General features: G+C 42.3%; 9 protein-coding genes, 2 long non-coding RNA genes and 1 pseudogene across 16 annotated transcripts; 8 read left to right on the plus strand and 4 right to left on the minus strand.

Annotated features, from left to right (window-relative positions):
* On the plus strand, positions 5646-6469 carry LOC8068511 (ferredoxin). Its single transcript, XM_002443658.2, has one exon. The coding sequence runs from the start codon at positions 5803-5805 to the stop codon at positions 6235-6237; it is 435 nt and encodes a 144-aa protein (XP_002443703.1). The 5' UTR covers positions 5646-5802; the 3' UTR covers positions 6238-6469.
* LOC8064335 (ferredoxin) lies at positions 7247-7986 on the plus strand. Its single transcript, XM_002443659.2, has one exon. The coding sequence runs from the start codon at positions 7394-7396 to the stop codon at positions 7823-7825; it is 432 nt and encodes a 143-aa protein (XP_002443704.1). The 5' UTR covers positions 7247-7393; the 3' UTR covers positions 7826-7986.
* LOC8064336 (ferredoxin) lies at positions 10209-11062 on the plus strand. Its single transcript, XM_021464787.1, has one exon. The coding sequence runs from the start codon at positions 10316-10318 to the stop codon at positions 10769-10771; it is 456 nt and encodes a 151-aa protein (XP_021320462.1). The 5' UTR covers positions 10209-10315; the 3' UTR covers positions 10772-11062.
* On the plus strand, positions 11638-13496 carry LOC110436766. Its single transcript, XR_002454600.1, has 3 exons — positions 11638-12156; positions 12274-12486; positions 13350-13496. It is a non-coding gene; the product is annotated as an uncharacterized LOC110436766 (long non-coding RNA).
* On the plus strand, positions 16917-17866 carry LOC8064337. Its single transcript, XM_021464513.1, has one exon. It carries the CDS (start codon positions 17253-17255, stop codon positions 17610-17612), a length of 360 nt encoding a protein of 119 aa, XP_021320188.1. The 5' UTR covers positions 16917-17252; the 3' UTR covers positions 17613-17866.
* Positions 18266-22111, minus strand: LOC8064338. 2 transcript variants are annotated; one of them, XR_002454750.1, is made up of 8 exons: positions 21820-22111; positions 20692-20841; positions 20547-20609; positions 20407-20460; positions 19670-20320; positions 19254-19427; positions 18496-18908; positions 18266-18367 (listed from the first exon to the last, which is right to left on the minus strand). XR_002454750.1 is itself a non-coding variant. In XM_002444823.2 (7 exons), exons 1-7 carry the CDS (start codon positions 21976-21978, stop codon positions 18729-18731), a joined length of 1431 nt encoding a protein of 476 aa, XP_002444868.2. In that variant the 5' UTR covers positions 21979-22111; the 3' UTR covers positions 18266-18728. The 2 variants fall into 2 exon arrangements, 1 of the variants encoding a protein (XP_002444868.2); XM_002444823.2 differs by having other exon boundaries at positions 18266-18908.
* LOC110436873 lies at positions 18872-19253 on the plus strand. Its single transcript, XR_002454751.1, has 2 exons — positions 18872-18945; positions 19120-19253. It is a non-coding gene; the product is annotated as an uncharacterized LOC110436873 (long non-coding RNA).
* On the plus strand, positions 23926-27091 carry LOC8068512 (annotated as a pseudogene).
* Positions 34485-38929, minus strand: LOC110436767 (receptor homology region, transmembrane domain- and RING domain-containing protein 2-like). 3 transcript variants are annotated; one of them, XM_021464235.1, is made up of 5 exons: positions 38518-38929; positions 37796-37997; positions 37201-37425; positions 36503-36907; positions 34485-35707 (listed from the first exon to the last, which is right to left on the minus strand). In XM_021464235.1, the coding sequence occupies exons 2-5, from the start codon at positions 37935-37937 to the stop codon at positions 34977-34979; spliced, it is 1503 nt and encodes a 500-aa protein (XP_021319910.1). In that variant the 5' UTR covers positions 37938-37997; positions 38518-38929; the 3' UTR covers positions 34485-34976. The 3 variants fall into 3 exon arrangements, with proteins under 3 accessions (XP_021319910.1, XP_021319911.1, XP_021319912.1); XM_021464236.1 differs by having other exon boundaries at positions 34650-35707; positions 37796-37988; XM_021464237.1 differs by having other exon boundaries at positions 34650-35707; positions 37796-38298.
* LOC8064340 (chaperone protein dnaJ A6, chloroplastic) lies at positions 41745-46612 on the plus strand. 2 transcript variants are annotated; one of them, XM_002443664.2, is made up of 8 exons: positions 41745-41906; positions 42452-42607; positions 43468-43606; positions 43698-43755; positions 44739-44781; positions 44951-44999; positions 45096-45176; positions 45264-46612. In XM_002443664.2, the coding sequence occupies exons 2-8, from the start codon at positions 42480-42482 to the stop codon at positions 46110-46112; spliced, it is 1347 nt and encodes a 448-aa protein (XP_002443709.1). In that variant the 5' UTR covers positions 41745-41906; positions 42452-42479; the 3' UTR covers positions 46113-46612. The 2 variants fall into 2 exon arrangements, with proteins under 2 accessions (XP_002443709.1, XP_021319888.1); XM_021464213.1 differs by having other exon boundaries at positions 41757-42025.
* Positions 48178-53417, minus strand: LOC8064341. 2 transcript variants are annotated; one of them, XM_002444824.2, is made up of 8 exons: positions 53231-53417; positions 52914-53018; positions 51806-51946; positions 51637-51710; positions 51049-51543; positions 49843-50307; positions 49550-49762; positions 48178-49373 (listed from the first exon to the last, which is right to left on the minus strand). In XM_002444824.2, exons 3-8 carry the CDS (start codon positions 51891-51893, stop codon positions 48507-48509), a joined length of 2202 nt encoding a protein of 733 aa, XP_002444869.2. In that variant the 5' UTR covers positions 51894-51946; positions 52914-53018; positions 53231-53417; the 3' UTR covers positions 48178-48506. The 2 variants fall into 2 exon arrangements, with proteins under 2 accessions (XP_002444869.2, XP_021319887.1); XM_021464212.1 differs by having other exon boundaries at positions 51806-51958; positions 53231-53397.
* On the minus strand, positions 56374-57604 carry LOC8068513. Its single transcript, XM_002444825.2, has one exon. It carries the CDS (start codon positions 57351-57353, stop codon positions 56601-56603), a length of 753 nt encoding a protein of 250 aa, XP_002444870.1. The 5' UTR covers positions 57354-57604; the 3' UTR covers positions 56374-56600.

Raw genomic sequence — 69661 nt, forward strand, 5'->3', positions numbered from 1 at the left:
TACAACCATGCAGCATGCATGCATCTCCGTCGATGGATCGCAGCTTGCTTGAGTTGGACTAGGCATCCATGCATGATCCTGAAAACGGACAAGCTCATACTAGATCCAAGACACACGTCAATTATTGGAGTGATGAAAAAACAGTGCATGCGTGCATGTTCTGAAGTCTGAGCAAGGGGGATAGATTAATAATTAATTTATAATTCACAATCATACATCGTTTTGATGACTTGGCAAGGAATTGATGAAAAGAGAGAACAAGAGCTGCAGGTATAGAAGAAGCCTTATATGCTTACAGCGTGTTTGGTTTTGAGTCGTGTGTTTGTTCAAAATAAAGCTATCACTACTAAAAAAAACTTTTGCGAGATGTTTTGAAATGAGTCTTAGAGGATTGCAATTCTAACCGTCTCGATTAATACCACATATTAATCGAGGCGGTTTTTATTAACTGGGACAGTCATAAAAAATCACCTCACAAAATCGATTTACGGAGGTGGCTACAAAATAACCGCCTCCTAAAATCTATTAACCGAGACGAGCATTATAGGTGGCTCGCCTCGAAAAATTAGAGTATTTTTTGAGGCGGGCCACTTATAAGGCCTACCTCGGTTAATATTCCTTAGACCTAGAAAAAAGCCCAAGTCCACCTTATATTGGGTTTATTATAGAGCGAGTTAAGGTTTCACATCTCCCTCACTCAATCATTCCTCACTCAGTCCAACATCCCGACGCCCTCTCCCTCACTCAGCACGACCTCGACGCCACCTCCCCTCCCGCTAAACTGCCCCCTCTCGTCCTTCCCCATCCCATCGGTGCGCCCCTCCTTCTGTCGGTGCCCCCTCCCATCCTCTCTTGTCGGCGTCCCTCCCCTCACCCCTCTTTCTCCTCTCTTGCGATGGATGGGACGCACGGGGCCTGCCCACCTCGTCCAGTGGCTTGGCCTCCAGGCGGGTGCGCAGGGTTGCCGTCTCCTCCAATGGGCGTGGCCTCTCGGTGGGGATCCGACGGTGGGGCCCCTCCCCACGTGGATCCGGAGGCGAGAAGGCTGGATCCGGGCGCTGGCAACGCGTGCGAGGCAGGCAGCGGTGCTCCTTCCTCCACCTCAGGCAACACATGCGAGATGGGCTCTCCCCCGAGCGCTACGGCTGAGCACCCTTCCCCTGCCCTAACACCGAGCGCGGCGACCTCTTCATGGTAGATCCGGTGCTGCGGCGCCCCAGCCCTACGCCTCCACCCTAGGAGCACCGCTCCCTCTCGGATCTGTGTCCACGACAGTGGATCCGCCATGGATCAGGCTCGTCTAGGTGGATCTAGCTCCACGTGTGCGGCGGCGGCGGTGGCCGCGCCCTGCGGTGGCACGGGTAGCGGTGGATGGGCTCGACTCTAGGCCCTAGATGGGCTCATGGCAGGCTCATCTTTTTTTGTTTTATTAATGGTGGCGGGCACGGGGCATTTGTCTGCCTCAGTAAATGGATGATTTATAGTGACCTTAGCTGCGAGGCGGATGGAGAAACCGCCTCTAAAAACCAGTTTTGCCTATCTCCGAAAAAATTATTGTAGTATCCCTCGTTTAGTTTGCAATACAGAACAAATGATTCATCTGTCATCGTCATCGCTAAGCTGCCAACAAACTTATCTTTTTTTTTCATGATCAGACCATTTATCCATTTTTCATTAAGAGAAAAATAGTTATCAGTGCAACAAACTTATCCGATGACGCTGTGTCATGTGGTGCAAAATTGGCGGACAACATCTTTCATCATGGGTTTAAATTCAATGCAGACAACCGAACATGTTGAATGTTTCCAATACAATTCGCTTATTACATGTATTATTATTGCATTATATATATGCAAAATAGTAGCAACAACAAGAACAAAATAATAACAAAATAGTGTATTGCAAGAGCTAGCTATTTTGTTTCGTTTATTATTTCAATACCTTGTACGTGTCATTGTTGGAAACAACTTGCCACTAAGGATGGCCTAGCTAAACCAAATCAAAAAGAAAAATAAAAGTAGTCGCGAAATGCTGGCTTAATTATTCGCAGCCAATAAATAATAAAACAGTCTGTACGCGTAGCTAGCTAGCGGCACAAAATATCTATACATAATTATCATCTATTTTACGTATCTGAGAAAAGGTCAATCAAAAAAAAACAAAGAAGATGCTTCGCAATCGCATGATAGGTAGCTAGATCTAGATAGCGTGTCGGTCATTTTCTTGCTTCTTTTCTTCTCCGCGTGAAGGAATTGAAGGAGACGATGGCAATGGGGCATAGATAGTATATTCCTCTCACCTGGACCAGGCCGCGCAAGTCGCAGTCAACTTCATACGGCTGTGCTGGGCTGGTCTGGGCTGGGTATGCACGCATTGCAAGTATATTAGTACTACCAAATAAAGCCCATCAACAACAGAAGAAAAAAAGGAAAACAGGCCAGGGTCCTTTCTCGGCCCGACATACAAAAGGCGAAGGAATAGCCTCGAGGATGCTCTCTAGTCTCTAGTCTCTGGCGCACTTCTCGGTTGTCGCTGATTCTATTCGTTGGTGCCCTCACCTAGCATGCCCTGTGGGCCCCGGCCGACTAATATTTTAGTTTTATTTTATCTATGTACATAACGTTTACTATGCACTTAGATATATCCCATGTCTAAGTAAAAAAGGAGTATTTCCTAATTCGATAAATAATTATAGAATCTACAACACAATTCGGTAAATAGGCACTAAGATAATATGATAAGCATTCAACTGGAAGATTAAGTTGAAAACTTCCATAAATCATAATATAAATAGTTAGTTGGAACTATAAGCATTAACAAGACTTATCATACTATATTTGTCTAACTTTTCTAGCAGAAATTGAATAAAGCAGTATAAAAGTACGTAGAGTTTTTCAATGAGAGTTGATGGTTGCATATTAGTGTCTCACCACAGCGGTTCGACCATTATTGACCGATTGGCGATAAGGCTATTGCATATTAGTGTCTCACCACAACGGCTCGATCATTGCATATTAACATACTGCTAATTCGTTGCATGGGTTTTGTATGATCCTTTTCAAGTCATCGGCGGCACTTGGTTATATCTAATTTGCACTCATCATCAAGCTTTGTTTAGCGTCATTGCTTTGAATTCTCACTATCGAGGACGCAGTGTCCTAGAAGAGGCAATAACTTCACATACCACTATCTATATTTGATTAATGCTTGAGGATGGAAGGTAATACAGACCCGACAACAATGTCGACCATACATAATGTGTTCCAACCAGCTTAGGGACTTAGGGCCATGCTCAGGTAATAGACCCACACACTAGGGTGTCAACTGTTGTGTGATGGTGACTGAGTCCCTAATTCTTAATGGGAGCTTCAGCAAAGGTGAAGATAACTTATGCACAGACTGTCTCAACCGAGTAGGAGAGATAAAGCTCGCCAAACTTGTTGATGACGAAGTCTAAGATTCCAAAATGGAACTCCTAGTCCACGGTGAATGTCCTAGTAATGAAGAGATTGCCTGCGGAGTGAACAATAAAGTCTAGACTTCTTGCATGAGATGATCGAGTAGATGGTCCCTATCTTGACGGGAGCAATCTAGCCATTGTAGATGGATCTGTGCATGTGTTCCTCTAACTATAGTGCTAGTTTTTGGTTTATTTGTCACCAGCAATACAACTATAAGGTTGATTCACACAAAATTAATAACTATTAGGGTTATATCTGCGAGATTAAACTAGACAGTACCACATGACAGGGATTCTCTATACAAGTTTAAGCCCTTGGAGGAGGTAATACCCTACATCTCATCTAAATCATGTGTTTAATGAATCACTGAGCACCTTTGCACGTGGACCGGTGCAACAGTACGTCCGTAGCAAAAAAACTAGAGGCAAGGAAGAAGGGAGCAACGAGAGTCACTGTGAAAACGATGAGAGATGGTTGGTGGGTGATAGCGTCTCTATGCCGGTGTCAGTCACACCAAAAATATATATAGCATTCATGAATTTGTTATTACACATATCTGGGGAATGAATAACTACCACCTCTCATTAAATTGATGTACTTGCGAAGCTTTGAGATTTTACATTCCTAGCTAGCTAAGCTAAGCTAGCTAGTGGCCACCAAGGATCCCGGCCTGTGACCTTAAAACCTCAATCTAGCCAGTTGCATCCAATGTGTGGTGTGGCAACATAACACACACAGACAAACTTGTTGATGATGAAGCCTAAGATTCCAAAATGGAACTCCTAGTCCACGGTGAATGTCCTAGTCACGAAGAGATTGCCCGCGGAGTCAATAATAAAGTCTAGACTTCTAGCATGAGATGAAGTATATTATCCCTATCTTGACGGGAGCAAATCTAGCCTTTGTATATGGTTCTGTGCATGTGTTCCTCTATCTATAGTGCTAGTTTTTGGTTTTTTGATACCAACAATACAACTATAAGGTTGATTCACAAAAATAATAACTATTAGGGTTATTTCCGCGAGATTAAACTAGACAATACCACATGACAGGGATTTTATACAAGTTTAGGCATTGTTTAGTTGAAGAGGTGAAAAGTTTTTGGGTACTGTAGCACTTTCTTTTTTATTTAGTAATTATTGTCCAACCATGGACTAAGTGGGCTCAAAAGATTCATCTCACAAATTAAAGACAAACTGTATAATTAGTTATTTTTTATCTATATTTAATGTTCCATGCATATGACGCAAGATTCGATATGATGGAGAATCTTGAAAAGTTTTGGGGTGAACTTAAACAAGGCCTTAAGCCCTTGGAGGAGGTAATACCCTACATCCCATCTAAATCACGTGTTTAATGAATCATTGAGTACCTTTGCACGTGGACCGTTGCAACAGTACATCCATAGCCAAGAAAAAAACTAGAGGCAAGGAAGAAGGGAGCAACGGGAGCCGCTGTGAAAACGATGAGAGATGGTTGGTGGATGATAGCGTCTCTATGTCGGTGTCAGTCACACCAAAAAAATATATAGGGTTCATGAATTTGTTATTACAGTTACATATATATGGAGAATGAATAACTACCACCACTCGTTAAATTGAAGTACTTGCGAAGCTTCGAGATTTTACATTCCTAGCTAGCTAAGCTAAGCTAGTTAGTGGCCACCAAGGATCCTGTGACCTTAAAACCTCAATCCAGCCACTTGCATCCAATGTGTGGTGTGGACAATAACACTCACACACTGAACGCATATCAGTCTTTTTTTTTTCTGGGCGTACCTTATTATTATACGGATTATTGCCTTTGTATATATGTATATTTCGTGGTATGTATATATAAATATATGATTGCTAAAAATCAAATAAAGCAGATGGATAGATATGGATGGATGGAGCACCCCAAGTCCACCAAAAACACAGGAAGACTTGGGTATATGCGTTTGTAGTGGTACAGAGACTGGATGCATGCATATGGCCTCCACACGCCCATCGACAGACACAGAGGCTGGCACACATCGTTCGATCGATGTATGTAGTAGATAGCTAGCTAGATAGATGGATGGATGGCTGGAAGCGACGATGAGCAACGTGTGATCCTCGTTGCACAAGCGATATCCCTCCGCAGATAAGCCGAGCACTCACCGCCACTCCCTCCTCCCTCGCCCGCCGACGATAAATCATCGCCGGCAGCCAGACGTAGTCTCCATTGTCCCCTAGCTAGCTAGCTGGCAGAGCAAACAAAACACTCCATATTGTCGCTAGCTACCCAGCTTCTGATTCTGCTACCTTGCTTAATTAGCTATAGCAATCACACGCTAGCTAGCTAGTACTACAGTCCAGTAATGGCCACCGCCCTGAGCAGCCTCCGCGCGCCGGCGGCCTTCTCCCTCGGCATCGCCGCCGCCCCGGCTCCGGCGGCGGCCGCCACCGTGGTGGCGCTGCCCGCGGCCAAGCCGGCCCGCGGCGCCAGGCTGCGCGCGCAGGCCACGTACAACGTGAAGCTGATCACGCCGGACGGGGAGGTGGAGCTGCAGGTGCCCGACGACGTGTACATCCTGGACCAGGCCGAGGAGGAAGGGATCGACCTCCCCTTCTCCTGCCGCGCGGGGTCCTGCTCCTCCTGCGCCGGCAAGGTCGTCTCCGGCACCGTCGACCAGTCCGACCAGAGCTTCCTCGACGACGCCCAGGTCGAAGGCGGCTGGGTGCTCACCTGCGCCGCCTACCCCACCTCCGACGTCGTCATCGAGACGCACAAGGAGGAGGACCTCGTCGGCTAATAAGCAGCCGCATGCCATGCACACCACACACCACACGATCTGTATGGGCCAAGCAAGCTAGCTAGCTACCATGCCATGCATCCATCCATGACAGCAGCACAGCTCCATGCATCATCATCTGTTATACTACTCTCTTATTTATAATCCAATTTTACTTCGGATGCATGATATGATATATGAGTTTCACTATGCTCAAGCAAATCAAATAATAATGTTTTTTTTTCTCTCCTCTTCATTCAGTTTTATTTGTGCTAGCTACTATATATATACTACATATACTTAACTGAACTTACCAAAATTCAGTCTCTAATCCCTGAACCTCCTATACTCATACGAGTTATAATAACACACTGTTAGCTAGCAGACTAGATCGTAGAGGATGAATTTGGGAAGAACAAATAGGTAGGAAGCATAACAATGCAAGGTAGGAGAGAACAGAGGATAGTATTGTTCAGCTCTCAATCTCCCTTTATACATAGCATTGCCTTAGCGTGAACCCACAGGCGCAGCTATGTCTAGCCTATATATGGTTCACGCCCACTCGGGACCATGTTCTTCGCGCGCCTGGCTCAGATGTCTGGTTCGGGTGCGCCTAGTTCACTGGTCACCGTGTCGCGCTCTGGTTCAGCCTTATGTACGTGTTGGCCCTTCCACACACTTGGAGTTCAATTTCTAGAAAAATCGAAGCGCATGGATGTGATCATATGAGACACAAATCTATATATGACTTCATCCTTCAATGAACAGTCATGACTCATGGCCTCCACACGCACAATAACCAATCATCATCAGTGGCCATCAATTGGTTTCCACATTTTATTTTCCATGAGTGTGAGTCACTACTTTTGCTCTCAGTAAGTAATTAAATAGAATGTGAATTTCCGCCCCATTAATTCCCGTGATGATGATGTTGAGGGCCGGTAAAATTCATGGCCAAAATTGTTGAGGACGTACGTGATCAAACAAGGAGAGGTTGGAGTTGGCCCCGCCAAGAAGATAAGCCTACACGCTGGACTCACGCCATCCCTTCGTTTCCATCTCATCTCTCTATCTAACTCCAGCAGCCAGCCGCTAGTAGCTCGTCCAAAGCAAGCAGGCACACACACACACACACACACACGCTCCAGCCTCTCCTCGGCACCCACAACGACATACAATGGCCACCGTCCTGAGCAGCCTCCGCGCGCCGGCGGCCTTCTCCGTCCTCCGCGTTGCGCCGGCGCCGGCGCCCCCCGCCACCGTCGCGCTGCCGGCGACCGTGGCCCGCGGCGCCAGGCTGCGGGCGCAGGCCACCTACACCGTGAAGCTGGTCACGCCTGAGGGGGAGGTGGAGCTGAAGGTGCCCGACGACGTGTACATCCTGGACCAGGCCGAGGAGGAAGGCATCGAGCTGCCCTACTCCTGCCGCGCGGGCTCCTGCTCCTCCTGCGCCGGCAAGGTCGTCGCCGGCACCGTCGACCAGTCCGACCAGAGCTTCCTCGACGACGACCAGATCGCCAGCGGCTGGGTGCTCACCTGCGCCGCCTACCCCACCTCCGACGTCGTCATCGCCACGCACTTGGAGGACGAGCTCACCGCCGGCTCCTAATCATGCATGCTTATCTCTGTTCGTTATTAGCTTCTTATTCTTTACGCTCGTTACCTACTGCTTGTTGCTTTGCAATTGCAATTATCTTATTCATCATGTAAGCGTTGAGTTTTCATCCGTGGATCGAGAGACTCCCTACCAACCTTATCTCTTCTTCGTCACGCCAAACGTCCTCGCACGTCGCGATGTAGACACGGCCCGATCTTTTCATTGGTAGAGAACTCTGACATTTACGATCTTTGGAACTAAGTTTGATTATATTCAGACCCCACAACCAATACATCACTGCTCCCCGTTGGTTATCAGCCACACACAATGTGATTGATTTGCCGAGAAGGCTTCCTACGAGCGAATCGAGAACTCAAGTAAGAGCGGGGTGAACATAATCTTAAATTGTAAGTATGAATGAAGTATATGAATTTGATAAGAGATTCAAATCTTGATTCAAAAAGACTAGTCGACAAAGGCAAACAAGATCAACATTAGGGGCCCTGGTTCACAACTGTCGATCTTGATGATACAAGTTCAACGAACAATGCAGCAAACAATATATGTTTCACAACAAAACAAGAACACAATGAAACCCAACAACCCTAACGGGAGAAACAACGACTAATTAAAGGGTCTTGGGCGTCATCACCTCTAGATGCACCCCCTAACACGATCCACAGCCAACGAACCAAACAACAATGTCGCAGCACAGTGGCAAATTATGGACATTGACTTATTTTGACGATTCTTGTTGACTCAGGACGAATCAAAAGCCATTGGTTAGCTTATTAATTATCTTTCCATGCATATATTGATCGTCAAGAATGGAGTATGTATACACTCTCGGGACTGGTCCTAAAATCCGACATTGATTCCAACTTTAGTCGGACTAGGACTCGACCATAATGTGGATGAGTTGGACGCCCACACTAGTCCTCCTAGTCTCTTTGGATTGTACATGAAGTAGTGATGTCATCATCACACCCCTCTCTCCATTGCTGCCCCCGTACACCACCGCCACTTGTTGCCCACTTCGGCGCCGGTGTCGCATGTTCCTCGCACCACCACCGCCCGCTTGTCCCTACCTCCCCATAGCAGTGAGGAGGTCACCGTAGCCACCATGACCCCATGACCTCCAAGGAGCTCTCATTTGTGCATCCATGACCTCTTGCGTGAGGAGGAGCCCACCCTCTAATTTGCTGCAAGATTCGACTCAGTGGTGCGAGCCTGTTTGCTGGTCTGAAAAACCATGGTTGAAAATACTGTTCGTTGATTTATTGTGAGAGAAAAACACTCATGGCTGGCAGAAAAAGTACGACTTACAAGACAAGTAGGCTCTTCACAAGATCCCACGCCTCTTGATGAGCTGTCTGTGGGCCTCGACCACACCATTGACAACTCTCATGCAGCCGCTCCCGTGTCTCTGACGACTCTGATTGCTTTAGAAGAGCGACAGGGTGCACAAGCGGCTGCCCCTTCCACTCCATTTGTAGGGATGGGGCATCCTGCGTCCCCCAATATGAAGGAATACACCCTCGGTATCCCGGTTCACTCTTTGACCCTGAATCAATCGTCGTCTAAAATAGTATGGACACACATCCAACATCACTCAACTCTCAATCCAAACGCACAATATATGTTCAGACATGGTGTGGAGGTCAATCCTAAATGAATTGGAATTTATGTCATCATAATTGATAAAACTACAAACCTCCTATACCCATATAAGTTAGACCAGCTTATATCCTGGCACAATACAGAAATCGATTCTCATGCAAATTATTAGAACTATATAGATGGCCAGAGTACACCCAGTCATGACTTGTGGCTGCCACACGCACAATAACCAATCTGTGGCCATCAATTGGTCTCCACAGATTATTTTTCATGTATTGAGAGTCACCACTTTATTTGCTCTGTATAATAAATATATTTTTTGTATCCTAAAATAAGTGCACATTTTGTACTTCGAAGAGTAAAATATTATCAAATTTAACTAGAGTTTTTTTTTTAAAAAAAAATATTAACATCTGTACCTTTTAATAAGTTTACTATGAAAAATACATGATGAGATTTATCTATCCAATGATGTTTGTTTGAGATCATAATCATTAAAACTTTTTTGTATGTATTTAGTCAAACCTAAAATTTGTTGATGTGCACTATATATTTTAGGGTGAAGGGAGTACATACACTGTTCGTTATTCACATCACACACACAGTTTCTGGTGATGTTGAGGGCCGGTAAAATTGGTGGCCAAAAATTGTTGGGGACGTTATCACATGAAAGGTTAGAGTAGGTCCGTTGTGCTTCCGGCCCCACCAAAAAGATAAGCCTAACACGCTGCACTCGCGCCATCCCTTCGTTTATCTATGTATGTATATCTGCCGCCTCCTCCTCCTCCGACCCAACAACAACTCCAGCACACACACACACACACACGTATACAGCCTCTCTTAGCTTAGCAGCTCCAGCACCGGCCGGCCGGCACCACAACAATGGCCACCGTCCTGAGCAGCCTCCGCGCGCCGGCCTCGACCTTCCCCTCCTCTCTCCGCGTCGCGGCAGCACCGGCGGCGCCGGCCACCGTGGCGCTGCTGCCTGCGGCGGGCAACAAGGTACCGGGCATGGCCGCCCGTGGCGCCAGGCTGCGCGCGCAGGCCACCTACAACGTGAAGCTCGTGACGCCGGAGGGGGAGGTGGAGCTGCAGTGTCCCGACGACGTGTACATCCTGGACCAGGCCCAGGAGGAAGGCATCGACCTGCCCTACTCCTGCCGCGCGGGGTCCTGCTCCTCCTGCGCCGGCAAGGTCGTCGCCGGCAGCGTCGACCAGTCAGACCAGAGCTTCCTCGACGACGACCAGATCGCCGCCGGATGGGTGCTCACCTGCCACGCCTACCCCACCTCCGACGTCGTCATCGCCACGCACTTGGAGGACGAGCTCACCGGCTAATCATCATGTGTTACATATGCATGCATGATTGATTAAGCGCGCGCGTAGTACTGCTGTTGTTTGTTGGTTTTGCATGCAACTCATGTAAGCGTGGAGTTTTCAACCGATCGATCCGTGGAGAGAGAGAGGCCCTATTACATACCTTGTGCGTGTATGCTTATTATATTTGCCGTACGTGTTGAGTTGTTGTTAATTAATATATGGCCTAATTGTAATCTTGTTTTATAATTTGCTATTTTGTTTCTTTTCGATCTGTTTATATATAAGCAAAATGACTGGTTATATATTGAATGTCTTGAAGTCACCAATATATCAAGTTGTTTCATTCGTTTCTTAATTAGTCATACAGCTCCCAAATTTCAGACTGGTTATTATTGAATGTCTTGAAGTGTAACACCATAAATTTTGCTTCTTTGAAAATAGAGCTAAAATAATTTATTTTGTATTTCTGTGCTCATGAAAATATAGTAAAATGATTTTTTCCTTAAATTAAAATTCATCATAGGGTTTAGCAACGTTGTTGTGCATACATGCTGGTACATATGTTTTATGTAATGTTTGATTGTTACTCCTTTGTGTGTTGAGAGTGAGCAAAGTTTTTGAAATGTGTTTAGTAGATCGATCTTGATCGGTACATCTTTATCTTTATCTACAACCAAATTCCTTATTTCTAAGCTCAAGTTTTTATTAGGAGCTTCCTAAAATCTTTTCTTTATCACTCAAAGCACTTCTTTTAGTTCCTCGTCCATCAAGCAATCTCTACAAACTTTTCGAGAATTTTTCCAGCTTCTGTTCTCACTTTTCTGTGAGCATAATCTAATTTTTAGATGCTCCATATTATCTCATCATGAGCTCCAAATACTTTATTTGGGTTCCCCATATTCCATAATGTCTCTGAGAATTTTTCTCGAATTTTTGGAGCTTTCGGAATATTTTTCATGACTTAAATAATGATTCTGGATTTTTCTAGAATTACTTTATCCATGAAATTAATTAATTCTGAAAATCATAAAACATCTATTCCTTTTAATGCTCAAATATCATGTGTAATAATTATAATAAATCCCAAAGACCATGTCTTTATTTATTAATTGGCTTTAATGTTTATTTAGACCCATTAGTAAAGGTGGAAGGTGCAACATCAATTAGTACCATATTGATAGTTGATGTAAATGTGGAGAGTTTTTCTCCCTATATATATGTACTAACCCCTTAGGCCAAAGCACACCAATATCTACCATAGGGGAAGTCCCTGGTTTGGGAAATCCCTCGCGTAGTAAATTAAAATTTTCTTTCTTCTTGACACCGTCGGTTAACATTGACGATTTCTTCGGCGAGCTTCTCCAGCCATCTCGAGTGTCTCTGATGAGGATCATTATCATGAGGTTTGTCTCACCGTTCTCGACACCGTAGTCTTTCTTTGCATCGATCTATCATCGTTTGAACATTTGTTTTCCATCTTCTATGTTTTTGCCGGTGATCCCAACATCTCCTTGCTGCAGCTACCTCTCCTGTCGCCGCAGTTGTTGATGCCGTCAACGGCCCCTCCGTCTTTCTGAGTTCCGCGTAGAGGAAACAGACGTCTGTTCCGTCGATCTTGAGCCTATCGCCCTTCAACTTCATCGCTGCCATCGATCACCAACGGTGATGCCGTCTGCTGCTAGCCAGCGACCAGCGCTCGTCATTCGCTTCGGCTGCACGGTGAGCATCTGAAGGTACTCATTCTTCTCCTAGCTGCACAAGCAACATAGCTTCACGACCGATGACATGGAGCAAGTAGCCGGCCGTCCTAGCTTTCTTGATTAGCATGATGACATCATCATGTTGTCAATCTAGTATTATTGCCGTTCCTTTAGAAAAAATAAATCCAAAAATACAATGGAAATACACTTGTTTCTTGAGTCTGTATTCTCTCTATTTTAACTCCGGTTTGATCCGTTAAAGTGGCGCTTGAATCATGTCGATACGCTCTACACATTAGTTTTAGAGTTTGTCATGTCACTTGATTATGAATCTAATAATTTACGTAATAAGTAGATTAGTACTTATTCAATAGCCTTCTAATGAAAAGCAGTATAGGGTAATGTCGTTGTTTTATCTTTAAGTGTTAACTTTATTAAAGTCCAATGAAATATGTTTCAGTATAATATTCTTATACCATGTACCAAGTTCATTTAGATATTTCTACGATCACTTGTCTTTTATAAAGTTAAAGTTTAATAATTTGATCAATCTATATACAACTAGTTTTTCAATTAAAAGCAACTTTTGCCATCTCGGTCTTCTGTAAATAATTTAGTTTTATCTTAGTTTTCCAAACCAATTATAATTTGACTAAATTTAATTTAGATATATCTCTGAAATATCCTAAACATGTTTTATAGTAAATGAAGCTTATAGTTTTCTTGTTTTATATAATCTTTTGGTTGTTGTTTCTTTTAAACCATAGCTACGATTAGAGTGCTTTTCCGTCTGTGTGTTGTAGCAATGTGTAGATTAGTTTTCAAACCTTTTCCTTTATTGATTGATGTACTGTTTTAATTTATTTAAATTGCTTGCTTCGTGTATGATTGTGTAGATGCTTGTGTGGTGCTTTGTGATCATGTCCAGTCGGTGAGCTTTACGTGGTGATCAAGAAACAGATCATTGAAGGTTTGGAACTAGAAGAAGGATCTAAGTTTAAGGCAAGTATAGCATGGGATCATCCTTGTTTCCTAATAACTTTAATCACGTAATACATATTGCATGTGTCTCCTTGATAAGGATTTCCTAGTATTGATCTTATACCTTGTCACCTATGGTTTTGCATTAGGTAGCCTATGCTAGTGCTCCACTAAAACCATGATCTTGTAATTTGATTAATGGAATATGCAATAAACATTAAAAGATGACTTTTTAGCAACTTTAGAAAAGAGGGCTGGAGCATTGGGCTATCTTATGGTGCTCTAGTTTCTCTCCATAAGGACTTATCTGTATCTGACCATCCGGGACATACAGTACAACTGTGAGGGCTACATGGCTCTGGCTTTAGCTCAGTATGAGGACCTTTTCTAGCTTGTTAGTGGTTACCCGTGTGGCGCAAATGGAGAATAGCAGACCGTGGATTCCTGCGGGTGAATCACATGGACTGACTAATGAAACCAAGCGGCCCTAACTTGTTAGACGAACCTTTGAAAGGCTTCATAGTGAACCCTGCCGGCCTCCCTAGGAAGGGGTTAAGAGATTAACTACCTCGGGCGAAAGGGTAAATCACGACTCACAGTGAAAGTGTACAACCTCTGCAGAGTGTAAAACTGATATATCAGCCGTGCTCACGGTCACGAGCGGCCTTGGACCAATACAGAATAAATGATCACTAATGGCAAATTATTGAAGTTATTGTTGTTAATATGTTGTTTATGCTATTCTTTATTCATTTTACCTGATCATGAGTTTACTATGGGACTTGACAAGTTGATGCTACTCATATGCTAAAATTGTGACAACTAAAAGCTACATGCAGTTAAACCAGTGTCTAGCCTTTGAGCCTCATGAACCCCATGTTATTCTTGCTGAGTACGAGATGTACTTACGCTTGCCTTTACATTTTATTTGGATAAAAATCCCGGATGGGTACCAGATTGCTAGTTTGGAGAAGAGTTTAGGCTTGTGCTCAACCAGTCAGTTGTCCATGTGGATTTGGAGGTTTCGCCTGAAGAACGGAGTGTCTTTCCGCTGTTTGCTATCTAAGGTTATATCTTTTATACTAAGTTCGTTATATATAAGCATTGACTATTGATATTACCCTTATTTGTGGCTATATGTGAGATTTGACTTCCTGGTCTCACATATGGTGTGTATCTGGTTTTGTTCTTAAAACCGGGTGCTACATGAAGTCACCAATATCAACGTTGCTTCAAGCTCTTTGTGTGAATAAGAGTCAGAGAAATGGGTTATGTAGGAAAGGCAGTCGTCCTTGGTGACGGGTGGTTCGGGTGTGTGGCAGCGACAATCATGGACTCAATGGTGGGGAAGCCATCCGAATAGGAGTGGTGGAAAGTGTGTCTCGTGAAGTCGTTCGAGTAAAGGCATGTTTGACGGGGCTACGTCTCCACCAAAAACAGCTTTAGCTTTGACTCCTTTGAAGGAGCAGCTTTAGAAGTAGAATTGTTGCTGTTTTGATAAAGTGTTTAGTAAAATAGCTTCTTTTGATGATAGATAAGGAGGATGAAATGTCTACAATACCCATGATTTCTTTTCTTTTCCCCCTTTTTTCTACTTTATTTTCACTTTGTTCATCATCTTCATTTCGTACCCACTTGTTCTCTTCATTCTTACTAGTATTTGGCTATCTCACGCTCGCGACATGAAGGTTCCGTGTGGATGGAAGACCGTCAGGGACGGATCTAGTGGTGGGACGGATGGGCTTCTAGCCTCGGCTATGTTTGTCGGACCCATGAAGCCTCCCCTTAGCCCCCCCAGCTAGGAACTTTTGTCATGGATGCAGTTTGACGAGAGACTGAAACTATCTAGAGGTTGAAGAAGCCCCTCCTAAATATTTTCCTGGATCTGTCCCTGCCGGCAGCCGCACGTGACCGTGCCCCAGAGGCCTCGACGCCCCTCATGCCCTGGCAGTCGAGCATCATTGCGGTTGCACGCTTTACGCGCCCGTGTCGGCCATGGCGCTTCCTCTTGCTTTGTCATGCGTTGCTTGTCCCCGACAACCCCATGCACCCAGAGCTCTAGTGACCCATGCTCGACACCATCCCTTAGTGACCCCACATCTGTGACCTCGGTTAACCCATGTCCACATGGTGGTGGCCTCTTGCACAACCCAGTAGGGGAGAATCCACACAATGGCCTTTGTAGGGCCCATGGTTGGTCAAAGCTACATTTTTGTAGCTCCATTCTTCTCTCTCCTCTTCTTCCAGTGGATCTTCAGCGGTTCCTGGCATGGAGCAGAGCAATTTGTTGTCATTTGGTTGGTGGCGGCACGGAGCTGGTTCAGGGGCCATACCAAATGGTCCCTAAATTTATGATGGGTGCACTTGCATTGTGATGCGTAGGCTTGTGCTATAGAAGATAGTGAAATTTTAGTGATAATAATTGTTTTTACACTTTTGAGGGATGCATTTGCATCCCTAATCACTATATAGCTTCACCCCTTGTGTGTGTGAGAGAGAGAATGAGTGAGAGATGAGTTAGGTTTTGTGGTGAAAGGAGTTAGTGGTGATGGTAGTTCGGGGGTAAGGTCGTGATGATCACAGTGGCACAATACATCTAAATGGAGGAGGAGCATGAGAGTTGGGTGAGCAGTGAGAGAATGAGATGCATGGATAATAATTGGAGACATGACAATGAGCGTGGACTTTGGTTTGGATATGGTTGCATGATTACGAGCTGAGCAACAGAGCGAGGCTCTGGTGTATTAGGCCCACCTGTGCCGATTAAGGACCATCCTATTGATGTGGCAAGTTTGAAGGTACCGAACACATAAAGGAGACTTAATTACAAACTTACAGTTGACTGTAAAGTTTAGTACTTTCTTACAACTAAGATACTTAAAAGGTTCACTGGAGTGTTTCTCTGGCCACTTTACTAGTAGTTGTTGTGGCAGGGACTATCCACAAAAAAAACTGGGGAGGGGGGGGGGGGAGCAATGGCGGGCCCAAGATTTTGAGTGTGAGTATTTAAAATGTAATGAGGTATAAACTTTTTTGACAACCAAAGCCAAATATTTGGCATGTATAATGCTGCATATGTAATTGCATAGTAAACAACAAATAAATAGCGCATAACTGAGCATGAGCACAATTTGAGAAAGCGAGATACCGAGATAGATGAAGAATTATAATGGTAAGTTTTGAAATAGGGGAATTGTAATAGAAGATGTTATAGCTTGAAACACTACAATGATATAGATCAAATAAGAGCAACTTCGATAGACTAGGTAAATTTGTGAAGTCATTATTTATAACTGTTGTGCTAAAGAAAGCATTTCAACACCATCTCTTACAGGTCATATTGCTATATGTGTTTTTCTAATTTAATTAGCCTCTTGTAAAACTCTATAATTTAGATGAACTTTTATTTTTTTTATATAGTTTAATATATAATTTTACTAAATTTATTTCTTGAAGTTGCTCTTAACTGTATTTGTTTTTAGAACGAAGAAGAAACGTTACACAGTTCTGGAAACGTACGTAGGGCACGAGCGCATGCATGCATGCAACTAGGGAGCGTGGCATGTGTTGTCCAGCGCAGCACAGCAGGGGCAGTGCGGTGGCCGGGCAGCCGATCGACGTGTCCTGCTCCTGCGCAAAGACACCGACGTACGTGTCCCGACGCGAACCTTCTTCACCGCTGCAATCTATAGCTAAATACACATATATATGCACCGTAGCGGTGCAGGCAGTACTACCACTCACCCTGTCACCCAGCAAGCTACTTCAATTCCGTTCCGTCGTCGTCTCGTGATCGAAGATCTCGTCGTCGTCGATCGATGGCGCATAGCAAGCGCGAGATAAAGCCCGGGAGGGCGCACACCAAGGTGGCCGGCGACGACGAGATGCTGCGGACGGGCTTCTACGACGGCACCCCGCTGGAGGGCGGCAAGATCGCCGACTCCAAGCCCGTCGACCTCTTCGCCGCCGCACGCCGCGTCGCCGATCAGGCCGTCGATCCGGACTCGCAGCAGCAGCAGCAGCAACAAGAAGCAGACGACGAGGGGACGACCAACAAGAACAAGAACGTCATCGCGGACAACCCTGCTGCGACGGCGACGGAGCAGCCGGGCCGCCGACAGGGCGTGGCCGAGCCTCCCACCGGTGGACGTCGCTTGGGAGTGGGACGCCCGGCTTAATTATGTGTCGTTTTTGTCGTTTCCATTTTCTTTCATATATGCAGATGATGCAGGGTTTAATTTGCCACCGAACTTTTATACATGCAGTCGTACTACGGTGATGAACAACTATGTATGTATATATGTATATTAGCAAGCTGCTAGCTAGAGAGAATAAACTAATAAAGGCGGTCGTCACCCATTAGGGCAGTCAATGGGGTTTCATTAGAGTTTCATGCATATTAAATATGATGATGTGGCGCTATATTAATGAAGAGAGATGATAAGAGTTTCATAGGAGTAGAGAGAGTTTCATTTCATCCCTATGAAACTTCTATGTACAGTTTTCAAAATATTGATGTGTTGGAAACTGTGTCATGAAACTGCCATTGAGGATGACCTAGCTTACACCACGAGTCTGTCTATTCAAGAACCGGTTGTTTGTGGCCTGGGCAACAACCGGTTGTTGTGCAGCAACAAAACAACCAGATATATAGCCACATCAAATCTGGTTGTTTTGGGTCAATGAAACAACCGGATTTTCTAACCCTCAGATTGAAATCTAATGGTCCAAAACAAATACAAAACAAAATACAAAAAATGATGATACAAATATAGCAAATATTTTCTATTGAATTCAAAAAACAAATAATACAAAGGACATATGCTACAAATATAACAAATATTTTCTATTGAAGTCAAAACCAAAAATACAAAAAATTACACAAACTTTACAAATGCAAAAAACAAAAAAGGGCAAGTTACAGTCACTTAGCCTGAAAAAAAATTACACTAGGACTATGAAGAAATTACATTGAGTACAATTATGTAAAAAAAATAATGATCAAATATAAATAAACCTAAACTATACAGAAAATGTGAAAAGAAAAGGATGGGAGCTTACTAGTGAATTAAAACTGAGAAGGCCCAAAACAAAGCCCACAAGACAAAATAACAACTCCTTAGTCAAAGCCTAAACTTTTACACAAACCACCTAGCACCTGTTAAATAAAAAAGCCCAACTGAGGATATTCATATGTCCAAAGCCCAACTAAGATAGTATAGAGCACTTAAACCAGAAAACAAAATAAACCAAGGATCCAAACATAAAAGTAGGAAACTTGCCAACCAAGAAGGTCAGAACGAATCTGGTAGACCACCTGTCCAGATCTGTCTACAAGAAGGCCTTGCTACCTCTACAGATCTGTCTACAAGAAGGTCATGACAATGGAAACTTACCTGAACTACTAGACCACCCGTCCAGATCTGTCTACAGGAATCGAAAGAAGCAGGGGCAATGCAACCTCCAGACGAACCCTGGCAGCAAGGAAGGGATAAAGGACAAAAAACACAGGTAAGAACCAAATTCAATCACATAGAACTAGAAATAATACATCTCCAACAAATTAAGTTGCATTATCTCCACCAGTTTTCAGAAAACTAAGCCAAAAACTGATAGAATTTGAAATACTAAGCCAAAATAGTGAATTACTCATTGAACTTACAATTTCTTATTTGTTAATTGCAGGAAGATACAGACAGAGGCAAATTACCAGCAACATATTTGGAAGGAAACCTGAATGAGGTAACTAACAAACCTAACTAAAATAACAATTGAAAATACTACATCAAATTCTTATTGAATTACTCATTAAATCTCACCTTGTAGTAGCATGTGTTGTCAAAGGGAAGCAAAGGTCTGTAACCATAAACACCAGGGGATTTGATATCAAGATTAGCATAAAACTTAATCAAATCACCCTTCCACACACATATTCGAGGAATAGAATCTACAAGTTGCCTCTGACCGAAATCAATATGATCCAGGTAAACAACCTTAAAAAAAATTAAACAATTATATTACAGTGAAGAACTATTAAAACAAGCAACAAATAACAACAAAAAATATAAAATCAATTACTAAATACAAACAACCTAGAAATAAATGACCAGACAACTTATAAGTTAAAAAGCCATAACCAAACCATGAACAAAATATATAATGCAGAATTAGATAAAAAATATTCAAAACAATAAAATACAGAAACCATATTTATAGTTGCAAAAACTAAACTTACCGCAAGGTAATACAAACAGCCACCAAGACCCAAACAACGCTTTGCTTTAGCATCTTTACCACCATTGAATGCCTTCACATGCTCAAGTAACCACTGAAGCACATAAGCACACCACTTGAAATCCTTAATGTGATCAACATCTTCAAATATACCAAAGTACTTTGGACTGGGAATGGTGTTCGTATTGGGGCACAAGAAACTGCTCAAAGCAACTATCATGAAACAGATAAACACATCCTCATCTGACAAATCATCCTTCTTGATCAATTTATCAGCAAAGAAAGATACCGGCGGAATCTTAGACTTCCCAAACTTTGATAAAATAAAATCCTTGCCAACACTAGGATCAGAAGGGAAAGGCCTTGTACCAATAGGAAGATCAAGAACCAGATGAACAGATTCTTCAGTCAATGAGATTACCTTTCCATCATGAACTATATCACCAGACTTGGAATCCACCAAATTTGCAACCCACTTAGCCAAACTATTGGGCACAAAGCATTTATCAAACAGCAACAATGAACCAAACCCATAGCTAGCAATAACATCCTTCTTCTCAGGAGACAAAGAGGAGATTACATTCATAAAAGCTGTGGCAGAAAACCTTGTGAAACCAGCCTTAGACTTCTTTACAGATTTCACCTTCTTAGCCTACAATTTTATTCATAAAATTTAGAAAACAAGAAATGAATGTAACCTAAAATGCACAAACATAAATAAAAAGAACAGATACTAACCTTATGCCTCAATGCCATTTTTAGCCTTCTCTTCATAATTCTAAACTTTTCATACTGAACAAAGAATAAATTAATTTAGTAAATAAAAGCACTAAAATATAACTACAAAGGAAAAAAACGGAAGGAAAAAAAAACCATACATCCTTCAAACAGTCCTCATACAGATGTCGATCAAAACTTGAATTATCACTAGAAGAATCACCCTGCAAGCAACATAAATAGAAGTAAGTTTTTAAAATAGTATACATATACATCTAAAAAAAGAAATACAAATAGAACACTAACATCAGAAACATCCATAGCATCCGAAGAAGTCTGAAATGAATCATAATCCATAAAATTTGGTTGAGAACACTGCACATCATTCAAATCTTCATTCTCAGAAATATCAGGACTAGATATATCAACAACACCACGAGGCCTTTTTCGAACCATCTAAAAATTATGGAAAAAAACACATGTCAGCTGCCTTTCATTGCAAAAAGTTCAAGACCTAACCACAATTCAAAAGGTGTACCCCTATTTACTTATAACAATCAAATACTAAAATTACAGTAAAATAAGAAAAAAATTACATTGACTACTAGCATGTAAAAACAGTAATATCACAATATCAGCTAACAAAAAACATAGGTCATGCAACTATAAATACCTTTAACTAACAAAGTATACACCAAAAGTACTATACAACAGTAAGAATCACGAAAAATATTGATACAAAAATACGCTACTATAAATTTACTAAAGATTACACATGTCATAACTTCCAAAAAAACATTAAAACTGCACAATGCATACTAAAAGAGCACAATTGATATACAAAACAGCCAGGTATAAAAAAAAACCTACAATTCATTTCATACATAAAACATATTAAAATCATATCCACAACTCTACATGCTCAATTAACATTTGGCAAAACAAAATAAAAGAACCATAATAGTTCACGATGATTCCAAAAGTGCAGCGTCATTATATATTATAAAAAAAAAGAAAAAAAAAGCACAACGTCCTGTCCCCATAATTACTCCCGTCCACCTCCTACTCGTCTAGTCACCGTCACCAGAGCAGCGCTCCTCGCCATGCACAGGCTCCACAGTGGACCGAGGCGTACCGAACTTCCTGGGACCTGGTCCCCGGCCGCTGCGAGCCTGCGACCAGATCTGCCGTCGTGAGCCATGCGCACGGCGCACCACACGGAGTGGCGCATGGCCTGCCTGACTGAGCGACTGACCGTAGTGCAGCAAGCAGCGGGCCGTTGGCCGTCCGCGCAGCGCACTCGCGCTCGATCGGAGAGAATCGCAAAAAACAGAGTAAATAGAGAAGAACGCCGAGCCGCACAGATGAACGACAAACAACAGATATCGAAATCGTTGGACAAAAACTTGAGGAAATGAAGCACAATAAGCATACCTCTCCAAACCCTAGGAGTCGCCAATGGCGGAGAGAGCCAAATCGCCAGGAAGAAGACGAAGCGAAATGGGGAAAGGGGAAACGGCAGCGAATAAATGAGCGCGACTCCCAAAAAATTAAACAGTGCGGCGCCGACAACTGGACCCCACATGTCAGCATCACATATCCAACAAGGACAGACCAAACAAACGGAAAAAATATCAGAAGGTCCAAAACACATGGATCGAACCAGATCAAACGGCCCAAAAAACGGATGCTGCAACACGCCAAAACAACCGTTTGTTCAATAGCTTTTGTGTAAATAAATCTAGCTAACACGTACGACGCATGCATGTGCGTCGGGTGCTACTCGTAGACACGCTCTGATCGATATTTGCAGCACGACCCGTACGTAGCAGAGACGACGCTCCTAAAGTTCCATGAAGCTCGATCGATCTGCAAAAATCAGCTTCACGCCCTCGTAATTTAATTATTAAACAGTCCATCACGTGACTCGTGGGCCGACGCGATCGGCATCTATACCTCTGACATAAAGATAAATCCCAACGGAGGCAGCTAAGACTCAACTAAACTTCAGTTGGATACCAAAATGTACACAATCTCTTGAGCTATTTCAAACTTTAACCACCTAATAAATCCAGCTAATGCATGGTTAAACACAATTGTCTCTGTTTTTTCTGTCTACATCGGGCTCAACAAAGTAGAGGAGCATGGTAAATCAACAATAATTAGTTAGAGGATCCAAATAATCTCGCTAAATTTTAGCGACCAAATTAGCTAGGTAAAGTTTAAAGTTTAGCCATATGGATCCAAACAGAGCCTAATAAGTAAAGACAGGAAATCGGTAGATATGATTGATGACATTTATATATTGGTGATAAAAATAACAAAAAAAATAATTGATATTGGTAGGGTAATTAACTCTAGGATTATCTTAGCTAGAAAGTGCAAGTGTTCCTCCATTCTATCTATATAGAAAATAAGACAAAAAAGAAGGTGTGCTTGGATGATGGGTTCAGCCACACATCCCTAGGGAATAAATAATGGGTCTCTAGCTGTCGATGCGAAAAACAAAGTCTGAATTGCATTGTGTTCCACACTTCCACTATGGACGGTGTGGCTCAAGAGAGCATCAGATCTTGCTTGTTGGCCATTTAGTAGCTGATCAGATCTTGCCCAGCCTTTTCGAGGAAAAAAAAAGAGAGCAAAAGTCACAAAATTTTATGTATTTGCATCTGAATGGCAAGAAAAGAAACCATGTCAAAATTACAACATGATAAAGCACATAGGGAGCGAAATGGCCCTTTTCAGTCCCATTTAACACACACTAATGGTGAACTTAATAGAAGTGGCAGAATGAAAGGGCAAGAAAGTTAAGATAGATGGCAGATACAGCACTTGAAACATTTTAGTGGTACATAGATAGTTAAGAAAAAAATTCAAAGGCCGATAAGGGATTTTCTCCACATAGGGCACTCAAAAAATTTGGGAGTCCCAGATAAGGAAACGATCGATAGAAATAATGACAGAAAAGAACTTCTCTATATGTTTTGCCGAAATTTGGTTTATGTTGGTGCTTATGTTGAAATGTTATGAGAGAAAAACATTTGTTCAATCGCTGAAAAGTAGTGCTAAAATAGTGCAGCAGAACATGACAACGTGGCGAGATAAGAATCAGTGCAATATATTAATAAGTAGTGCTCAGCGCAGATCATACTGCTATTAGTAACTAATAATAAGTTCAAGTTGAGTGCTAATATGCATCTAGGAATAGGAGCAATTCTATGTATATATATATTTGATTAGATAGACACACACTGTCTGTCACACATTTCATCCACAGCCACATCCCGCGGAGGCCTTGTTTAGTTCACCCTGAAAACCAAAAAGTTTTCAAGATTCCCCGTCACATCGAATTTTGTGGCACATGCATAAAACATTAAATATAGACGAAAACAAAAACTAATTACACAGTTTAGCTGTAAATCACGAGACGAATCTTTTGATTCTAGTTAGTCTATGATTGAATAATATTTGTCACAAACAAACGAAACTGCTACAGTACCGAAAACTTTTCACTTTTCGAAACTAAACAAGGCCTTGAATTGGATTCATTCATGCATGGGGTGGGCGCTGGCAATGCAGGGCGGCGGCGGGAACATCCCACGCTCGCTGCCACCGGACATCACGGAGCCTCGCCTCGCGACACTGCGCCGCTGCCTGGACCTCGGCGCCGCCGCACTCCGCGCCGGCCAACCCGCTATATATATATATATATATTTGTCACTCATGTCGCCGGCCGCGCTCAATGCAGACATATATATAATGCAGGTGCGAGAGCTGGAGAACTGCCCGCACTTCAACGCCGGCAGGGGCTCGGTGCTGACGGCGGACGGCACGGTGGAGATGGAAGCGTGCATCATGGAGGGGCTTACCCTGCGCTGCGGCGCCGTACGTGGCGGGCGTCTCCACCGTCGTCAACCCCATCTCGCTGGCCAGGCGCGTCATGGAGGAGACGCCGCACATCTACCTCGCCTTCCACGCCGCCGAGGCGTTCGCCAGGGACCAAGGCCTGGACACCCAGGACGACGACCCGGCCGCCTACTTCATCACGGACGCCAACGTGGAGCGCCTCAGGCAGGAGCAGGAGAAACAACGACAAGCCGCCGGCAGCGACAGGAACGGCGACAGCCTGCAGACCGGCACCGTGGGCTGCGTGGCCGTCGACGCCGCGGGCGGGCTGGCGTCGGCCACGTCCACGGGCGGGCACACCAACAAGTGGGCCGGCCGGATCGGGGACACCCCCATCGTGGGCGCCGGCACCTACGCCAACGCGACGTGCGCCGTGTCCGCCACGGGCGTCGGCGAGGCCATCATCCGCCACACCGTCGCGCGGGACGTCGCCGCCGTCATGGAGCACCGCGGCCTCGACCTGAAGGACGCCGCCGCGCGCGCCGTGGGGCTGGTGGCCGTGTCCGCGCGGGGGGAGGTGGCCATGCTGCACAACACCGCGGGGATGTTCAGGGCCTGCGTCACCCAGGATGGACACACCGAGGTCGCCATCTGGCCGCCGGGTGAGGCCGACTCAACGGACGATGCTGATTAGTTTCTTCAGTTCTTCTATAATATATTGATTGATGAAATAAAATCAGCCAACCATCAATCGATTAATCATCAAAATAAGGTTGCGTTGCATTGCATTGCATTGCAGCGATTAAACCTGGAGTGTATCACTGCATGTTACAGGCCATGAGGTCAACAATGCAACTTATTCGTATTAGAAATAATACATCTTAATCAGGATCTGCGATCCAGAGAGATGTGCATAAAGTAGAGAAGAGTTTCACTTAAAATAAGTAGGTTTTTGGATTTTAAGTGAAACTCTTCTCTACCGAATACAGGATCTAGATGTGCATAAAGTAGAGAAGAGTTTCACTTAAAATTCAAAAACTTTTTAAGATTCTCGTCACATCGAATCTTGCGACATATGCATTAAATATTAAAAAATAACTAATTGCACAATTTATCTATAATTTGCGAGACGAATCGTTTAAGTCTAATTAGTTCATGGTTGAATAATAATTGTTAAATACAAATAAAGTGCTGCAGTGTTCAAATAAAAAAATTTAGATCTAAACAAGGCCTTAGCTCACCTAAAGGCAGCAAGCAAAATCTTGCAGACACAATGTCAACTAGCAAAACATCCAAACACATTGCTTGCTTCAATTTCTAGCTTGGCGAGGCAATGCAGCATCTACAGAAAAATTTAAACATGCTCGTACTCCCTCTATTTTAAGTTATAAGTAAGTTGTTGTGATACTTCTTTTTTACGTAGGTTTTGTTACATGCAAAAAATCAGATTTTGTTTAGTTCGCAAATTTTTTTGGATTTTGCTACTATAGCATTTTCGTTTGTATTTAATAATTATTGTATAACTGTGGACTAATTAGGCTTAAAAGATTTGTCTCGCAAATTACAGACAAACTGTACAATTAGTTTTTTATTTTATCTATATTTAGTGTTCCATGCATGTATCTAAGATTTAATGTGACGGGGAATCTTAAGAAAATTTGAGAACTAAACAAGGCCTCATTTGTCTAGTCGGCTTGTTTGCTGGTCTGAAAAATCATGACTGAAAGTAAAATTCGTTGATTTATTATGAGAAAAAACATTGTTACCTGATAAAAAAATATAGTTTATAAGACAAGCGAACAGACTCGGGGAAAGTTAAATAGATAGCCGGAGATTTACGGTGTTTTGAATAAATTACTTGATCGATGTTATCGAGTAAATAAATTTATGTCAAAAAAAGAGGTGCCCAAGTGAGTGGAGAAAGCCTTTAGCAATAAACAAAAGAGAAGTGACGGGAAACCACATGACCCCGGAGTTTGGCGGCAGATGGAAGCATGCGAGGCCGGAGCCGGATGGCTGGCACACTCCTCAATCCTCATCCATGTCCGGTCCGGTCCGGTCCGGTGCGGTCCCCAAACACCGCATTCCCGTCACCATCCATCTCCCCGACCCACGGCAGGGCCACCACCTTCCTGTTCCCTAACCCCATGCTCCGCCACCGCCCGCCACCTTCGGCTCACCCACTCCCATCCCCAATTCTTTCCACCTCTGCCTTGATTTGATTCGGTCTGATTCCGGTGCTGCAGATTCGCCTTCACCGGACCTCGCATTTCCCCGCCGCCGCGCATCCTCTCGCGGCCACTTTACTCTGATCCCCGACCCCGGCTGGGGTGGCGATCGGGTCAAATGGCCGCGAGTGATGGAGGGGAGGCAGAGGCGCTCAAGGAGCAGGACGCCGCTAGCAGACTGGAGGCGGCGGCGGTGGCGGAGCACGTCCTGGGTTTACCCGACCATGGCGATTGCTCGGCGGCGCCGGCGCCGGCCGTGGTTCATGGGTGCCGCAATGGCATGCCTGGCAGCCCAGAGCACGGCGTAGCAGCACAAGAAGCCTTCTTTCGCAGCGAGGCGAATCCTGCACCAAAGTCAACGGCAAGACAGCAACTTGGAGGAGCAGGAGATTGTTACTATTACAGAAAAAGGCGCGATCCCAAGTGCAGAGCTGCACGTTCCAGCAAAGCTGTCGTCTCTTCCAAGAGGAGTTCGAGCAGGGACCTCTCCGATCAGTTGGAAGCGCACGCGCGCCGGCTGCTCATGGACGCCGGCTGGCGCATCAGGCCACGGATAAGGAAGGACCGCCCCAGGGTGGCATATTACTTCACCGCGCCGCAGAGGGAGGCGGTGCTGGCCTCGCTGTCGCAGGCCTGGAGACTCTGCGGCCAGAGGCTTCGCAGTGCCGCCGGGGGGTTGGAATTGGGGCAGTGTCCTGCGGAGTGGTCAGACGTCGATCAGTTTTGGAAGGACCTTGTGGATGCCATGGACAGTGTTGGGAATATGGCTGTGGATGGCTCGGCCACGCTTCTGCGGCGGTGGCAGCTTCTGGATCCTTTTGTGGCTGTGGTGTTCATTGATAAGAGGATCACTGCCTTGCAAAAGCAGAAAAGGATTAGAGCTGTTGACAGTTCAACCTGTTTTGTTGATTGTTATGGTGACGATAGACCCTCAACAGACAAGCCTACTACTACAAGCCCCTGCTCTGGGCATCAACATATGATGACAATAGACATTGAGGATTCTGGCCAAGCAGAAAACCACATTCAGTTAAATGCTAAACCAGCACATTCTTATTCTGGAGCAAACCTCGACAACACTTTGGTTAAAAGGGTGCGGAAGAAGTCCAGATGGTTATATGACTTTGAATCCACTGGATTGAATGGACTATATGCCCAGAGCTTTATGCAGCCCTTTGTACCTTTGAGTGAATCTGGAAGCTGTTTAGTTGGCAATGGCACGCTCAAGAAACATGTCAAGTCCAGGAACGAGTCAATGCCTTCGGAGTCGAATGGGTGTTCTGTAGCTAAATCTACTGTGACCGAGTCAGATGCAAAGAAAGATGCCTCTGCCAAGAAGCAACAATGTAGATCACGGAAGCAATCACTAGCCAGGGGTTTGTCTGAACATGTGGTTACTGTTTCTAATGTCAGCAATGTAGTTGTCAAATCATGTGAGAAACATAATGCTACTATGGTGGAGTGCAGTACTTCTCTGGAAGCACAAAGCCATAAGGAACCCACCATTGCGAGCAAGTCTAAAATTTTTGAAAAGCAGGCAAAGAAAAGGCCTTTTGAGATGCATTTTAATGATGATGACCTTTTGATCGCCGCTATTGTGAAGAAAAGGGACATCAGCTCCTGCCGAAAAAATGAACTAAGGCTTGTATCTTCAAAGGCTAAGTTTAGGAAGCTGAAAAGCTCAAAAAAAGACAGCAGACTGCTTATACGAAAAGGGGGTACAGATGTCCTGGATGGAAGGCAAATAGTTTTAGCACGAAAGACTGTGTTATGCTGGTTGATTGCTACTGGTTTTGTGACTCTAAAAGATATTGTGCAGTACCGAAATCCAGAGAATAACGAAGTACTTAAGGATGGGTGGGTTACCTGGGATGGCATTCTGTGTAGTTGTTGCAGCAAGACGTTATCAATTTCAGACTTCAAGGCTCATGCTATGATCAGTCTTCCTAGATCCTCCTTGAATCTGTGTCTTCAGTCTGGAAAGTCATTCACTCTTTGTCAAATTGAGGCTTGGAATGCCGAATATATGGACAGGCGGAGTAATGCATGCAGAAGAAAAGTGGAAGCAGCCGATGGAAATGACGATACTTGTGGTTTCTGTGGAGATGGCGGTGAACTACTTTGCTGTGATAACTGCCCATCAACATACCATCAATCTTGCCTGTCAGTCAAGGTACTTTAGCTTCTCATGTGAGATGCTTTTCTTAACGAATTTATCAAGCAATAGAATGCAACTTCCCTCAAGTTGAATCTTATATGAGGCATTTTAACCTTTAAGGGAACAAATCATGTATATTGATGGAGCATATCTCCTCACTTCGGATGATGTAGCTATGCTGTATGAACATGTTGCATTCTTACAAATGATTTAGCTAAGCTTTCCTATTATCCTTCTTTCTAATGTAGGAGCTCCCAGATGATAGTTGGTACTGCCATAACTGTATATGTCGTATTTGCGGTTGTCCAGTTACTGAAAAGGAGATCTCAAGCTTCTCAGCTATCATAAAGTGCTTACAATGTGGAGCTGCACGTAAGCACTGCAATTTGTTCTCTTAAATTTTAGATGCTTTGATTTGTTTCCAGATGTTTTCCCTGTAAAAACTTGACATTTAATATCATCTACAAGAATGCTTTGGCGCCCTGCTTGATACTTATTTTGGCTTATCGTTTTATCAGCAGCTTTGGTACCGCATAAAAGTGATCACTGTGTGTTGTCTCATCATAGAAGTAATTACTATGTGGTATAGTTGGGGAAAGGAAATTATCCTACAGTATTATTGCCATCAGTTTGATGTATTCTTCCTTGTATAATGTTTACTGACAGACCATGACACTTGTGTTGAGATGGGGGCGACAGCCTTTGAGGAAATGGACTCAGACGAGTGGTTTTGTGGAACACACTGTAAAGAGGTGTGCATTTGCTTCACAAGAATATTGATCCTGGTGGATCATAATTGAGTCTTTACATGTAGTATGATTTATTTGGCATATTATCTGTAACAGACCAACTTCAGAATAACTCAGTGTTGTAGACTTGGAAGCTTATCACAACTCTTGCAACTGAAACTGCCATCCATATCAGAATTATATGGCCTGTTTTGGCTCTACCTCTTGTGCTAATCTTTTGCCATTCTTCCAAAGCTTGAATGTGACTGCCATTTCAATTTGAGCTGGTTACCACTTGAAAGATCTGTGTAAAGTGTACAATCTCATATGTGTACTTAACAAGTTGCTTTATTAATAGTGCTATTGTGTTGAAAGTCCTGTTCCTTTTCTTCATTTCCTTGCTTCAGGCTTTATCTGCCCCCTTTTTTTGTAACAGATATATTTAGGACTGCATGGTTGTGTTGGAGTGGAGAGTTCCCTTGGCGATGGGCTTTCATGGACCATATTGAGGTGCAACAGTGGTGGGCAGAAGATGCATTCTGTACAGAAGATTGCCCATGCGATAGAATGCAATTCAAAATTAGCAGTGGCTCTAACTCTTATGGAGGAATGTTTTGCTCAAATGGTTGATACTAGAACTGGCATAAACATGATACCACATGTCTTGTACAATCAGGGGTAAGTTTCATGTTTTTGTTTTGACTATTTATTTGCTCAAATTCTAAGTTCCATTTGTGTTAATTGCACATCAAAATTCAGTGCAACAGTCTGATACTCTGATTAGCAACTTGTTAGAGTTAACAAAACAATTAAGGAAGGAATGATCCACATAAACTTGTAAATCCGAAGTGCCATTGTGTAAGTTGAGTGTTAGGGAATTTTTTTTTTTTTGAGCAATCAACGGGGGGATTTTCGCACCTGGTTTTATTAAAGGTGACCCATTGTCACAAAGGATTACAGAGACTGGTCCTGAAACCAATAATAACAATACTATGAAATTGTTTGATCATATTGAAGTGTGTTGATATATCCTGATGGCACATCATACTGATGAATTCATATTGTACTTGCAGTTTGCAAAAGAAAAACCAGTTAACTATTGTTTGAGTTGAAGAACAGGACGAGAAACTTAGAATAGAAGATTTCACATTCTCGCTTTAGTCATAAAAATCTCAGACTTGTAATATTAATAAGTTCCATGTTTCTCTTTATGAATGAGAATTACTGCTATAGATTTTTGTTATAGTAATATGCTTGCTTATTTGTGCTGTTTATTTTCTTCTTTTGCCCTAGTGTTTGGTGCGCTTTTCATGTTTATCTGGCACCGGTTTCTACTAAAACATGACTTCAGTTATGCTACTATTGATACGATAAGAAGGGGAAAATCGATGCCAAGATGATGGATATCATCATATCAAGTTGCTGAGTTGATAACTGTTTTCTTGGCAATATAGCATTTCTTATCAATTATTTTTATTCTAGTTTTTCCAATCATCTGCAAAAGTTTGACTCCACTGATGCAGAAAACTCTTTGCTCTAACCAGATCCAAATATGCACGTTTAAATTATCAGGGCTTCTACACTGTGATCTTGGAGAAAGGTGAAGAGATCTTATGTGCAGCGTCTATCAGGTAATATTTTGGACATTTTCTTTCTGTTATGGACTTACAAGGATTCTTTTACCATTTCCTGAAGATTGGCACAAATCCATCCCTCCCCTAAATGTGTTTGCATATTCAAACTTTTCTGTTGATTATGATTTTGCAAGAATTTCATAATGTTATGATGAGTATGAATGTGTTTGTTTGACAATAGGACGTGCAGCACTTTTATTATAAGTGAATAAGTAACAGGCTTACAAATGAAATAGGTCTATCATGCTGGGGATAGCAGCTGATATGTCTGATCTGATCAGAGATAACAATTACTTACAAGTCATCCAACATTTAGCACAGTAGCCCGTTAGCATGGCCAGCAAGTTATCCATGTTCAGTTGATCTTCAACAGCAACGTCTTTGTTAAATTTTAAATGGGATGAAGCTTTACAGAATCACAGTTATAACAGACCTACGTTCTTAGATTAACTAACTGCTATCAATGCAATTGCAAAGGTAGTTTTTTTTAGCATAAAAGGTAGTTATTTTCTGAGACTGCTTGTCAACTATATGTAGTTAAGATCCTCATCCTAGTGGTCACAAATGGTGTCATGATGTGAACCATGTTGCCAAAGGAGGCTTTTCTCAGACTGGTTGCCTTTTTTCTGACACAACCTTGTGTCTTATGAACTCAGGACTTAAGATTCATTTTCATGGCCTTTGCAGAGTGCATGGCATGAAAGCAGCTGAGCTGCCTTTCATTGCTACTTGTAGAGAGCATCGTCGTAAAGGAATGTGCCGAAGACTGATAAACACCATCGAAGAGGTACCTTGTTTGGAGAACATTGGATTTTATCCTCACTAGTTAAATGGGTATCTTTTTTTTAAGAAAACTTGCTACTTTATCTTTTATTTTTGTATGTTCTTGATATGCTCTTTTCTTACAATCTTAACTCCTCCTTCAAAAATTCCTCTTCCTGCAGTTCTTATTTGTGGTTATTAAGTTGATAACCATTTGAGTCTTCTATGTGTTTTTTTTAATTGCAGATGCTGAAATCCTTCCATGTAAAGATGTTGGTGCTTTCTGCAATTCCAGAGCTGGTGAGTACATGGGTATCAGGGTTTGGCTTCAAACCTATTGAAGAATATGAAAGGAAGCAACTTGATACCATAAACTTAATGTTGTTCCCTGGTACATCCTTGTTAATAAAGAGCTTGGAGGATGGCACATTAACTGAAAAATCAGGTCTTTGTTTTAATCTTCTTACCATTCTTGATTTTCCAATTTCTTCTGCACAAGTGGATCCATGTATGCAATCTGTTTGTCATTCTATGCCTACAGGCTACATAGATGTATTTGGTTCTATGCAGGAGCGGGAAATGACACATATGATGTTTTGGGCTTACCAGATGATTATTGCGTCCCTAATGGGAATGATAATGAGCATTTTGAAGAAGTTGGCTCAGATTTCATAGAGTCGCACAAGGAGAAGCTAGCAGCCGAGAATGCAAATCTGCAGAATGGCATCATTCTGCCAAGGTTTAACCTTTTGTCATTAGTTCTTAGGAGTTTCCTATGTTTTCTGAATCATTTGAAGACTTATCCATGATTGTTTCTCATGTGGCATTGCATAACAGAACCAGTTTTCATATAGGAACAACTTCATGCAATTTTCCTTTTAACAATTGGGAACTTACAAGAAGGGAATGACCAATACCATAGTGTATATATTATACCATTGACAGGATCCTATCTGTATAAGTGCTTTTCTCTGCTATGCTGGTCATCTGCTGGTTTCATACTATTATCTAAATATACTACATTTCATCAACATAATTTGATGACTGTCAACTCTCCTCCCGGTTCGAGAAAAAGGCCATCTTTATTTCAATTTTGTAGTCTCAGTTGATCATTGTTGTCCTAGATATGGTTTCTTGTGCTCTCGTGTTGTTTGTCAGTACTTTGCCGGATTATTGCAATAAGTGTTGGTTGGCTTTAGTTACTGGAGCATTGTGCAGCTATTTTCATGATTCATCTCTGCGTCTTCATTCACTGATTTACTATCTAAATATTATGTTGAAGATGTGAATCATTACTTGTCTTGCAATATGTTGCAGTTAGCTATTGGGGGAGTGTGATTACTTCATTGAATCCAGATATCCTGCATATTCGAAAGAAAAGAAATATTAAATTCAGATTGAGACATACACTGTGCACAGTTGACGCCTGTTTCACGTCCATGTCTTAACGACAGTTTGACTTCATGCATCATGTGCCAGTGCTGCTGTATGAGCAGTTGTTTCCAGGTGCTTTCCGAATGCTTGTGTCATTTGTGCTACTGTTTTCCCGTGTTTGAGCGTGTTTTTGCTTGCTCAAGTTTCAGGAGGAAGCTACATATTTGTAAAGGAAAGATGGTATTCAGATAAGTCAATGGTGCCCAAATGTTCCAATGTTAAAAACATGCGTGTGGTGAACTAACCTTTACCCTTGGGAGCAAAGTCACCGATGAATTGCAGTTGGCCAAGTACCATAAGCAGAACCATTATGGAAATGAACAGGAAGTTCTAGGTATACAGTTAATTGCATCTGTGAATTCAACCATCATGCATAATTACCTAGTGAGTTATGGTCCCTGTGCATGAACAATAGTTTCTTGTGCAGTTATGCTTGTCTAATCCAACTTTTTTTTTCATGACATTTTCTCATTTCAATTACAGATGTACTCAGAGAGGATAAGTTTTGTACGGTAACATTACCAATATGATGATGGAGAAGCTTTCAAGTTCACCTGAGGATTCAGGATAATTATGGATAGTGCAGATTCAGGATAGTGCAGAACACTACTTGTGTTCTTTGTCCAACGTGTGCTTATCCGCGTGTCCTTTTTATCTTTTTGTTTTTACTTGTGGGCCATTGTTAGAGGAATTTAGTTCTGATTTTTTTTTTGGTTTTGAGTACTGTAATATTTAAGTTTTTATTTGACAATTTATTGTCCAATTATAGACTAACTAAACTCAAAAAGTTCATCTCACGATTTACACGTAAATTGTGCAATTAGTTTTTATTTTTGTTTATATTTAGTGCTTTATGTATGTGCCATAAGATTTGATGTGACAGAAAATCTTAAAAAGTTTTTTGGTTTTTAGGGTGAACTAAACAAGGCCTCAGTGGCGCGTGGTGTGAACATATTTTGTTAACCTTTTTTACTTTGTGGGCTAATCCTATTCCTATTGAACAATGCACTCCTGATTCCGGGTTCAGTTGCAAAAATGATTACATGCTCGATTCCTGAATTGTACTCAGCTAAAATGATCTCAAGCAACCACTAAAATGAATGAAGCTGAAGAGTGCACCGTATACCAGTTCATTTAACTGATTTCATTTTCAGTATTTCATTCAGGTCATGGGCTCATGGCTGCCATGGCAGTTTAGTCTGTTAGTGCACAAGTGGTACCTAGAAACAGAGGGGTGTATCTATCTGTACTATAGGATATTAAATCCATCATACTTAACGGGAGAACAGGTGCCCTAAATCCATCATACTTAACGGGAGAACAGGTGCCCCAGGCCCAAGGCTTTATTTATTCTATTCAGATTTCAATGCCCATATGAACTAAATCAAAAGAAAAATTACAGGCTCAAAAATCAATAGACAAACAGCATCTAGGGTTCCTACAAAGTTGTATCAGTACACGCTAAACGCTCGTGAAACCAGACAAGGGCATTTGCTTCTTCAAGATAGAGCAACACATCAACTATTGAACAGAAGTAACCTATGACTGCATTACGTGCCTCAAAAGTAGGCAAATCCAAAACTACTCCAAACTCCCTGTACACTCAGCAAGTAAAATTGCTCACATTCTGGGGTTGCCGATTCTCTCTTCTTACAAGCAGTTGTCACACCTTATTTTATCATCATGGTGAATTATGTTCACGAGATCAGATCCACATGTCAATTTGGTACCAGATAAGATTTCTCATTGGAGCTTACTGGAGCCACCATCATTGTTAAAATGGTGAATTTTGCAGCAAGAATCAGCACCCCGGAAGCGACTGAGATGACGTGTCAGAATCAGGACAATGCTGCAGGTAAAGCTGACGGAATGACTGAGTTGATGCAGCAGCTGACAGATTTGTTTCCGAGTCTCCACCGTGCTGCGACTGGTTCTGTTGCGGTGACTGGGGCACCATGGTGAACAGGCTCGGGCCTGACAACGTGCAGTGCCTCAGGTAAGGAATCCGCTGCCCTGAAGATCCAAGGTAGTAACTCGGAGATCCATGGGACATGTGTGATGAGCCTATGTAACGACTGGGAGATCCATAGGCCGAACGGGAGATGTGTTGTGAGGTATTCCTGATGTCGATTGGTGGGGACAAGTGGCCACCGCACAAAGAGTGAGCAGATGCAAGGTGCGAAGTGCGAGACCATGAGGATGACATATTTGCAAGGGTGCAGAAAGGAGATGAGTTTGCATAAAACCTAGGGTTAGGGGTGCGAGGGATACTGGAACCCGAAATGGAGTAATTGCGGGATATGGACTGTGATGAAGGATGCCGGCTGATTGGCCTGGGGGGAGATGCTGCTACTGTAGACCGGAAGGAAGCCAAAGCAGTTGATTCTGGTAAGGGAATGGCAGATGATGAAAGCAAAGGGGTAGACTCTGATACAGGAAGGTTTGATGTTCCAGCATTTGCGTCCCGCTTGCATACAGGGCAGAATGTTCTCCAGGAGGTGAGCCATAGGTCCACACAAGCTGCATGGAACTCTGCAAAGTGCAAAGTGAAACAACCAAGCCTCAGGTCACGAGTTAAGGAGAGATTTATAATTTATAATTATATAGAAGAGGGATCCATGAGAATGCAGTTAACAAGTATACCCGGTGATGTTTTAAATGCATGCACCACTAGTTACACAGTGGAATCAAATTTGCAAGTAAAATTCAATATGTGCATCATCATTAGATCAGAAAGCAAAATAAAGTTGTTGAACGAATGTGAAATGTTGTATGATAATGTACACCAAGCTGAAATCTCTGGCAAAAAAAAAATACAGAAGTACTGTGATTATTTTTTTCGCCCTCTACCATGACATTCTCTTACTACCATTCTTGTAGTGCTATTCTGCATTTGTGTCTAATACCTACTTCCGCTTGTCACAAATATTACTTGCTTGGCACTTTTGGGCAAGCAATATGACACTTTTGGACAAGCAATATATTGTTAACTTGACTTGAAAAGAAACAGTTATACATTGTGAAAGTAGTTTCCATGATGAATCTAGTAGCTCCAAGCTAAAGATGGCTCAGGACAAACCTATATGAGTCATATTTTTTGTGATGAAATGTATTAAGAATAGTAAACAAAGCATAGACAGTAGTGCCAGCGAAAAAAAAAGTTTGGAATAAACCTAGATTAACTTACATTGTGATCAAAGCAAATAGTAAAGAGTAGTAAACAATGCATAGACAGTAATGGCTAGTGAGCCAGATTCAGCTCACATATAAAATGAATAGACCACAAACTCCCAAAACATCAGTTAAATAGATGTGAGAGAAACATACTGTGTCGACATGGTAGCACTCTTAGCTTTTCTCCAACACTGTAGTCTTCTAAGCAAATGGCGCATGTTGCTGATGTACAGTTGTCTTCTTGCACTTTTGTGAAAATAAGGCTTGGCATTGCTTTAACTAATTGACTGCTCATTCCGTGGAACTCCCGAACTTGGGGAAGTCGAGCTCTGTCCCGTCTTATCTGGTGTCTCCTCACAAAGAAACAAGCAGCTAGGATAGCAGACATAGCAAGCAGTGATATGAATGAAATTGCCATGATTGACCAAGCTGAGTTCTCATATGTTGGTATTATCCACAACTCTGCATCAGTTTGGCTTGAATATTTCTTCAATTCCTCGCCTGATGCCTTAGAGACGAACACTGCATAAATGTGGACTCCAGACGAGCTTCCAGCCACTGCAGTAATCCTTGCTTAATTAATATTGCAAATCTATGAGGATACCAAGTAGTGTAAATGGTAAAAGTTTGACCATTAAGTTATCTCTACCTTTTAGTTTTGATGAAACAAATCTAGTAGTTTGGATCTGTTTTACAAAATCACTTTTCCTCTTCTCAACAGTTTAATGACTTACAGCATTATGGACAAGAAATACTCAAACACTAGTATAGAGCAACACCCCTTTATGTGCACTGGTAAAGGATTACATGTAACTGACGCTATGGTAAAAAGATTAAGTCTGGATCATTACTTGAAACAAGGATGCCGTTGTCTTCATTATCATACACTACAGCAGCCTTGAATCCAGCATTCTGTGCATTTCTAACTTTGTCATCGAATTGGCAACCACCTCTTATAACCAATGCAAATGGTGAGGCAGAGCCTTCAATCGCTTTTGTTCTCAATGGACTGCATGCATCCATAGGTTCCACAGCATAAAGGACACCATTTACACCTGAACCTTTCACTGCTGGAGCTGCAGGAAGAGCAAAAAAGGTCAATAATCCTTGCATTAACCAGATAGATAGATTGGTTCAGGCACCGATGTAAAATTGCACACTATGGATCATAAAGATAGAATGATGCTACTATACCATGTAACTAACTAAGAATGCGCTGGAGTGTGTTTTTTGATGTACGGGTTTCTTATATTGTTCTTTGTCTTCTTAATATAATGATACGCAACTTGCTTGTGTGTTTGATGTACGGGTTTCTTATACTGTTCTTCGTCTTCTTGAGAAAAAAACAGCTAACTAGCTTTGCTTGTGTTGCCATTAGAATACCAGATTGCTATTGACATGTATAGAGATACATGGACATATAGTGTAACAATGTGTAGCACTCACTAAAAGTTGCCTCAACATCATCGAACGACAGGGTAGTGTTGTTCGCCATGAGTACAACATTGGAAGCTCCCAGCTGAGCCATGAGGCAAATCATCAGAAAGAAACAAAGGGGCAATGATGTCCTTCCCCTTGGACATGCCATCTTGACAGAACTCTCCTCCTTGAGTACCACCAGGTTGAAAGCACCAATCACCTAAAACAACTGCAATCAGACACTACTAACATCAATAAAATTGAAATTAGAAGCAGGAGAGGCGTAGCTTCACAGTAACACGAACAGTCTGCACAGTTGTATCACAACCCAGATAGTATAGTATGTGGTGGAGAGACCTAGAATAACAAAATCACAGGTCAAAGTGATCCATTTCTTTACACAACCTGCCTGCTTTCGAAAAGCGGGAGGGATTTCTTTTCCACAGTCATGAGAAAAGAGCACATGATGGTCCATCTAAAATTTGCCCGGAATCCAGAGTCGTCTCCAGGGGTACGAAAAGTGCATTGGCCTGGTTAAAAGATGGCAATTTGAGCACGAAATCACCCCCAAAGGAAGGGGAAACAAAAGCCTCTGAAAGCGGCATCAGTCCCGCCCCAAATTCCGCAGAGGAATCCCACATCAAATCGGGTGAGGACGGCGTCTCCCGAAAATTGTTACAGAGCAGTAAAATCCAAATCTTTGCAGATCGAGTCAGAACAAACGCACGGAGGAGGAGAAAAGGCCGCACCTTGACGGGAATGATTTGGTCTTCCCGGCAGCAGCGTCAGCAGCAGCGGCAGGGGAGTGACGCGAGGAAGAAGACGAGTCGGCGCAGGAGAGAGGCAGGGGACTAGAACGAGGAGGAATTAGCGGGTGGTGGAGGCGGATCGAGTGGGGATGGAGACGTCGGCTGCCATGAGAAATCTGCAGAGGATTTGGAGGGGCGAAGGGAGGAGGACCTTATGGAATTCCGCCCGCATAAACCAGAATTCGGTTTGGAATGGAAGGAAACAATCAGAATTGAATGAATGAATGAATGAATCTCTGATTTAATCTTTCCTTCTCACGGATATACTAATACAATAATACTACTAGTATATAGTATGGCATTTATTTATGTAGATGATTCCTGAATTGATAGGAGGATGGTGGGAAAAAAAAAAATCAGCATCCGTTGCTTTGTCATCCGTCTCTATCCCTGCCGCGGTCCCAGGGTCGGAGGTTACGCTAACACGCGGCGCCACCATTTGCCACTAGCCATAACCTTCCAGAAAAAAATAATAATATGCATTGCTTTATTATTCTTAATTAATAATAATATATACTAATATAAGAGCAGAAAAGAAAAGAACTTCTAAAACAAATGCATCAATCATCAATTGATTTCTTGTTGGGAAGGAAGAAAATGTTGCTCACTCACACCGTCACACGTACGTCCATCCCCTCATTTATTACTCGGTGCACGACGTCATGATATCATGTCGACCATCCTCATCTGTTTCTCCCGAGGCACATCCACAGTTTTTGCCATGTATGCTTTAGTTCGATGAAATAATTATAGAAGTTGTAGTTATATATTATTTCAATTAATTATAGAAAAGTATAGATTTAAAATTATAATAAAAAATTATATTAAAGTATATTATATTATATATTTAATGTGTAGATATGCTCATGTGGAGTCTAACAAAATTAGATTTTATATTTTATGATTTTTCTATAATTTACTATGATTTTTTAAACATTTAGCCAAAATAAATAAAAAAACTTTTATAGCAAAAACTTTATACTATTGTGTAGATATATTTATGTGGAGTCTAATTAGATTTTCTATTTTATAATTTCTCAAAGATTCAATCGAAATAATTTAAAAAAAAAAGACAAAACCATCATCATTGTAGCAAACCACTATTCACTATAGCAATAACGCCTTTAAAACTACTCTAGAAAAGTAAATGTACAGTTTAAAAAGTTAAAAGAGATGATCTACTCGATTTTAAAGTTTGGAGAAAAAAAATAGACTTCCTTGAAAGTTGGTGAGCGAGATGGCAACAACCTGCCGCTAGTGTATATTTCATATGGCCCAGTAGAGCTGGTTTGGCCCATGTCAATTAGCGCATGTTTGGCCCATGTCCATTCACGAGCCTGGGACCTAGGAGAAGTTCTCATGTTGAGTACTATTGGCAGCCAGTTTGCATTTTTGCCCCCTTTTCCATGTCTTTTTTTTATTTTTTTCCACATTAAACTGCAAACCACAAAAATCAAGCTAAATCAAACTAACCGAGTTGAAGTGTTAGTTTTCGTTTTGGCTTTGGTTTTTATATTCGAGAGAAGTTTGGTCCTCGTCCCTGGCTTTCATTTCTTGTCCCAACCGAACAGAGAAACCATGAAAAATGAAGTAACATATAATGGATCCACTGAGCAAATATCATGCAACAAACAACCCACTTTATTTCGTAAAAAACGAAGTTCATTTAGGGATGTTCTAGGAAGCTAATAGTTAGCTGCTATCGTAGATAACTACCCTTAATAATAAAAATACTATTAACTAGTTCTTACTAACTATAAGGTAATGTTTCTATCTATGATTTGTGAGGATGGTCCTATTCCGTGATTTACTATAAGGGATGTTCTAGAAAGCTAATAGATTGGAATGGTCCTATCTATGATTTGTGAGGATGAGATGACTTCATTTTCTCTTTGATTGATGAGGGTTGAGATGAATCCTTGACGTAGAGATGTCAAAGTGGGGTCAGCTACCACATGTGGAGCCTATTTGTTAGTTTTTTTTCTTTTTATTTGTCCTCTTCGTATCTCTTCTCTTTCATTCCCAGCTGACCAACACTAGACACCGCAGTAGCTTCGTTGGCGAGCATAGCCGCCTTCGCCCCGTGCCTCCTCTAACAACAATCCTGACCACAGACCATTCCTTGTCTCCTCTATTAGAGCAACACCATTGTTGCCAAAAATGAACCATAAGATGATTGAGTCGAACCATATACACCAGGAGCATCGAACCATAACTGTCACAAAAGAAATCGAACTCTGCAGAAAGTTAGAAACATTGAATCGACGCAATTGATTAATTGAATAATACTATTTCATGTGCATGGTTGAATAAAAATACTATTAACTATTTCATGGCCGCCCATGCATGTGAGAGAGGAATGAAATTGTATATATGGGTCTTACAGGCGATGTTGATACTGGAGTAGTCGAACTTTTCTTGTGTTCATTTTTCATCTTTGACAACGTTCGACATTACACTAGAGGTGCCCTTAGCAAGCCTAGTTGCATGCCTCTTGCGCAGCGAGCCTGGCCACCCGTGCGCACCGGTGGAGCAAGGCCGCAGGCACGACGAGGCTGGTCTGCCCACACGCGCTAGCACCCTCTCTCTTCTCCCTTCTCTATGCACTTAGCCATGGTGGCTCCTCCGTGCTTGCTCCACTGCTTGCGGTGGCTCCCTCGCCTCTGCGGCCCTCTTCTTTCTCAACTCCGATAACAAGTTAGCCTTCTTCCTCACACTTTCTCTCGTGGCGAATACAAGAAGATATACTAGAAAAAAGAGAAAATATAGAAAGTGGCATGGAAATCAAGTGCCACATGTTTTGGGACTTATTTTACGAACTGCGAAGCACGATGTTTGAAGTACTAAATATCCAAAATTCTTGATTTGCATGCCGTCTTATTCGTTTAGCTGATAAATCATGTCAGAAAGTACTGTTGACTGATTTATTGTGAGAGAAAAACACTACTGAATGGCTGGCAAATTCAGCTAATAAGCTCAAGCCAACAATGATCATCCATCGTCATCTCACTCATCTGTATTATTGTTGAAATAGTTTGAGAAATGAAATAGGTTTTGCCGTATGTATGCACATAATTAAACGGGCAATCCTTTGAATAAAAAAAAGGAAAAAAAAGAGAAGAGAGATCGAGAGAAAGAGACGGGTATTCCAGAAGTGCCCTCGACCTACAGAGGTCGAACCGGTTCACCACTCACCACCCCCGTCTTCTCCTCTTATCTCCTCCTTCCCTTCCCCCACCTGCACCTGCACAGCACAGCCTCTCCGCCGCCGTCCGCCTCCGCACCATCGACACGCCCGACCCCGAGCGCGTCGCTGTCCGCTGGTCGCGGTACGTCCACCCTTCCTCATCTTCTTTTCCCTTTCTTTCCTGGCGGCGTTCGACTGGGCGAGCCCAGTTCGGCGGTGCCCCTTCCACACACGCCTCCGCCGGAGACGAGTGCCCACCAGGTATGCCCGCCTCCTCTCTTCCCCTCGTGCTGTGCGAAACGGAGCGCCCCAAAACCCTAAACTGACGGCCTCCCCGCCGCTGCCGCCGCCGCCGGCCGGCCCCACCTCCCCCTCCCTCTCCCCTCCCCTGCGCACCACCGAAGGCACCGCGGGATCTGGCGCCGGTTCAGGTGGGATGGAGGCGCTCTGCTGCCCACAGCCCTCCCACGGCACCTGCGCTCTGGCGTGCTAATTTCGGTTTAGTTTTTGGGCTTTCCAATGAGACCTCGTTTGTTTCTCGGTCCTGAATTGCAACTAATGTTTCTTGATTGGTAGCAGGGGCTAGTTAGTTTGTTATGCAACAGTGACTGATGTAATTGACACTTGTATTCCTGGAATACCTAATGTAGCACAAAGCTGTTAACTTTGCCCTCTGTTATATTTCAGCTGGTACACGCAAGTAATAAAACATTATATGGCGCTAGTACAGTTTAACGGTGCCTTGGTTCCTCAACTCGGTGAAAAACCTCGGCTGCTATCCTCGTCACCTGCAGTTGCAAGGGCTACCTATGCTGATGCAAGATTCCTGACACCAAAAACTGGGTAAGTCTGTGCACAGATTGAATATTGTTTGGTATAGGTAGAATGTAGTTAACTTTAGTTGTTCCATTCCATGTTAGACATGTAGTCTGTTTCATATGTTGTTTCCGCTGCAGTTTGTTTCTAGCTTCCACAGCAATTACCAGTTCTTGTCATCTAGTCAATTTTTCACATAGACTCAAATTAGACTAAGCAACCTTATTGGCTATGTAGCGCGTACTTAATACTCCCTTCATTTCAAATTGTAAGTCATTCCAAGAATCTTGAAGAGTCAAAGCATCTCAAGTTTGACCACAATTTTAGAAAGAAATACTAAGATTTGTAACATAAAATGGGTATACTATGAAAATATAATTAAGGAAGAATCTAATGATACTTAGTTGGCATCATAATTGTTATTATCTTATATGACACAAAAATTGTTATTATCTTATCATATAAATTTGGTCAAACTTAAGATGCTTTGACTCTCCAAGATTCTTGGAATGACTTATAATTTGGGATGAAGGGAGTACTATGTGGTGTGTACTTATACTATGGAAAAAGATCACAAAATCACTGTGACCTCCGCTGTATCTTTGTCCTTGCTACATTGATAAATATTGTTTATATAAACCACCACTTTATTTTTTGTCAACAATGAACAAAGAGATTGAGCTGGCTAAAATTGTAAGATATAATGTAACATATGCCCTAATGACCTAATAAGGTCGAGGGACTTGAGCAAGTTGCATTTCTATGTTTTTCTCAAAAATACTGTAACTTGTAAGTCGTAACAACAAAATATTCACATATTAAAAAAAATTCTACCATGTACATAAATTTCTTAGCAAACTAAGTTTGTTTTTGCTGTCTCTGTGCAGTTCAAGAGGTAGAGGTAAACACCTGCTATCACCTAGTTATAGTTTGCATTCACAGACCTCTTCTGAACAACTAAACCATGTACCATCGTCAAGATTTCGCCAGAAAAGGGGTTCACGTTTTGTTGTCAGAGCTGAAGCTGTGAGCTATTTTCTTTTGTCTTTCTGCTTTGCTTATGTTATTGCTTCAAAATGACTTCCATTCTTATTTGGATTTAATTCTCATATGACAGGATTTTTATAGTGTACTTGGTGTCTCAAGAAATGCTAGTAAATCTGAAATCAAGAGCGGTTGGTATCTTCTGTTAATGTTTTTCACTTGATTGTTATGTGTTAGAGGAATTTATTACCTAGTTTTTATTTGGTCGTGCATGTCACATAATATGCCATGCAAACCCTTGCAATTTTCACTTTGTCAGAACCCATATTTATTCAAAGTCCATCTTTCATTCTTCCACTTCAATGCTGCTTCAATAATATAGTGCCCTTTTAAAAAACAAAACCAATGCTAATTTAGGATTATGATGATATCACTTGTAAACTACTTTCTCCAGTCATAATTATACCATGCTTTTGACAAGATCCGGTCAAACTTTTGAAACTATGACTGCCAATGACTCCTAAAATATTAGCTTGAAAACATAAAGATGGCATGTGTAGATTTGTCTTCAAAGGTACTCTCATGTAAATTAAGTAAGTGTATTCTCTGGTGTAATCTAGGCTTAATGGAACTTTAAGGTTATTTTCTTTGCACACAGAAGTATAATGCAGTTCTGCAAAAGCTTGTATTTGTTAAGGTACAGTTGCATGGTTGGCCCCACTTTGAGACCTTACTATTAGTGTTCCCTCTGTTTTCATTTTGCACCATTGCCCCTGGTTTGTAAACAAAATAGGGGCACTGGTGCAAACATTTTGGAAACAGTAGTGGTTTTGGTGCAAAATGACAAAAGGAGGGCAGAGTCATAATTAGACCTCATAGTTGGGGTAACTATGAAAATGCACTGAATTGTTACTATTTCATCTAATTTAAGATCTGATATCCTTTGTGTCACTTTATTGCATCTGATTAGATGGTGTTGTTAGCTGTTTATTGCTTATTTTTATGAAAATATAAACTATGAGTGTTTGATCTATGAGCTGAAACTAAGAAGTTTTGTAGCTTGAAAGCATCTTGGTCAATATTACCTGATACTGACTAGAGAAGATTAGAGATACATAGCATGCTATTATTTTGTTTATTTTCTGTGTTGGTGCTGAATCCTTTTGTTTTTCAGCCTATCGGAAGCTTGCGAGGAGCTATCATCCGGATGTAAACAAGTAAGTTGGTTATTTGCAATAGAGAATCACTTTTCAGCTACTATCATCATTTTGTTGCTTTTCGGCTGCTTATAGCCAACTGTACATTCTTATTATATTTGTTTTGTACATTAGACATCTTTCATATTTATCAGCATTGCTGAAAGTACCTATTTATGATTTATTTTAGAGATCCGGGTGCAGAACAAAAGTTCAAGGATATCAGCAATGCTTATGAGGTTGAGCCCACTGTTCATACTCAACTCCAAATTCCATATTTGGTAGTACGATTACATGTTTCTTTATGCTTACATATAGCAAGGATGCCTTTGTAGGTTTTATCTGATGATGAGAAGCGATCAATCTATGATAAGTATGGAGAAGCAGGTCTTAAGGGTGCTGGCATGGGCACAGGAGTAAGTTTTCCTATATGGTTTCTATATCAGAAGTTTGGTCAGCAGGATCATTGAATTGTTCTAATCGTATCAATTTGTTTCCTACAGGATTACTCAAACCCGTTCGATCTCTTTGAGTCCCTGTTTGAAGGGTTCGGTGGAATGGGCGGAATGGGTGGTGGCCGTGCTGCTCGGAACAGACCAATGCAAGGTGATGATGAGAGTTACAATCTGGTACTCAATTTCAAGGAAGCAGTGTTTGGTGTAGAGAAAGAGATTGAGATAACCAGATTGGAAGGCTGTAACACCTGCGATGGAAGTGGTGCCAAGCCAGGTACAAAGGCAACAACATGTAAAACCTGTGGAGGTCAGGGCCAGGTAGTCTCCTCCACAAGAACACCACTTGGAATATTCCAGCAAGTCTCCACCTGCAATACTTGTGGTGGCACTGGTGAATTCTCCACTCCTTGCAACACCTGTGGGGGTGATGGCCGAGTGCGAAGGACAAAGAGGATCAGTCTGAAGGTTCCTGCCGGAGTGGATTCTGGAAGCAGGCTGAGGGTCCGGTCTGAGGGTAATGCTGGCCGGAGAGGAGGCCCTCCTGGGGACCTTTATGTCTTTATTGATGTTCTCTCTGATCCTGTTCTTAAGCGAGATGGGACCAACATTCTCTACACATGCAAGGTTTCTTACATTGATGCAATCCTTGGGACAACCGTCAAAGTCCCCACTGTTGATGGAATGGTTGACCTTAAGATACCCTCAGGGACTCAGCCAGGCACAACTCTGGTGATGTCCAAGAAAGGTGTTCCGCTTCTTGGAAAGTCAAATGCTCGCGGAGACCAGCTGGTGCGTGTCCAGGTTGAGATTCCGAAACGTCTGAGCAGTGACGAGAAGAAGCTAATTGAGGAGCTTGCAAATCTGAACAAGGCTCAAACAGCCAATAGCAGGAGATGATTATTGCACAAGGCTTTGTAGGACACACCGTGCTTGTGCGATAGGCAATTTTGATGCAAACTGCAGTGATGAAAAGAGTTGGTAGTGGTAAACAAACACTTCTACGAACTACATACGGCAAGGGGTACACTGGAGCAAAATGTGTCATGCTATATCTGTAACCTCGTTTCTAAGCTATTGAAAGTCAAGTTAGTGAACTGGACGTTTTGCAATAGCTTAACATATGGGCTAGGCGACTTTATTAGCCATTTTTTATTATACGGCTTTTCTATTCTTGAAAGCCTTAGGCAAAATCAGGCTTAGACTTCACATTTCTTGCAGAAATGCTGCACCATTCATGGAATCTGTAAGCTGGAAATGTAACTGTAGTTTTATGGTTTGTGATGCATTGGGGGGTTTATTGGTTTGCTCTTAAACTACGTTATGGAAACAATACACTTTGCCCTAGGCAGTTGCTGATGTGAAGCTGCCTCTGCGCAGAGCTGTTACATTTTGCTCTAGACAGCTGATTTTTTTTTACGATGAAAGAAGAATTATATTATATAATAGCTGAGTACATCAAACATGTTATAGGCATTTTGGATTACAATATAGTACTCACGTTGTGTAAAGCACAACTCAAAACCTAACCTATTAGATGCTTTGCAGTATAGATGACCGTATAGGCAAAAACTCGTCAAATGGCCTGAGAACAAAGAATGATGGCCAATATTCCAGTAGGCAGAATTGATGAACTTCTTTCTGGTGTCGTCCTTCTTCTTTCTGCCATCAAAGAGTGAGGATGACTAATCTGAAAATTATTCTCCCTAGTCCTTCATTGTGGCTAGATCTAACCACAATAAAATGGAGAAGAGACTGGAGAAAATTATTTCATGGCGGCGACATTATCTCCGCCTTGATGCCGCCGTCCGGAAACAAAAGTCTCCATGTTGTCATATCGATGAAGATGTTGACGCCGAAGTTATCGTCCTTATCTTCAACGGAGCCGCCATGGAGAAGCTTATTCCACCTCTCTCCACCGTCGTCGTCGGAGAGGAGAAGATAAAACTCTAATACCAAAAAATTTGGCATGGAGAGACACTAACCCTAGACTCGATCTATTAAAGAAAAACTTATTAGAAACAGTAGATCCCTGCTCCCTTCAACCTCCGGCGAGATACCGGAGGGGAAGAGAGAGGGACCAGCGGTGGTGGACGACGGGAGCTGCGGCGGCGGCGCTAGGGTATCGTGTTCTATGGTTGTGTTTGCTCTAGGCAGCTGTTGATATGAAGCTGTTTGTTCTATATGTGCGACTAATTGTTGGGATCTCGAATGTAATTTGTTCTTGTTTGGTGTTTTTAATAAAATGGTTGAACATGCGCATATTTATGTGCTCACCAGCATAAACCCAATCTCGGCCCTTGGCCTACTTGCCTCACAAAAGTGCTAGACTTTAGAAGAAAGTACTGGAAGCAACCATGGTCCGAGTGCAGTGGGGTAGTAATGTTCAGTCTGTACACCACTATTTAGAGTACATGTGCGAATTGAGCTTTAGCTAATCAGATTTGGTCAGCTAAAACTTCTTTAAAGGCATCGAGCTCATATCTTTTTAGAATTTAATTGTACTGTTTTTTAGTAGGAAACAATCTCATTATCTACCCATAAACGGGTCTAGACAGTGCTACTTTTTAGAAGTAGAATACACACACAATGAAAATTAATGCATTTTTTGCCCGTACAACAAATTAACAATATGGCTTATGATTATTTTATATAACATGTGTGAGTATTGTTTGCCCTATGTTAGCGATGATGCTGTGTCTTGATTTAATCTGTCTGAATTCGTCAAGTACAGTTAAGGATATATACGGGAAGATTTTGTGCATAAGAATATATTCTTATTTTCCTAAGAACAATGCTTTCTAGCAAAATATTACATTACATAGCAAAATAAGCCACCCTATATCATCACACCCACATACTAAACCATCAAGCATTAACGGATCTGATTTCCAGGCAACGCCCATAAGATCCTGCCACAAGACAACAAGGGAAGATAGAGCAAGCAAGAAATCAGACACCAGAGTCCAGGTTTACTAATCTCTTCTCTCTCTTTTTTTCTTTCTTAATAATGTCATTAAAACGAACACATCATAGTCTCTTCTTGACTTTCCACAAAAGATACCACCACCACCATCAGAATGCTGCCTGCAAAACTAGCTTTTCACCCAACGAAACTAGAACCTAATTGTTCATCTTTTTTTTCACCCTTTTTTAATGACATATAGAAGCTAGGAACCGCCAACCAAGACAGGCATTCTACCAAAAGAAAGGAAAATAGAAGCCTTGGGCACCAAAGATTAACCCAGAAGGGCAAAAAATTGTGAAGCCAAAAACAAAAGCTCCTGCTGGCCACTAGACGTCACAACTGTCAACCCGGACCGGCATCGAGCCGATTGTCACCACACCAACTGTGTTAGTCTTACGGTCAGCCTCCACTGCCTTGGAACCGACTTTGAGGGATCCAAGTTTGGCAGTGACCCTCTGCTCCTCGCCACCCTCTGGAACTGTGCTCACAGAGCTGCTGACTCCATTTAGCCGCTTCTCCACACCAACTGTGCTAGTTTTATGGTCAGCCTCCACTGCCTTGGAACTGATCTTGAGAGAACCAAGTTTGGCGGTGACCCTCTGCTCCTCGCCACCCTCTGGAACTGCTCTCACAGAGCCGCTAACTCCATTTAGCCGCTTTTCAGGTGCTCTCAGTGAGCCCTGGGCAGCAGCACTGCTGTCTGCATGCTGCTTTGGATTTTCAACCTTCTTCCAGTACTGCTGTTTCCCCTCTGCACCTGCCTTCAAGCTTGAAGCTGGTGGATGGTTGGTTACATTTTTGGCTGCATCGTCATGGCTCTGATTGTGATTGCCACTGCAATGACTTTCCTGTACTCCATTCTCTTTCTCAGCCTCACTGGCCTGCTTTTCAGAGACGCACGGTTCCTGAGGTTTGATCACCTTAGCATCATGCTGCTTCTCGGCCACATTTTGAACCTCCGATGTTTTGTCTACCAGCACGCTGCTGGATTTTGTCTGCTGAGTGTCAGAAGCATCTTTTGTACGCTGTGAGACAGGTACAAAATCTGGAGCATTGTAACTCAGCTTGCACCTTCTGTGCGGCTTCTTTCGCGCCTCGTCTGTCTCATACCTCATAAAATCATCAAACAGGCAGAACCTCGCTTTGATGCCTTTGAAGATCTCGATCATAGATATTCCAGGGAGGTATGGTATCTGCAAATGAGACATTGCGACAGATCATGACATGAGGCCTCAACATTCATATGAGAGCAAAGTTATTATGGCAGCTGACTACGGAAATGCTCAAGAGAAATAAACTACTTACTGAAATCAAACAATTTAACAAAACTGAAACAAATTCAATACAAAACAGGACATGCCACACTTACTTCCTGTGTATCTCTGCTATGTGTCACAGGCTTGTTTTCATTATTCTGCAGTGTGATGTGCTGCAAAGAACAATTTTGTATATCTTTAACGATGTGCCATCTCACAGGAAAGCATCCGGTCCATTTATCCTGACACCAGAAGTCCATGTCCTTGTGAAAATCAACAGGACCAACCATCTCAGCCATGCCACAAAAGTGCCCACTACCATTTACCTGATAAACATAATAAAAAATTCAATAGTTGAACTTCGAGCACGATAAATTTTATGAATGTTCAATAAATCAATACTCACAGAGAAGAACAAGAAAACTGGACATTTAGTAGAATGCCTCCTTGATATCCTGTCAGCATCCCTGAATGCACTATCTAGCTTGCTGTTTCCATTGGAGGAACTTGACCATACACCATACTTTATTGATTTGTGCACATCTGCCTCACCAATTGACTTGATAACAAAGAACTTTGCATACGTATAGTCGATTCGGAGATCATCTCGGTTGTACTGGTCAGTTCTTATAATGATTGTCCCATCCGGATTACCAACAGGGAGCCTTGATGTGTAGGATTTCACAATTATGGCAGAGCTCTGATTGCTTGGTTTCTCAGAATCAACTAAGCTATGCACTTTTTGGCCAGTACCATTTAGATGACCACTTGACTTTGAAGATGGCTGGAATTTCTCGGCGGCAGCCCACTTCTGAAGATCAGATCCAGCAGCACATCCAAGGCAATTGTTTCCAGACAAATGTGCTGATACCTGCCATAAACACGAACAAGTCAGTTGGGGACAGATAACACACAGCTTACTACAAGTAAAACATGCTATATTGAAAACAAGCAATAAAAAATCAGTACAATATTTCTATAACATGCATCAGCTCGCCACTATAGAAGCAAACTACAGTTTGCTAAAGAACCCCCTTGAACTAAATTAAGACCCACAGTACAGCATAGAAATAGGAAAACCTCTCACAAGGTCAACTTAACTCAAGCCCCTCACATAATCATGTCCTGATGTCCAAAACATTCATAATAGATGGAATGTGTTTATAATTTCAGAGTTCATTTAGCTAAAAGTAATTACAAAAACAAAAAGGTAATGCCCCATATAAGTTACTGAAAGTTAACTGCTGAACGACTTCAAAAAGTTAGGTTCCTTGCGAAAGGCATTTTAATGAACTACCAGTACCCCGCCCGAAGAAATCCTGGAAAAGACTTCAGCATGAAGATGAGGCACCCAGTAGTGTGATACATTGAGTGAATGAAGTTACCTAATAAATATTCCACTAAAAAGTTAACTTTGATTACAATGGTGTGAACATGTTCATGAGGGACGAGATTATCATGTGGAGGCACAATATAGGCTCTACCCGAAAAGGCGAATCTTACAGTGGTTCAGGAAAGTTAACAATTCCTTCTATAGATAAGAACTAATCACAAATAAACTGTAACTTGACAAAAGAAAGGTCAATCAGTAATAATTTATACATTTGCCTACCTGAGAAACATGAGGGAGTTTAGCAGGCACCATGCATCTATCCGGCAACTCTTGCTTCTGTGGAACCGAATTGTGCAGTTGAACCTTTGGTGGTTTTGCATGGTCCTGGAACTGCTTTGAAGGTACAATAGTAGACTGTACAGGTGGATGCATAACAATGTCCCTTTTTGTGGTGACCGGAGCAATTAAAGGAAATGCTGCATTTGCAGATGTTGCAGCATAACCTGGTATGCCAGGAAGAAATGCAACATTGGAGGAGTGAATAGGTGTGGTTGCGCTTCCCGGGACACTATCTTGCGCATAAGGAAGAACAGCTGGAATGTAATAGGATGTCGGGGCTATTTGGCATGTGGAGTTAGCAGGGTCAGCAACATACTCCTGAGGCATAAATGAGCCATCAGGCACGAAAGAAGGATCAGAAGGGTAAGGACTGTAGGTAGGGTGCATAGATCCATTGTCTGGGGCTGCGTAGTATACGCATTGCATGCCTTCAGCCTGCAAACCACCCAAGAGGAACGAACATGTTAAAACACATGGCTGTAAAGGGCACCAATTAAGTATCAAGTTTTTTATATTGTATATACTAACCGGATAGTAAACATCTTGGCCATCATATCCTAAAGAGCTCGGGTGGTTATACCATTCCATCGGTGATCCAACTTCTGCATTTGACAAATTGATTACCATCAAATGAAATACTGAAAGGAGGCAAGCACCAAGGACAGGCATAATACAAAGATAGGACATTTCCTTTTACCTGCATAACCATATTGGTAGGGATTTGCAGTAGCAGGAACAAAAACATTTTGTCCATACATTACTTCAGGAGTCATTCCCATCTCCATGCAATTCACACTTTTGAACAAGCACCTTGCTCTACTCCAATGTTCCGAATGAGCTGGAATTAAAACTGATAGGGCTGTTATTGGCAATTCAAATATGCCATTTCATGCGAAAATAGATAAATACAAATGAAGGTCTGATCACTTAAAACGTAGCATGGTGTGCTGCTGCATCACATCATTGTTCATAACCATTTTGCATCAATGCTCAACGAGCAATGGGAAGAGGCACACATACAATGAATAGCATACTGGTATAGAAATATGCAGCACAACAGAATATGTAAAACATTTGTAGTTGGTTATATATGGAAGTCACTGGAAACAGACATCATCAACAAGTTTGCTGTAGATAAAATAATATATCAACCAGCCAAATGTCTGGATTTCTACCGAAGATTGATATTTCCATAAAAAACTTTCATGGTCAACTAAAAAAAACTTATTCTTACATTATCACATGTATGATACATCTAAGTTTGGAAGGATACTAGTAGAGGTTGAACCTTTGGCTGTTCGCAACTTTAGGGTGGACCTAAGGGACGGTGGCCGAATCATCTCTCAACGCAGATTTCCACTAGCATACAAAACTTCGTGGAAGTAACGACGAAATGCTCCCACATATCTTAGTACTCTAAAAACTTCGACCACTTGTTGGTTCTGAATGATTCACAGGGTTCAGATTTCGAACAGTTTAACTAGTAGCAATTTCAGAACAGCAGCAAGCATACATGGGACAAGAGTCTGAATCTTGGAGGGTAGCAAGTAGCTTATATGTATCCATGCATTCATTCATTAAAAAAAAAGAAAGACAACAGGCATGTTTACTTGATTGCAAGAATATCAGGGCTAGAGTCTCCGTGTAGAAATAAGAAAGGGTTTCTAATACATGCCTTTTTACATAAACTAGACATATACTTGTCAGTGTACCCCTTTCTTTTGATTTCATTCGAGATAGCTCGGAACTAATCCCAACCTAGAGCATAGCAATAGCATAGACAGATACAGAAGAAGCTGGGTTACCTTGCTGCCCTGGATGGAGTAGCCTCCGATCCTTTGCTTCGCTGATGATATAGAAATGAAGGCCCGAATCCGATCCTTTGCTTCGCTGGTGATACAGAGGAAGACCTGACAGAAAAGGAGAAAGGAGAGGGTCAGGTAAGGAGGATCTGAGCTGCCGTCGGGGAAAACAAACAAAGCAGCGGCAAGGTGGCGTAGATCCGGCCATGATGAGATTCAAATCGCATCCGCCGGATTGACTGGCGCGGGACCGACCAAAATGGATGGCGGATCCGGCCGGAAATGGATCCGGTGCGGTGCGGTGCGTGTAGACTACTCACCCGAGACGGAACGGACGGAAGGAGGGAGGGAGGGAGGTCGCCGGCGGGGAACGATTCCTGGGACCGAGGAGGTGGAGAGGACGACGAGATCCTGGAGGCGAGGCGAGGGCGAGGAGGGGGAAGGGGAAGCGCGTGGGTTGTGGTTGACGGATGGAGTAACCCTAGCGCCAGTGAGGTCGGTTCCAAAAGATCGGTCGGGCCGGGCTGCGGCGGTGCGAGATGGACTTGGGCCGCGGCCTCGTTTAGTTCCATTTTTTTTTTTGCAAAATCGACACTGTAGCACTTTCGTTTGTATTTGACAAAAATTATCTAATCATGGACTAACTAGGCTCAAAAGATTCGTCTCGTCAATTTCGACCAAACTGTGCAATTAGTTTTTATTTTTATCTATATTTAATACCTTTTCTATTATTATTAATATATCAATCAAAAAAAATGAAACGTATGTCCTTTTCCAGTTTTCCCTGCCGGTTACGGTGAAAAGCTACGAATTTTTTTTTAGGAATGATGAGGGAGCACTAGCGTGTGGGGCATCCTATGTTAAGCGCATATTGTAATGGCACACGTACCAGCTTGTTCGCTCGAGCTTATCAGCCAAATCAGTTAGTTATTTGGCAGTGTTTTTTTCTCACAACAAATCAACCAATAGTACATTCTGTCATGTCTTATCAGTCAAACGAATAAGGCTGCTCATCATGTCTATGCAATTGGGCCTTGTTTAGATGAAAAAAGTTTTTGGCTTTTGACACTGTAGTATTTTCGTTTTTATTTGACAAACATTATCTAATTATAGAGTAACTAGACTTAGAGGATTCGTCTCGTGATTTACAGATAAACTGTGCAATTAGTTATTCTTTTTATCTATATTTAATACTTCATGCATATGACGTAAGATTCGATGTGATGGCGAATCTTCAAAAGTTTTGGGTTTTTTTGCCTTGGTAGTGTTTGTTGGCCGCAACCAAATCAAGCAACCACTGAACCACAACTAGTGACGTGGGCTGGACCCACCTGGCAGTGCCCGAGTAGTTTACTTGCTTCTATGAGAGAAACCAAAAGGTCTGTTGCACTACTAAGGGCCTTTTTGCTAGGAATTCAAGTGCTCTGGCTTCAATTGACAGTTTTATTGTAGCACCACTATTTACATACTGTTTATGGAAACTATTTTTCTCTCTCCTTTCTCTCCCTCTCACAGAGCTAGCGAAGCTAGTTTTTTTGGCTTCAAATGCTCACAGTGTCTCAACAGTCAACAGTATGGGAGTGGGTTCCTTACCAAAGGGGGCCTAACAGTGTTTCCCTCTCCACGAACGAAGCCAGCTCAAAATACACACTCTATTGAATATAAAAGGAGTACTTTTCTAAAGGAAATGTATGGAAAATTTGAAATAGGTATTAACATTTTTTATTTTACCCTGGTATGGTACACGTGCACCACGAAAAGCTAACGTGGCTTCACTCATGTTTCTCTCATAAAATTTTAACATAAGTATCAGCATAAGCTAAATTTCAACAAAACAACAGGTAACGTGGGGAGGGAGGAGTTATGCTTTTAGATGGGCAGGTCATTTATTTAGTCCCCTAAACGGACTAGTCTAGTTAAGAAATTAAGAGTATTACCACTTAAAATGAGTTGCACTACTATGATGAATTAGGTTTAAAAAATCTATAAGTTTACATGTTTGTGTAATACTCTTATTAGGGTAGAGAAATCGACCTATGCTTGTACCCTAATATATTAAAAAACAAATAGATTTAGGGTTTTAGGTACACATTGCCATCTCTAGGTGTGGCACTAGGTGACGAGATATTGACATATTCCCTTCGTCTTAAAATAAACATATATCTCGTACTTTAAGGAGTCAAACAATCTCAAGTTGACTAGAATTGTGGAAAAACACTATTAACAATTGTATCTCTAAAAGCTCGTTCAGATCCATTAGCTGATAACAGTTATAGCTAGCTAATAGATTGTAACTATTATTAGCTACTTTGGTTCAACCAGTGAAATAGTTGTTTGTTGAGTATTTAGCTAACAATTAGCTAGACTTGTTTGGATCAAAAGAACTAATTATTAGCAACTAACTAATCTCTCCTTGAACAAGGCCTAAATAAGATTAGATGAAAATATATGTTGTGATTAACCTGCTTATTTAATATTACAAATGTTAGTATTCTTTTCATAAAGATTTGGTCAAACTGAAATTTATTTGACTCCTTGAAATGTGATGTGCGTCTCTCCAGCCAAAAATCAAATGGTTTTGCTGCAAACTATAGAGAGCCTTTTCAGTAATGGGCCACATGAATCTCAACATGGACCACATTTCACAGTAGAATTCAAATCCTTAAAATTTGGATTTAGAGCGATCGGTGTGGAAGGTTATCCAAAAAAATCTACCGGGTCAGGCTGCAGAGCAAAGCTGATGAGGCCAGAGGCCCAACATTGATTGGAATCATCAGTGATGTCACGTGTGGGCTTCAACTCGAGATGGACCCCACCTGGCAGTGGTGAAGTAGGAGTATTTGCTTGCTTCTAGTTATACGGCTCTTTTTTTTATTATTGAAAAAGAGTTCTATTTCTTTTGACCCGACGGATTTTGAGTAAAAAAAAACTCTGAAATTTATGTCTAATAATGAGGGAGGCATTGACGTGGTGGGACTTTGGCAGACCTTATATATGATGGATTTCATTATTTTTGTTGGCTTCACTCCATACCTTGGAGGGTCTAAAGAGGTCTATTTGGGGGTGTGTCGTGTGAATGACAGGTTTTTGAAGAAACCACAAACTGTCAGCATTGTGTGACCGGGGATGCGAGGAAATTTGAGACGTGTCACTTACGAGTTACGATCGAGAGAGTGTATTAATTTTATTCTGTGGTAGGTAGAGGTCAGGCCTTGTTCAGTTCCTAAAATTTTTTCCGTCATATCGAATCTTTAGACGCATACATGAAGAATTAAATATAGATAAAAAACAAAATCTAATTGAATAGATTGCTTATAATTTATGAGACGAATTTTTTAAGCCAAAAAAATCATGAACAAGACCTCATTAGGTAGTTGCAATACACATGTCACATTGTGGAGGAGCCGCCGGGCGGGAAGAGAACAAGCGAAAACAGCAGAGCAAAAAATCATGAAGATGTGGATACAATAATGTACGTAATATACAATAAATTAAATCTTGAAATCAAACTGAATGTATATTCAGTACAGCTTACAGAGTGGTGATCGTGATGGACAACCAATCAGTTTGAGTGTGTGTATGATGATTCCCTCTCTTTTTTCTTCCTCTCTCTCTCTCTATATATATATATATCCAAATAGGAGGAGTATTATATCCAGTAGTACAATAAAAGAAATAATAAGAAATTAATTAAGACGAGTTGGCGGCGCCGTTGGCAACGACGACGACGGGGTATCCGATGCCGTGGCGCCTAGTGGGAAACGCGACGAAGAGGAGGCTACAGAGCACGCCAACACCGAGCGGCAGGACGTCGATGAGCTCCTTGGTCTCCCTGCGGGGCGTGGGGCCACACAGGCACGCGACGACGTCCCTGTCCCTGGCGGCGACGACCCCGAAGACGGCGGCGGACAGCGCGGCGTGCACGAAGTCGATGAAGGCGAGCCTGTACCTGCAGCTAGCCGTCGTCGTCGGCAGCGGCGGCGCGTCGGGCGGGTAGTCGATGAGCCAGAGCCCGGTCCGCGTGGCGACGCCGTAGTAGACGTGGCCGTCGTGCGGGGATTTCAGGGAGTCGGTGAAGCACGCCAGCGCGCTGGCGAGCGCGAGGACGGCGAGGAGGCAGCGGGTGAGGAGCGACGTCGTCGCGTCGCAGGCGCCGTGGTTGGTGAAGGTCGGGGCCAGGAGGTTGAAGGCCAGGAGAGTGCCGGTGGGGAGCAGGTTCGCGAGGTTCGCTGTGGAGGCGAGCGCCTGGGACAGCGCCGACGACGTTTGAGGAGGAGGTGGCGGGGGTGCCTCGCCGGCGGCGGCGGCGGCGGCGGCTTGGTCTTGTTGCTGCTGTTGTTCGTCTTGGAGGATGATCGGTTGCTGCTGCTGACCGTGACCTGCTGGCGCCGCGGCGGCAGATGGCCTCTGCCGGACCGAGGCGGAGGAGGAAGAAGATGCCATATCAGGAGGCAGGCAGGGCAGGGGGAGCAGCAGGAACACGACGACGTGGATGATGCACGCAACGCAACGCGTAGCAGCTTGCTTTGCTTGCTTCTTCTATTTGTAAGGAACGAATTTGATTCATGGATGGATGAGCAAATTAATAAAGAGAGAGGTTGTGGAATGCGTCAAGGAAAGGAATACGCCTACGCGTGTGGCGGGAGAGATTGCTGTGCTGCTTCCTGCATTCCGTGTGTGTGTGTGTACGAGATGGGTTATATATATGTCGGTGCCTCTCGTACGCATGATGCTTCTTGAGATATAATAATACAGTGCAAACTTGTTTCAAAAAAAAAAAAAAAATACTCCATGATGCTCCTTCAACTGCTCCATGTGCCATATATATATATAACAGCTTCAATAATTCATTCGTTCGTTCAAAACCTAGCAGAGGCTCCGATCCAGAGCAAGCCATAGGTTACTGAAGCCGCTGAGACCTGGCTGAAAGTGACCCTATCTATATCACACACAAACCGTCAAAAAACTTAAGAATAAAGGACGTGGCGAGCGTGAGGTTACAATGTAGAACAACAGGGGATCAATTTGTGGCTCCTCCGATCCGCCACCGTACCCATCGACACTGTAGTACAAAAAAGTTGTCGAGCTCAAAGCGACGTATAACTTACTAAAATTGTTCAAGGTCCCAAAAACATGTTTTCATATCTTATATTTTGAAATTCATTTTTTTTCTCATTTTTTTTTTCAATTGACATAAGACGGAGAAACACACTACACAAAAGTTGCTGTGGTATATTAGATCTTAAGACTTTGTAGTCATTTTTTTTTAAAATCATTTAGGAGATAATATTCAATTCAAGATTTGTAGAAGTTACTCCGTGATGTAGTGGTATGGGATGATTGCGCGAGGTAAGATTGAGTTCAAATCTTAGGAACCTCATGGCGCATGTGGTTGTGATGCTTCCCTAGTGGGCTTCTCTTGGGATTAGTTTTTTTTGTTTCCATCTGATTTTTAATTTTCCCAAATCATTTTTAGAGACAAACCATACTACCAACCGCCTCTATAAAATCGAGATCTGACCACCTATAAAAAGCAAATTTTTGGATAAGCAACAATTTTAACCTTGTTCAATTTGGCATGATTTCAAACGGTTCTATCTCCTACGAATCTCATACATTGTACTTCCTGTATTCCAAATTATAAGGCATTTTAACTTTTTGGAGAGTCAATGATCCAAAGCATCTCAAGTTTGATCAAAATTTATATAAAGAACTACAAAGATTTATTATTTCAAATAGGTATGTACTATGAAAATATAATTAATAAAAAATTTAATGATACTTATTTAGTAACATAAATGTTATTATTTTATCATGTAAATTTGATCAAAATTAAGATGCTTTTACTTTCAAGAAACTTAGAATGATTAAAAATTTAGAATTGAGGGAGTAGCAGTTATCTTTTTTTCTCTACCCCTTCCCAAAATGAACCGGAAACTAGTGAAGCCGAAGAACTAACTTCATCCACCGGGCCTGCTGCCCCTTTCCTCCATATATCTCTCCCGCATGGCCCGCTGGACCAAATCTGAACGCCCTTGTAGAACTTCTGAACTTGTTAACTCTTTCTTGGCAACCATGTTTATAGAATTAGGATATTACTGCTTTAAAGAAAGATTTTCTAACTAGATATCTTCACAGAATCTGATTTGAGAACGATCCCTTAATTTAAATTACTAGCCTTCTGAACTAGTCCTTTATTGGCATTAAACTCTTCAAAAATGTGAATCCCAGTTTTCTTACAAAATTAGGTTAATGCCTTATTTTTAAATATTTATTTCGAGGAAGCTCCCCCCATAATCCCTCATCATACACCCATGGCCGACTACTGGTAGCACTTCGGAACATCGCTAGTGCTTTTGTTCTCCTTCGGTAAAGAGGCAACTGAATGTAGCGGTGGTTTGCTACCGTTTTGGCTTGTTATTTTTATCACCTACAGTTTATTGTCTATAAGAATGTCATCCCTCTCATATCTAAAATTTATGATTTGGGTATATTTAGTCTTAGTTAAATTGTGGTCTTATTTATGTACTTATGGTGATGGTATTATTTTATATTGTTATTTATGGCTAGCCCTCAAACCTAAATTCGAAGTTGGAGTATCATTGTGATATATTAATTTTATTGCAACATGCCAAGTGCATTGTGTCGATGGATTTATGGGACTGGAGCAAAAACATCCTTGCAGACTTGGAGAAGCGAATTAAAAGGGCAAGGAGAACTCTTGAGGACAGAAAGGAGATCGAAGCACCAAGTTTTTTCATTAGTATGCATCTGAAAGGAAAAGAATTAATAGAATAAAAAAATTTAGTGAAGGAGGATGGTACTGTGGTGGAGGAGATGGCTGGGCTGAAACTGTTGATCACTAACTTCTATAAATCTCTATTTCAATCCCATGCAGGTGATCGCTTTGACGAGCTGTTAAACCAGGTGCAACAGAAAGTGTCTTCTGAAATGAATGATATGCTAATGGAAGAATATATTGAGGAGGAAATCAAACAAGCTCTAGATAACATGGGGGGTCTGAAGGCACCAGGGGTGGATGATATGCCTGCTCTTTTTTATAAGCAATACTGGAATATTGTTGGAGAGGATGTGGTAAGGGAAGTAAAGGCCTTTCTAACTGGGGGCACAATGCCAAAGGGCTGGAACGAAACTACAGTTATCCTGATTCCAAAGTTGTAGAATCCTGAAAGATTAAAAGACCTTCGACCAATCAGTTTATGCAATGTTGTATACAAAATTGCATCCAAAGTCTTATCAAATAGGTTGAAAGTCATCTTGCCAGAGGTTATTTCTTTGAACCAAAGTGCTTTTGTTCCTGGACGGCTTATCACAGATAATATCTTGCTGGCCTATGAACCGACACACTATTTGCAAACAAAAAAGTCTGGATCAGATGGTTATGCTGCAGTGAAATTGGACATGAGTAAAGCATATGATTGCGTTGAATGGTCCTTCTTGGAGAAGATGCTGCTCAAGCTGGGTTTTCATGAAAATTGGGTTCAAGTTATTATGAAATGTGTTTCAACGGTCACCTACCGTATTAAAGTTAATGGTGAATTATCTTATGAGATTATCCCTAATAGAGGTCTTAGTCAAGGGGATCCTCTCTCTCCTTACCTGTTTTTAATTTGTGCTGAGGCATTCTCATGCCTGTTAGGGGCAGCTGAAGGTAATGGGGAGTTGTCTGGAGTTAAGATATGCCAGCATGTGCCGAGTATAAATCACCTTTTGTTTGCGGATGATTCTCTGTTACTCCTGAAAGTTGATGAATGGAGTGCAACTCATCTGCAAAATATTCTTTCTTTGTACGAGGATTGCTCGGGGCAAACGATTAATAAGGAGAAGTCTTCAGTGATGTTCAGTAAGAACACCAAAAGTTATGAGAAAAATCAGTTCATGGCATCTCTGGGAATCACAACAGAGGCACAAAATGAGAAATATTTAGGACTACCAATGTACATGGGAAGGTCAAAGAAAAGAACTTTTGAGTACTTGAAGGAAAGAGTTTGGAAAAGATTGCAGGGATGGAAGGAGAAACTCTTGTCAAAGGCTGGTAAGGAAGTTCTAATCAAGGCAGTAGTACAAGCTATTCCAAGTTATGCAATGTCATGCTTTGATCTCACAAAAACTCTGTGTGATGAGATTAGTAACATGATAGGCAGGTTCTGGTGGGCTCAACAGGAAAAGGAAAACAAAATACATTGGTTATCTTGGGATGTACTTTGCCTTAGAAAAGACAAGGGTGGTTTGGGATATAGAGATCTGCACCTTTTTAATCTTGCAATGCTCGCAAGGCAAGGGTGGCGTCTCCTGTTAAGTCCAGAATCTTTATGTGCTCAAGTCTTGAGATCTAAATATTATCCTGATGGTGACCTTTTGTCAGTTGTGGAGAAACCTGGTATATCTTACTCATGGAGAAGTATTATACGAGGGGTGCAAGTGCTAAAAAATGGTTTGGTGTGGAGAGTTGGTGATGGTACTCAGATTAATATATGGCTGGATCCTTGGATACCACATGGTGTCACTAGAAGACCCATTACTCTAAGAGGGCATACAATTTTAAATAAGGTATCTGATCTGATTGACCCGATTTCTGGTGAATGGGATGTTTCTTTGATAAATAAAATTTTTTGGGAGGAAGATGTGGAACGCATTTTGGCCATCCCACTGATATATGGTATGGAGGATAGTTTGGCATGGCACTTTGACTCAAAAGGAGTTTTTCTGTTAAATCTGCATACCATGTCTTATCAGATAAAAAAGAACTTTCAAGAAGAAGATACGTGGGTGAATCTAGTACAAATCCTAATACCTCATGTCTTTTCAAATGGAGTCAGGTCTGGAATCTTGAATGCCCACCAAAGGTGAAACATTTTTTTTGGAGATTTGTACATAATAGTCTTCCTCTACGTATGAATATTCAACGTCGGGGAATGGTATTGACACCAGGTGTCCAGTATGTTAGCGTTTGAATGAGGATGGGGGACATTGTTTTCTCAAGTGCAAGTTTGTCAAGAAATGTTGGAGGACAATTAATTTAGAGGAAATTCGCTTGTGCCTAGTTGATCTGAACTCAGCCAAACAGGTGGCCTCTAAAATTCTTTCTTTGGATGATGATAGGAAATCTCTTGTGGTTAGTCTTCTATGGGCATGGTGGGATGCACGAAATAAGGCGAATGCAGGGGACAAGATGCTTTCCACTGAGGAGATAATTTATAAAGCCAAAGCCTTGAGATCTGATATAATCTTATATGCACAGAAGATGCAGGATAAGGAAATCAAATTGAAATCAGCTTGGACTCCACCACCTAGTGACATCGTGAAGATTAATTTTGATGGGGCTTTTTCATAGGAAGAGAGGAAAGGTGGATAGGGTTTCATTGTGAGGGATCATGATGGTTTAGCAATGTTAGCCGGTGCAGGGAGAATACATTTTCTGCATGATGCCCTTAGCGCAGAGATCCATGGTTGCCTTGCAGCTCTTTTTGCAGCGTTTGATCAAGGGATGTCTCATTTTATCTAGAATCAGCTCAACAGTTCTTGCACGGGCGCTTCAGTCTAATGACTATGATTTCTCGGCTGCTGGTGTTCTCGTTAGATAAGCAAAATTTCTTATTTCTATGAATTTTGTACATGTAGATGTGGTCCATGCGCCACGATCTTGTAATAGTTGTGCTCGTGAACTTGCTCGTGTTGGCTTGAGTTGGGACCCAAATCAATCCTATGTCTGGACTGATCCCCTCCCAGAGTTTGTAATCTCTTGGTAACTCGGGATTCAAGTGAACTTGTGAGAAGGCAATAAAATGATTGCTTTGTTTCAAAAAAAAATATTACTGCAAAATATTTATTTTTATTTAGACAACGGAATAAATTCTAGTTCAGACATGGTTCAGACCAAACTCATTATTTTATATATAAAAAAGTGTTCATAAGCTTGATGATAAAATAAAGCAATCTGATTTTTATATGCATACATCAAAGAATAAGAGCAAATCAGCAGCTAATAGTCCTAGTAGATGTGCTTTTCAGGCAAGACTTTGTGGTTGTGGAAGCTAGCTAGGCACGTCGTACGAACCCGTCCAATAAAAGGTTGGTGCAAATGGTAGGCGAGGTCCAAACTCTAGCTAGAGTAGCTAGTGTCCAAGAGATGGAATAATGTAATTAAGGCCCTCAAAATATATTGTTCCAAAAATATGTACATTGTTTGTATTGACATTATTAAGGCATGCTGGCAGGCGTCTACAACTAGCTAGCACACGCCTACTTTCACCAATTTGCTGCTGACCAGCATTGTGGTTAACTGAAATCCGGTACGATTGGACCCACGTCATGCCAACTCTTTTGGTTTGTACTACCTACCTTTAGGGTCTGTTTAGATTGGGGATGAAAATTTTTTGGGTGTCACATCGAATGTGTCGGAAGGATATCGGGAGGGTTTTTTAGAAACTAATAAAAAAACAAATTACATAGTTCGTCAGAAAACTGCAAGACAAATTTATTAAGCATAATTAACCTGTCATTAGCATATGTAGGTTACTGTAGCACTTAAGACTAATCATAGAGTAACTAGGCTTAAAAGATTTGTCTCGTGATTCTCAACTAAACTGTGTAATTAGTTTATTTTTTTATCTACATTTAATGTTCCATGCATGTGTCTAAAGATTCGATGGGATAGATGAAAAATTTTTGGATGAGGAACTGTCATCATGTGGAATGGAGTCAACGCTAACCAGAACCACCGAGCTAGAGATGCCGCCCCAGCTGTGTGTTGACGACCAGCAGAAGATGATATATATCACGTCAGGTCGATTAGGTGTTAAATTTTAGACCTGTTTAGTTACTCAACCATTTTACAAAATGGTCAAGATTTCCTATTATATCGAATCTTGCGACACAGGTATGAAATATTAAATATAGATAAAAATAATTAATTGCACAATTCGTATGTAATTTGTGAGAAATTTACAAGATGAATCTTTTGAGTCTAGTTAATCAATGATTAAATAATAATTATCAAATAAAACAGAAGTGCTACCGTAGATATTTTACATTTTTTTTCGCAACTAAACACGACGTTAGCAATCACCAAACTAGCCTTATTTAATTTGTGTCAAGGACCTAGCTAGCCAGCTAGATGATCGTGTCATGCTTGGCCACCGGACAGCAAGGTCCTAGTTACTATCTTCTTGTTCTAAACATAATAAATCCATTTTTGGTTTGGCGTAAGTCAAACAGCTAAAGTGACCAAATTAATATACAAACACACAAATATATAATAAGATGAATGTTTAACAATATTCTTTGGCAAGCATCGATCACTATATAATATACAGTAAGTTTGTACTAGGTGTCATGGTTTTCATAGCTTATTAGACCAACAGAGTAACAGCTAGCTGTAAGTAATAAGATCCCATCCTTAAGATATAATTTTCACAATAATAAATAAATTTCCTCCATATATCTCAAAGCACATGTATGTCAGTTAGTAGTGTATATATTATTCAAAATTTACCCCCCTATGATTGTACACTCTCTTCTCTGCTCTCTACATTAGAAATTACATTAAACTCACGCTCCAACCTTCTAAGAGCAAGTTTAATAATACAACCCACTTGCTGACTGTAAGGTTTCTTGCAGCCTTCTTCTAGCCCATCCATACAATAGTTAGCTATTCACTATTAATACATGGTCCACTTATCTCTCACACAAAGGTTCTTAGTTCTGTGTCTAAGTTGGCTGTAAGCTTACAACCTCTTCTCTCTCATCTCTTCTCTGCTACATCTTAGCATTTAGCCGGCTTACAGCCCACTATAATATTTGCTCTAATCTAGACCAGATCAAATTGAAAGCGAAACAAAAATAAATACATGGCGTCATCAACTCCCCTGCCTTAAAAAATCCAGGCCGTTCGTCGCTGATCCGACGTTCACAGAGCGCGCAAATTCTGCTGCTAAATTTAGCGCGCGCGCGGGATCACCGGGCGGCGGGCGCTGCCGTCATTCCGTCGTCCGCTCGGTGCAACCTGCTACTACTCTACTAGCATAAATCTCAGTCGTGCTTCTTGGATCTCCCACCCAAGAATTCCTCGCAACCCAACGAAGATGACGATGACCAAGATCAAGTAGGAGGCGGCGTCATCAGCACACAAAGGCAGGCAAGCAGCGCGAGCGGGCAGTCCAAAGATTCCGTCCCAGAACACCGAGGGCGCTCTCGCTCTCGCTCGCCAGCAGAGCGCCATGGCCGTGTCGCCCCGCGCCACCACGCCGGAGGAGGAGGAGGAGGAGGAGGACGACGGAGACGACGGGTTCACCTTCCCCACGCCGCCACCGCCGCCGCCGCAGCTGCTGGGCGCCGGCGGCGCGCGCGGCAGGGACTTCCTCCACCTGGCGCCGCCTCCGTGCGCGGCGTCGGCGTCCTCGTCGCCGCCCGTGTGGCTGCTGCTGTCGTCGTCGTCGTCGTCCCCGATCCGCCGCAGCTTCTCCGCGGCCGACTGCGCCGCGTCGCCGTGGCGCGACCGCCGCGGCCTCAACGGCGGGGGCTCCCCCGCGCTCAGCGACTACGCCGCGGGCGCCGCCGGCTTCTGCGACGAAGGCGAGGAAGAGGAGGAGGAGAGGATGGACAGCCTGTGGGAGCACCTGAACGACGACGACGCGGCGGCGGCGGCCCGTGGCGAGGACCTCTTCTTCGGGCGGTCTCTCGACGTGTCGCGCCGCCGGTCCGTGGCCGGCGCCAACGCCCCCGAGGGGGCGACGTGGGCCGCCAAGAACAAGGACAAGGACAAGGACCGGACCGGTGGTGTTGCTGGCGGCGCGGTGCTCGGCGCGTCCAGGAGCTCCCGGCGGCGGCCGCCGGGGCTGGTGGTCATGATGCGCGCGCTCCGGAGGATGTTCGTGGCGCACAAGGGCAAGAGCCGGGTGCACAGGGACGAGCACAGCACCGCCTCTGCATCTGCCTATTCTTTCAGCAGGAAAGGATGAGCTGCTGCTGCTCTGCTGCAGCTGTCAGCAGAGCACTGATGGCAATGCATTTTTGGGTGCCAGAAACGTTCCATTTCGTGGCTGGATTGTTCAGGCCATGCAAGGTGATCATGCATCACCTACATTTCTGTTTTGGGATTTGATATATACTGTACTAATGTGCATCGTTGTGTATACATAGTTGTGTCTTTTGGTTAAAAAAGAAAGGAACATTCGTTCTTGTTAGAGTGTAGTTTTTGTTTGCCTGAATTTTGGATCGGAGATGTATATACGAACTAGTAAGATTGTGTTTTTTTAGTGAATATAATTCTACTTATTAGCTGCATATTCATTTGACTGACTGTTACTGTAACCCACCTAGTATCATATCAGAAAAAACACAGCATGAAAAAGATAATGAGAATATGTAATACTACCTATGGCCCCTGCATATATAATTAGCTGCTTTGCACGACTGAAATTTGAGATAGGTTCTACAATTAACCAGCTAGAACGGAACCTCCTGTGATTGCATACTACCAATGTGCAGATTCTGTATCCTTCGAGAGGATAATGAAATCTTTGTCACGAGTTTTATTTTAAGAGAAAATAAAAAGGTGTGTTATTCTAGTTTTTTTTAGTGGAAGCCGGAACACGGACTCAAAAACCACACAATTTTTCAGTTAAAATTGAAGATGAAAAGTTAGGCGCATTGAAGATGAAAAATTTAGGCACAAATCCACTTCCATTTGCTCATGGAAGTTGAATGATTGAGAGTGATGATGGATTATATAGTAGGTCAAAACTAGTCATCTATTGGCAGCTTAGGTTGGACTGTGTGCACAATGGACAAAGTCGGTTAGGCCATGTAACTGACTGATTGACGACCTGTCAAAGTAGTTAGCCTGGCCCCAAACAAGCTTAGCTCGTTCTTATATCAACTGTGGCTTGATAAACAAGCACCAATGCAATTTGGTAGTTTAGTACGCGCCAACTGATTGTTGACATCGTAATTGATACTTCCTCCGGTCCTTGAATAAACCAATGCAATTTCTAGAGTTTTTAAGTCTGAATGTTTTTTAGTGTTTAGCCTTTTACCGGACAACTTTTGTAGAGTATAGCCTCACTTAGGGTTCAGCAAATGAAAAAAAGTAGAATATTCAGAATGTAATATTTTGTAAACATGAATTCATACAATCAAAAACATTTTGGCACGACAATAACTTGATCTAGTTCAATTTTGTAATATATGAGCTTCCAAAGTTTCAAACACAACACCTCTATATATCTCTCTGAAGCTAGTCTGAAAGGAGGAAAGGGAAGAACACTAGGATAGGTATAACGTGTAAAACACTACTCCCTCCATTCTAAAGGGAAGAAGAACACATTTAGATTATATCATGTCTAGATATATAATCAAAACTATGAATCTAAACCAAAATGTCTTATAATTTGGGATAGAGGAAATACTACAGAATTCAACTTAAGAGATGGGCAAAAGTGTTTAAGAGAGGCAGGCACCACTGTTGCCTCTTTACTTCATCACTATAAATCAAGAAAAAGCACATGCTATCTCGGTAAATTGAAAAAAAATCTTAAAAAGCACATTGTCCAGCCCGTCAAGCCCATTTGAGCCCATCAAAGCTGGAGCAACCACCGCGCCGTTGCCACCGCCATCTTGTTTATATTGTAGCCATTGCTTACATCACTCAAAGCCAATGTCGTTATGCCGTCTCCTCACACATGATGCTGTCAATGTTGTCTTTGTTGCGCGAGAGTGGATCCAGTGTTGGAGAAGCCATCCGCGACCGATGTGATCGTAGTGCCCACATGTCCGACCGCTACAACCCCTAGACTTGGCAGCGTCACGCTATCGGCGCCCCGACCTGCCCCTCCCCTTGAATTGAATCGAGAGAGCCAATGAATATTTAATCGATGAAATCTAGAATTGGGAGAGATAAAGCACTAGGTCTCACCTCTTGCGGATGGGTTATGTTGAGTATTAAACATAAGGTAGATTAAACCCCTGTTTAGTACTATAATAGTCCGTTTAACCCTCATCTACGCCCATTGCACCATGAGGCCCATTAACAAATAGCTGGATGAACCTTAGAAGGTCCACTTAGGAAGAAGACCTTAGCACCTAGGAAATGAGCTGAGAGGATAAGTCACTCGCACCTGGAGGCCTAGATAGGCCAAGGTGGTTGCCGACCTTGGGAGGTGGCAACCGACCAAGGGCTATGGCGTGTGCCTAGGCCTTGCTTGGGCTATGCTTTACATCTGAAAATCTGTCAGGCATCTATAGCTTGACATGCGGGCAAAGCCACAGGGTGCCAAGCCCTATTGGAGGTATGTTCCCTTTCTCACGTGAGGCCATGTCGGCCACTCCTAGCATGAGAGACTCGACTTGTCTAAGCCCGCATCCACTATGTGGACAAGTCTAAGCCCGCATGAGAGACTCGACTTGCATGCGGCTAGACCCTTGGCGTGCGTCAAACGCCATGAGAAGGCAAACCCAAGGAAGGTTCAATGACATTAGGCAAAACCTGGCATCATGTCCAAGGCATAGCAGAGGATGTCAGAGGCAATTGGAGGTTGTCTGCGTGCACTATGTAAGAGGGATGGTGCTCGGTGCTGCCACCAACTTGCGAACACAAGGTTGAAATGTGCCCTTATGGTTCGATTTATGATGAGTGATTGTCAACGTGATCCACGACCTAGGTGATTTTGAGATAATGGTTGAAAGTTTTGCAACAAATTTGAGGCGCCCATTCACCCCCCCTCTGGTCGCTGTTTTTGGTCCTTCACAACTGAAGATTAGGAATTGAAGCCCTAGAATCCCCTAAACCATGTAATTTGTACTCCCACCACCCTCTGGTATATAAGGTTGGGTACGGGCTCTAGTAGAGGGGAGGAATCCCGGACCAAACAATCAACCATAGGATAGAACCCATCGAAACCGATCAAACCCTAGATCAGTAGCATAGTGTTCTCCTACAACCTCTCTCTCTCTCTGTTGTAGTAAATTGATTGATCATTCCTAACATAAAGAACACCACTGTTGGACATAGGGCATAGATACCTGAACCAAGATAAAACCCCCTAGAGGGCCAAGCGTTGCCACTAGAGGGGAAAGATGGGGATGCATCAGTGCGAGAGAGGAAGCACAGTCAATGTAAAGAGACGGGTGGCTGAGAGATGAATGCGATAGAGGTTAGGGTTTGCTTGTGGAAGTTACATATGCAAACCAATGCAGTGGGCTTTGGGCTTAGTCTTTCCTGGTTGAATTACATAGGCAGGGGCCATATACGAGGATGCCTTTAAAAATAGTTTTTTTAGAGGCAGACTTCTTTTTTTAGACTTCCTCAAAAGATTGTCTCCATAAGTTCTGATTTTCAGAAATAGGCCTTTTATAAGAGGTATGCCTCTAATTCTAGAGGCGGGAGCCTCAATTTAGCACTAGATCATTTATGAAGATGGTGGAAGAAAAATATCTGCCTCTGAGAATAAATTCTAAAATCATTTTTTGTATAGTGCAAGTGTAAAACTTCCGGCGTTGTTGTTCCATTTCAGTTTGGTTTCCCCTAGTTATCGGGCTAAATGGTATATGCTATTTAGCACCCTAAATTCAGATAATAGCGCAAGAAAAGTTTAGAGCTAAAAGTATATTACCTTAGCCCTTAGTCTCCACGAAGACAGTCTGGTTGTCGCAGTGGCTATATCCGGCTATATATTTGAAACAATGATAATTTTATTTAAAAATACTAACGTGCAGTGTGTGACACTAAATGT

This window comes from Sorghum bicolor, chromosome 7 (assembly GCF_000003195.3).
Source record: "Sorghum bicolor cultivar BTx623 chromosome 7, Sorghum_bicolor_NCBIv3, whole genome shotgun sequence".
Taxonomy (NCBI): Eukaryota; Viridiplantae; Streptophyta; class Magnoliopsida; order Poales; family Poaceae; genus Sorghum; species Sorghum bicolor.

Coding starts and splice junctions, on each gene's coding strand:
- LOC8064340 (XM_002443664.2), top strand. CDS start 42,480: ATGGCGCTAGTACAGTTTAACGGTGCCTTGGTTCCTCAACTCGGTGAA. Junction 43,607..43,697: donor TTGTTGTCAGAGCTGAAGCT/GTGAGCTATTTT, acceptor CTCATATGACAG/GATTTTTATAGTGTACTTGG. Junction 44,782..44,950: donor TATCATCCGGATGTAAACAA/GTAAGTTGGTTA, acceptor GATTTATTTTAG/AGATCCGGGTGCAGAACAAA.
- LOC8064336 (XM_021464787.1), top strand. CDS start 10,316: ATGGCCACCGTCCTGAGCAGCCTCCGCGCGCCGGCCTCGACCTTCCCC.
- LOC8064338 (XM_002444823.2), bottom strand. CDS start 21,978: ATGCTGACATGTGGGGTCCAGTTGTCGGCGCCGCACTGTTTAATTTTT. Junction 20,842..21,819: donor GACTCCTAGGGTTTGGAGAG/GTATGCTTATTG, acceptor CATAATTTTTAG/ATGGTTCGAAAAAGGCCTCG. Junction 20,461..20,546: donor ATGAGGACTGTTTGAAGGAT/GTATGGTTTTTT, acceptor TTCTTTGTTCAG/TATGAAAAGTTTAGAATTAT.
- LOC8064341 (XM_002444824.2), bottom strand. CDS start 51,893: ATGGAGATGGGAATGACTCCTGAAGTAATGTATGGACAAAATGTTTTT. Junction 50,308..51,048: donor AACTCCCTCATGTTTCTCAG/GTAGGCAAATGT, acceptor TGTTTATGGCAG/GTATCAGCACATTTGTCTGG. Junction 49,374..49,549: donor ATAGCAGAGATACACAGGAA/GTAAGTGTGGCA, acceptor TCTCATTTGCAG/ATACCATACCTCCCTGGAAT.
- LOC8064337 (XM_021464513.1), top strand. CDS start 17,253: ATGGCGCATAGCAAGCGCGAGATAAAGCCCGGGAGGGCGCACACCAAG.
- LOC8068511 (XM_002443658.2), top strand. CDS start 5,803: ATGGCCACCGCCCTGAGCAGCCTCCGCGCGCCGGCGGCCTTCTCCCTC.
- LOC110436767 (XM_021464235.1), bottom strand. CDS start 37,937: ATGGCATGTCCAAGGGGAAGGACATCATTGCCCCTTTGTTTCTTTCTG. Junction 37,426..37,795: donor TGATGTTGAGGCAACTTTTA/GTGAGTGCTACA, acceptor CTCTTCCTGCAG/CTCCAGCAGTGAAAGGTTCA. Junction 35,708..36,502: donor AGTGCTACCATGTCGACACA/GTATGTTTCTCT, acceptor TGCACTTTGCAG/AGTTCCATGCAGCTTGTGTG.
- LOC8068513 (XM_002444825.2), bottom strand. CDS start 57,353: ATGGCATCTTCTTCCTCCTCCGCCTCGGTCCGGCAGAGGCCATCTGCC.
- LOC8064335 (XM_002443659.2), top strand. CDS start 7,394: ATGGCCACCGTCCTGAGCAGCCTCCGCGCGCCGGCGGCCTTCTCCGTC.